This window comes from Pipistrellus kuhlii, unplaced genomic scaffold (genome assembly GCF_014108245.1).
Source record: "Pipistrellus kuhlii isolate mPipKuh1 unplaced genomic scaffold, mPipKuh1.p scaffold_m20_p_192, whole genome shotgun sequence".
Classification (NCBI taxonomy): domain Eukaryota; kingdom Metazoa; phylum Chordata; class Mammalia; order Chiroptera; family Vespertilionidae; genus Pipistrellus; species Pipistrellus kuhlii.
Genome location: NW_023425507.1, coordinates 1 through 54,271, shown reverse-complemented (window position 1 = coordinate 54,271; position 54,271 = coordinate 1). Strand labels below are relative to the sequence as shown.

The following is a 54,271-nucleotide window of genomic DNA, read 5'->3' as shown; positions in this document are numbered from 1 at the left end:
CGTCCCTGAGACAGAAGCTGTCCCGGCGGCTCCTGAGTCACCGCGGGCCGCGGGGCTGGCACCGTCCCGCCCGCCTGCACCGCTGGCAGGAAGCTGGTGCCTCTGCCCAGTGTCCCCAGTTCCTCTCGGGTGTGGCCGCGCCCCTGGGGCGGTGGGGGCGGGGCCTCTCTTCCCGCAGGTTCTGGAGCTGGGAGTGGGTGCCTGGAGGGCGGATCCCTTAAGGGGGTCACGCCTGCTCCAGGGTTTGTCTCCCCCAGCCCTGGGGTCTCGCAGACTGGGGTGCAGCGGGCAAGGGGCTCTGGGTCTCACTCCCCTCCCCCCGCGCCTGCCTGTCCTCTCTGGAGCCTCCGGCCGGGCCCCCTGCCCACGCCCTCTCTGCCCTCAGGAACCTCAGCTCGGCGGACGCCGGCCGGCAGACCATGCGCAACTACGGGGGGCTCATCGACGCCCTCATGGCCTACGTGCAGAACTGCGTGGCCGCCAGCCGCTGCGATGACAAGGTGAGGGCGTGGCCGGGGCGTGGTCGGAGGGCACAGCGGGGCTTCCGGACAGACCCTGTCCCGGCTGCTCAGCCTGTCCCAACGGGCATCCTGCTTTTTCATCTATCTATCACCTCCCTCCCTCCCTCCCTCCCTCCCTCCCTATCTTTCTACCTGCCTACTTATCTATCTACCTACCTACTACCTACCTACCTACCTATCTATATCTATATCTATATCTATATCTATATCTATATCTATATCTATATCTATATCATCTATACCTATATCTATATCTATATCTATACCTATACCTATACCTATATCTATAGCTATAACTATATCTATATCTATATCTATATCTATATCTATATCATCTATACCTATATCTATATCTATATCTATATCTATACCTATACCTATACCTATACCTATACCTATATCTATAGCTATAACTATATCTATATCTATATCTATATCTATATCTATATACTATTGATTCCAGAGAGGAAGGGAAAGGAAGAGAGGGAGAGGGAGAGGGAGGGAGAAAAACAGCAATGCTGAGAGAGCATCAGGGACCGGCTGCCTCCTGCACCCCCCACTGGGGATGGAGCCCACACCCCGGGCCTGTGCCCTGACCCGGAATCGAACCCTGACCTCCTGGTTCCTAGATCGGCACGTAGGCCAGAGCAGTAGACACACGCTTCTGTCTGCTGTCCTACTAGGCGCTGAGCCCCCTCCTAGGCACCTCCCCAGTAGCCCGGAGCAGGTGACTTCAGCCCATTTTACAGCCGGGGAGACTGAGGCTCCGAGGGGCAGAGCCAGTGGCTCAGCGCACACAGGCAGAGAATGAGGGCTCCGGGTTCAAGCCCAGGTTCCGGAAGGGCCCGGAGGGGTCTTGCCTATGTGTGTATGTGTGTGTGTGGGTGGGGGACGCCTGAGCAGCCAGAGGGGGAGACCGGCAGCGATCCCCTCCCTCCTCCCCCTGGCGGCCCCCACTCAGCTCAGGCCCACCCTCTCGCCCCCAGTCCGTGGAGAACTGCATGTGCGTCCTGCACAACCTCTCGTACCGCCTGGACGCCGAGGTGCCCACCCGCTACCGCCAGCTGGAGTACAACGCCCGCAACGCCTACACCGACAAGTCCTCCACTGGCTGCTTCAGCAACAAGAGCGACAAGATGATGGTGAGTGGCCGGGCCCCCCCGCATCCCCCCACCCCTCCCTGGATCGGCTGCCTCCGGCACGCCCCCACACGGGGAATCGAACCGGGACCTCCCGGCTCCTAGGTCGACGCCCGCTCAGCCCCGGAGCCACGCCGCCGGGCCCCCTCCCTCTTTCTCGTGGCCCCAGGGAGGGGAGGGGCCCCGGGGGCGCCCAGGTGGGAACGGGCCCTGGGGGGGGTGCGTGGAGAGGGGGGCAGCCTGCTGACCGCCCTCGGCCCCCAGAACAACAACTACGACTGCCCGCTCCCCGAGGAGGAGGCCAACCCCAGGGGCAGCAGCTGGCTGTACCACTCGGACGCCATCCGCACCTACTTGAGCCTCATGGGCAAGAGCAAGAAGGACGCCACCCTGGAGGCCTGCGCGGGGGCCCTGCAGAACCTGACGGCCAGCAAGGGGCTGGTGAGGACCCCCTGCCCCCCCCATCGCCCGTTCTCCCCTCCCCCCCTCCCTGCCCCCCACCCTCACCCTCCCCCTCCCCAACCCACGCCCCTCCCCAATCCCCATCTTCCCCCTCCCTCCCCCTCCCCCCCTCCCCCTCCCCATCTCCCCTCCCCCTGCCCCCCACCTCCCCTCCCCCTCCCCCACCCTCCCTCCCCCTCCCCCCATCTCCCCCTTCCCCCTCCCCCCTGCAGAACCTGATGGCCAGCAAGGGGCTGGTGAGGAGCCCCTCCCCCTCCTCCCTCCCCCACACACCCTTCCCCCTTCTCCCTCCATACCCCCTCCTCCCCTGGCAGGCTGCTCCCCGCTCCCCCCTGAGGCCCCTGCGGGGGGGGGGGGAGGCCCGGCCCTCTGTGGCCCCCGCCCCCCCCTCCGCCCCGCTAGAGCTCGGCCGGCCTCACGGCCCTCACGGGCCTCCGGTCTCTGAGCAGATGTCCAGCGGCATGAGCCAGCTCATCGGGCTCAAGGAGAAGGGGCTGCCGCACATCGCCCGCCTGCTGCAGTCCGGCAACTCGGACGTGGTGCGCTCCGGCGCCTCGCTGCTCAGCAACATGTCCCGCCACCCCGCACTGCACCGCGTGATGGGTGAGCCTGCCCCGCCCCTCCTGCCCTGCCCTACAGCCGGCACCACAGCCGGCCGCCCCCTCCCCACCCCACCCCCCAGCCCACAGCCGGCACCCCACACAGCCCGGCCGCCCCCTCCCCACCCCACCCCCCAGCCCACAGCCGGGCACCCCACACAGCCCCACAGCCCGGCCGCCCCCCTCCCCCAAACCCACCCCCAGCCCACAGCCCGGCACCCCACAACAGCCCCAACAGCCCGGCCAACCCCTCCCCACCACACCCCCCAGCCCACAGCCCGGCACCCCACACAGCCCCACAGCCCGGGCCGCCCCCCTCCCAACCCCACCCCACAGCCCACAGCCCGGCACCCACCAAGCCCGGCCCGCCCCCTCCCCAACCCACCCCCAGCCCCAGCCGGGCAACCCCACACAGCCCCAACAGCCCGGCCGCCCCCTCCCCACCCCACCCCCCAGCCAACAGCCGGGCACCCCCCACAGCCCCCAGCCCGGCCGCCCCATCCCCACACCACCCCCAGCCCACACAGCCGGGCACCCCACACAGCCCCACAGCCGCGCCCGCCCCCTCCCCCACCACACCCTCCAAGCCCACAGCCGGGCACCCACACCAGCCCACAGCCCGGCCGCCCCCTCCCCACCCCACCCCCCAGCCCACAGCCGGGCACCCACACAGCCCGCCGCCCCCATCCCAACCCCACCCCCCTGCCCACAGCCCGGCCACCCCCCCACGGCCTGGCACCCCCAGCAGCCAGGCCGCCCCCAGCCCCCTCTCCAGGGCCACTGGAGGTCACCTTCTGCCCGCCTCCCGGGGCCAGCCTTCAGGGGGACGCTGGGAGGTGGGAGGGGCCGGTCACCTGGGACGGACAGCAGGTGTGGGAGGTCCCACCAGGTCCCCAGCCCCCTTGGGAGCTGGACCAGACCACAAGCCCTGCTCTGCCTCGTCCCCTGACCCCAGGCCCTCGGCCCCTGACCCCCGCCCCCCTTCTCTCCAGGAAACCAAGTGTTCCCCGAGGTGACGCGGCTGCTGACCAGCCACACAGGCACCAGCAGCAACTCGGAGGACATCCTGGCCTCCGCCTGCTACACCGTGCGGAACCTGATGGCCTCCCAGCCCCACGTGGCCAAGCAGTTCTTCTCCAGCAGCATGACCAACAACCTGGTCAACCTGTGCCGAAGCAGGTGCGCAGGAGCCCGCCGTCCCCCTCCCAGCCCCCCCAGTCCCCGCCCCCTTTCCCGCTCCCCCCACCCACCTCCCGCCCCATTTCCAGCTCCCCCAGCCCCCTCCCCGCCCCCTTTCCCCCTCCCCCACCCCCCTCCCCCGCCCCCTTTCCCGCTCCCCCACCACCTCCACGCCCCACCACCCGTCCCCTGCTCCCCCCCTGCCAGCTCCCCGCCCCCTTTCCCACTCCCCCAGCCCCCTCCCCGCCCTTTCCTACCCACTACCCACCCCCTCCCACGCCCCCTTTTCCACTCCCCCACCCCACTCCCCCGCCCCCTTTCCGCTCCCCCCCAGCACCCTCCCCGCCCCTTTCCCCCACTCCCCCCCCACCTCCCGCCCCCCTTTCCCCACTCCCCCACCCACCTCCCCCACCCTTCACATTCCCCCCCATGCCTGCCCCCCCCACACTCCCGCCCCCCTTCCCCACTCACCCCACCCACCTCCCCGCCCCCTTTCCCGCTCCCCCACCCACTTCCCCGCCCCCTTTCCGCACTCCCCCCCCACCCACCCTCCCCGCCCCCTTTCCCACTACCCCCACCCACCCCCCCCCGCACCACCCTACCCCGCCCACTTCCCACCACCCTGCCACCCACCAACCCCAACACTACCCTCGCCCCCCCCTGGCCAGCTCCCCGCCCCCTTTCCCACTCCCCCACCCCCCTCCCCGCCCCCTTTCCCACTCCCCCACCCACCTCCCCGCCCCCTTTCCCACTCCCCCACCCCCCTCCCCGCCCCCCCTTCCCGCTCCCCCCCCCTGCCAGCTCCCCGTCCCCACTCTCCCCGCTCCCCGCCCCCTTTCCCACCCCCTCACCCCGCCCTCCGGAGGGTCCCCGGACCTCACACTGCCCCCCCCATGCGCAGCGTCTCCCCCAAGGCCGCCGAGGCCGCCCGGCTGCTGCTGACGGACATGTGGTCCAGCAAGGAGCTGCAGAGCGTCCTGCGGCAGGTGCGAGGGCAGGGCAGTGTCCGGGGTGAGACGGGGGGGGGGTCTCAGAGGCCCCAGAGCCTCTGGAGGGGCAGGGGAGGAGGCGGCCCAGGCCTGCAGGGGCGGACCCCGGACCCACACCCCTGCCCCTCCGCCTGTCCCCCCGCAGCAAGGCTTCGACCGGAACATGCTGGGCGCCTTAGGCGGCCCCAACAGCCTCCGGAACTTCACCTCCCGGTTCTGAGGGGGCGGCCGGAGCAGGCGCGGCTCGCAGGTGAGACTCGGCCCCGCCCCCGGGTCAGGGGGGCCGGGGGACCCGGCAGCTGGGCCAGTCTCAGGGCGAGCTCCCCGGGGGCCCAGAGCACCTCACGGGGCACCCCTGCCCTCACCAGGGTGCCCCTGCCCTCACCTGGGTGCCCCTGCCCTCACCTGGGTGCCCCAGCCCTCACCGGGGTGTCCTCACCGGGGTGCCCCTGCCCTCATGGGTGCCCCTGCCCTCACCAGCATGCCCCAGCCCTCACCGGGGTGCCCCTGCCCTCACCTGGGTGCCCCAGCCCTCATGGGGTGCCCTGCCCTCACCAGCATGCCCCAGCCCTCACCGGGGTGCCCCAGCCCTCATGGGGTGCCCCTGCCCTCACCAGCATTCCCCAGCCCTCACCGGGGTGCCCCAGCCCTCATGGGGTGCCCCTGCCCTCACCAGCATGCCCCAGCCCTCACTGGGGTGCCCCAGCCCTCATGGGGTGCCCCTGCCCTCACCAGCATGCCCCAGCCCTCACTGGGGTGCCCCAGCCCTCATGGGGTGCCCCTGCCCTCACCAGCATGCCCCTGCCCTCACCTGGGTGCCCCAGCCCTCATGGGGTGCCCCTGCCCTCACCAGCATGCCCCTGCCCTCACCAGGGTGCCCCAGCCCTCACCGGGGTGCCCCAGCCCTCATGGGGTGCCCCTGCCCTCACCAGCATGCCCCAGCCCTCAGCCCTCATGGGGTGCCCCTGCCCTCACCAGCATGCCCCTGCCCTCACCGGGGTGCCCCAGCCCTCATGGGGTGCCCCTGCCCTCACCAGCATGCCCCTGCCCTCACCGGGGTGCCCTCACCTGGGTGCCCCAGCCCTCATGGGGTGCCCCTCCTCACCTGCTGCCCCCCTCCCTCTGCAGAGATGACAGGACCCCGTGGGGAGGCCCGGCCGGCCGGGGGTCGGTCTGCCCACCTTGCAGTATTTGGACAAGGTCCAGCCGCGGAGCGCAAACCCGGGACCCGTGGCGGATGGAGATTCTTTTTCCCCTTGGGGGCGACGGGGGCTGGGGAGGGGGGGGCTTTCCTGAGATAAGTGAGCTTTTTCCGATGTCCATACTTCTTTTGCTGAGAAATGCTATATATATATATGTGTATAACGTGTGTGAGCATGCGTGTGCTTGTGTGTGTGTGCATGTGCGTGTGTGTCTGAGTGCCTGTGAGCTCGACCTTGAACCGCAGGCACCAGGCAGCTGTCTGGGGCGGCTCAGAGCCGGGGAGAAGGCTCTCCCGTTGCTTACCCTGTGCTTGTGGGCACTGCCCCTGGGGTCCCCCCGGGGTCCCCCCGGGGCCCTGCAGGGGGCCTCACCCCGGGGCAGCCCTCTCCGCTCTGGAGGCAGCTGGGCAGGCAGGAAGGGGCTGGGTGGTGAGGTCCACGGGTCTCCTGGGACAGGCTGGCTGCAGAGCCACGGGCGGGCGGGGCGGGGCGGGGGGGGGGCAAGGACAGCCGCCTGGTTTGCTAGGTGGGGTCTCTCCCAGGGGAGTGGGGCCCAGGGAGAGGGGGTTCCGAGTCCGTGGGCTCAGCCTGTGAGTGTCATTCTCGCCTCCGGGCGCCCCCTGCCGGAGAAAGACGGGAAGGGGGGCCTGGGCCAGGGGATGATGGGCTGTTTGCCCCTCAGCTGCCCTGTGGGGAGGGGCCAGCTGGGCCCAGACAGGGGCACTGAGAGACTCCCAGGAGGTTACGTCCCACCACACCGGGGTGCCTGGGAGACTTGAGTGAGGGAGGGTGTGGGGTTCGAGCCACACCCAGAGAAAGGGAGGAATAGACCAGCAAAGGGACTGACCCCTCAGGCCCCCACCGTCCCCTGGGCCCCAGCCGGACAGAGCGAGGCTGTCCGGGGCGCCTGCCCGCCCCCCCCCCCCCAGAGACCCCACTTCGCATGCATTTCAGCCGCACGGCCTCCTGGGAAGAGCTGGCTGCAAACCGGCCTTGGAGGTCTGTGGCCGGAGCCGACCACAGGGGCCCGGGAGGCCAGGGCCTGGGCAGGCAGCCACGGGGCCGTGTCCTCCTCTGCACCCTGACCCCGGAGCCTGGCGGAGGCGGGCGGCTGGGGTGGCGGGGGCCGGGCGGGGCGGGGGCAGGGGTGCTGGGAGCTGTCCGGCGCCCTCGTCCCCAGCTCCCTGTGGGTGTGAGAGCTCCTCCCACCTGGCCGGGCCCCGTTCGCCTGTGTGATACGCTATGTATTTGCTTTTTGGAAATCAATAAACTGCTGGCATGTCTGTGGGCTCTCCAAGCTGTGGATTATTTGGGGGTGCCTGGAGGAACCTTCCTGGCCATCACCCCCCCCCAAACTGACCCCCGAGCCAGGCAAGGTCCGAGCGTGACCCTGTATGGACAGGGAGGCCACCACACACACCCCTGTTCCGTGTCCGGGGTCCACGGGTCCCCCAGGAGGCTGGTGGCACCCCAACCTTCCAGACCAGGGAGCGGGGTGCAGGGGGGAAGCACTGTGCCCCACAGGGCACTGAGGGGAAAGGAGCTTCTGGGGCAGCAGGCACCCCAGTTCCTACATGAGGACACGGAGCCCCAGAGGCAGAGAGTGACCTGCCCAGTCCCGGCCGGTGTGGCTCCATGGATAGAGCGTGGGCCTGCGGACCCCAGGGTCCCAGGTTCGAATCCCGGCCACCCCGCCTGCCCAGGTGTCCCGGATGGATCCCCAGTAGGGGGCGTGCAGGAGGCCGCCGATCAGGGATTCTCTCTCACCACTGATGTTTCCATCTCTCTCTCCCTTCCTCTCTGACATCAATAAAAAAAATAATAATAAAAGGGAGAGATCAACCAAAGGACTTGTGTGCACACATACGAGCCTAACCAGTGGTCAAGGACAAGAGGGGGGTGGGAGATCGGAATGGGGGTTGAGGACAAATATGTGACACCTTCATCAATAAAGAAATTTTACAAAAAATAAAACTAAACACATAAACATTTCTAATATCTTAAAAACTACAATAAAGGAAGGCCCTGACTCGGCTGCAGTTAGAGAATGTGTAAGGGCCTCAGCACGGCCCCTGGCACACAGTAGGGCAAGCAGCGCGCACAGTAGGGCTAGCTGGCTGCAGACGTGGGGCCGGAGGGGGTCCCTGTGTCACGTTCGGGGGGGGGGGGGGGGGGACTCTTCTTGTCCTTTCACCCCCAGCAGCAACCGAGTGACCCCCTGCCTCGTGGGTCCCCGTGGCCATGGCCGTGGCCGGCTCCTCTGGGGAACTGGCAGGGGAGGGAGGGGAGGGTGGGGACAGGACAGGGGTGAGGCCGCTTAGACTCAGCAGGTCTCTCTGATCCCCGTCAGCCGTGCGGCGGCCGGCAGTGTCAGCACAATCTCAGCCCAGAGCCGCCCGGGACCGCACCCCCAACCCCATGCCCTCCACCCAGGTTCCTGGAAAGCAGCCCCAGCCCTCCTCTCCCCATCCCGCTCCCCCCACCCCAAAAACCTCCTTCAGCGGTGCCCTGCCCGGGCCTGACTCACGGGGAAGCTGCTTTGGGATTGGGGTGCGGGGAGGGTGCGGCTGGTGTGCCCGCCCCGAGTGGCTGGCAGTTTGCACCCCACAGCGGCTGGGCTGGGGGGGGGGGGCAGCCAGTGGGCGGGCGGGCGGGGCACCCAGACCTGGTTTCTGGAGGTGCTGCCTGTGGAACCCACGGACACTCAGGGGGTACCCCCCAACGATTTCTGGGGCGATCGGGGACGCGACGGGAGGGGTCGGATTCCAGGGAGGGCGGAGGGGCGTTCCGGGTTAGGGAACACGGGGCACGGCGCCCGGGCCCGCCCTGCCCTCCGGCCGGCCCCCACCCGGCCCGGGACCGGCCCGGGAGACGGGGACGCGCCCCACCCGCCCCAGAAACCGGCGTGGAGCCAGGGTGGGGCCGCCTGGGAGTGGGTGCTGCCTCCTCGGTGCCGCCCTGGCACGGACGGGGCAGCCGCGGGCGGGGACTGGGCTCGGGACCCCTTTTCCCCGCGGCCTGGTCTCCCCTAGGCGGGCCCTGGGCCCTGGGCCCTGGCCCGCTGAGGGAGGCTCTCCTGTCCCCGCCCCCTCCTCCAGGTGAGCCGGGGATGTGACGACGCCCCAGCCCCGCGGGGGGCAAACTGCAGCTGGAGAGCCCCCTGCGGCTCTCCGGCCCCCGGAGGGCGGCTCTTCCACAGACACCACGGCCCGGGCCCGTCTGTGTTGGAGAAGCGGCGTTGGAAGGAGTTTAAGTTTAAAAAACGTGGCTCTCCAGACACACGTCCATCGTGGTGCTGTTGGCATTTGGTTCTGTGGACGAATGAGTTTGCCGACCACGGCCCTAGCCAGCGTGGTTCAGTGGATAAAGCGTCCAATTCGACTCTGGTCAAGGGCTCATTCCTCAGTTGCAGGCTTGACCGACCCCTGGCCCTGGTCAGAGCACGTGATGGAGGCAACCAATCGGTGTGTCTTTCTCACATCAGTGTTTCTCTCTGTGTCTCTCCTCTCCCTCCCTCTCTCTCTAAAGAAACCGATGTGGCTCCATGGATAGAGCGTCGGCCTGTAGGCTGAAGGGTCCCGGGTTCGATTCCGGTCAAGGGCATGGACCTTGGTTGGGGGCACATCCCCAGTGGGGGACGTGCAGGAGGCGGCTGATCGGTGTTTCTCTCTCATCGATGTTTCTAACTGTCCCTCTCCCTTCCTCTCTGTGAAAAATCAATTTTACAAAAAGGTGTATCTGTGATAAGAAAGTTTTAGATTTTTTTTAAAAAATTTAAAAAATAAAATAAAAAATCAATGGGAAAATATCCTCTGGTGAGGGCGAACAAAAAACACATGAATAAAATAAAAAAATAAAATAAAACTAAATATAAAAATAAAGTAAATATAAAATAAGAACGGACGGCAGTGCCATTGGGTGCTCGTTGCCTTTATTCCGGCGTGGTGGTGTGGGCATGTGGGTGCAGCCGTGGCCAGTGGGCCCCCCTCCCCGTACCCAGCCAGGACCTGCTCCCGCCCCGCCCCCGTGCCAGGAGGGCCCGGGCGCTGGGGGCCTGCAGGCGGGCAGGACACGGCCGAGCAGGTCAGGCCTTCACTTCCAGCGTCCGGTGACCTTGGCCTTCCCTCGGGTCTTGGAGCTGAGGGAGAAGCAGGACCCATTGGAGGGGCCACGGGCAGGGCAGGAGGTCTCCCCGGGGTGGGTGCTGAGGGTGTGAGGGTGGGAGGGGCGGCCTGGGTGGGCAGCAGCCTGGGGCGAGGGGACAGGGAGGCCCTGGAGGCCAGAGATGGAGGCCCGGGCGCTGGGGGAGGCCCCGGCCGGAGACAGAGGCCGGAGGGAGGAGGCGGAGACAGACAGGCTGGAGGGAGGAGGCGGGGCCGGGAGACTCACACTTTCTGGTTGTCATTGATTCGGTTCCGGAGCACGTTGATCTGCAGGACACGGGGAGGGAGAGGGGAAAGACGGAGTCACCGGGGAGCCCCTGGGGCTCACGTCCCAGGTGGCTGGTGGGGAGGGGGGAGGGGGGTCCCAGCCCAGCAGCAGGTGGACCGGCTCCCACCAGGGGCCGCCGGCCGGGCTGGGGAGGGGCGCGGGGCGGGGGGCAGGCTCACCTCGTACTTCTGCTGCTTGAACTTCTCCTGCAGGTCGAACTTCTCAGCCTCCAGGTTGTAGATGCATTGCCACAGCTCCTTGGCCTTCTCCCTGCGGCGGGGGGTGGGGGGGGGGAGCCAGAGTGGAGGTTGTGGGGCTGAGGACACTACAGACGGGCCCCTCATCTGCCTTCACCCTCATCCTGACCCCGGGCCCCCCAGGGCCTCAGACTGCCTGCCCACCTGCCCACCTGCCCACCTGGCTCAGCCGGAGGCCCAGAAAGCAGGTACAGAGGACACGGGGGAGAAGGGGGAGCCCTCTGTCCTTGGGGAGCATCTGGCTCGGCCCCCTCCCCACCACCTGCGTGCAGAGGGCGAGGGGAGCCGGACAGCTGAGCTGCAGGAGCTGTTGCACCTGCGGGCGCCAGGCCCGGGGAGGATGCGCGGGGCGGCAGCGCCCCCTGGTGGCGACGGCGCGCCCAGCCTGCCCGGGCCGCACCTCAGCTGGTCCTCGTTCAGGTGGTCGATGGCCAGCACCTTCCTCCTCTCGGCCAGAATCTTCTTCTTCTTCTCCCGCTCCGTCTGCCTCTTCCCGCTCCGCTTCTCCGTCTGGAGGGGACGGGGCGCTCGCCAGAGGACATCCCTCCCCCTCGGTCCCCAGCCCCCTCATCCACCCACCAAAAATAAATAAAAACCCAGTGGGGACCCATTGCTCACCCCGCAGCACCCAGCCCAGCCCTGCCCGGATTCCCCCAGGAAACCGAGGCCCGGACGGAAAGGGTCATTGGGGCCCCCCCTCCAGGGAGCCCCCCAAAACAGAGAGGAGGATTCGTACCCACCTGCGCCTGCTAAACCAGGGAACCATGACAGACAGAGCCAGAGAGAGAGGCGGAGGAGGTGGGACAGAGACAGAGAAAGGGCAGGCAGGAGGCGGAGGGCGGAGGGCCGGGCGGAGAGAGAGGGGGACAAGGAGACGGTGACTCAGACGCCGGCCCTGGCCTGAGGGGACAGGGCAGCCAGAGCCAGAGTCTGGCCGTGTGGCCCTGCGGGGCAGAGCGGGGAGGCGGCCCGGGTCTGAGCTGGGGCCTGAGACAGTCCTGCTGGACAGTGCCCTCCTCCCATGGGGACGGGCGTGGGGCGTGGGGCGTGGGAGTCAGGGATGGGGCTGAGCTTCCAGGAAGAAGCCGCCTCCCCAGGGTGGGCCCCCTTGGCCGCAGACCATGTTAATCCCATTTTACAGATGAGGAGACTGAGGCCCCACACAGTGGTCTCCAACTAGAGTCTCCAGCCTGAGCTCTGAGCCTGGGCGCCGGGCTCTGCCCGCGGTGTGCAGCCTGCGTGGCCGGGGGGTGAGGGTGGGAGGAGGAGGGGAGCTCCTGGGGGTGGATGAAGGGGGCAGAGGGGAGGGGCCAAGCTCGCCCACAGCCCCGATCCCATAGGCCCCTCCAGGGAACCCCCCGCCTGCGGGGGCTGCAGGGCTGGGAGGAGGCTGCAGTGTCCCCCTCAGCAGCTGGCAAGTTCCCCCTGGACCCTGGTCTCCGGGGATCCCTCTGCCCCCAGGACTCCCGCTGCCCCACCAGCCTCGTGCTGCCCCGCCCACTTCCTGGGTGCCCGCCCACCTTCTGGCTGTGGCCCCGCCCCTCCTGGAGGCCCCGCCCCTCCCTGATGTGATGTCTACAGGAGGCCCCGCCCCTTTTAATGTGAAGTCCCGCCCCTCCCGGAGGCCCCGCCCACCTTCTGGATGTAGCCTCCGAAGTGCATCATATTGGACAGCGCCTTCTTCTTGCGGGCGTCGTCCTCCGCGCGCCGGCGGTTCTCCTCCTCCTCCCGCCGGGCCCGCTCCTCCTGCCGGCGGTGGGGGGCGGGGAGGCGGCAGTGAGGGTTGGGGGGCCCTGGACCCCGGTTCTGGGCTTTCTCCGTGGTGCTGGAGGGTCCCCGCCGGGGCCTGGCCCGCCCTCAGGTGGGTGGGTGGATGGGTGGGTGGATGGATGGATGGATGGTTGGATGGGTGGGTAGATGGATGGGTGGGTGGATGAGTGAATGGATGGGTGGATGGATGGATGGATGGATGGATGAATGAGTGAATGGATGAATGGGTGGGTGGATGGATGGATGGATGGATGGATGGATGGATGGATGGATGAGTGAATGGACGGATGGATGGATGGATGGATGGATGGATGGATGGATGAGTGGATGGATGGATGGATGGATGGATGAATGGATGAGTGGATGGATGGATGGATGGATGGATGGATGGATGGATGAGTGAATGGATGGGTGGGTGGATGGATGGATGGATGGATGGGTGGATGGATGGGTGAATGGATGGGTGGATGGATGGATGGATGGATGGATGGATGGGTGGATGGATGGGTGGATGGATGTATGGATGGATGGGTGAATGGATGGGTGGATGGATGGGTGGATGGATGGATGAGTGAATGGATGGATGGATGGATGGATGAGTGAATGAATCAATGAGTGAATGAGGCTGACTCTGAGCGGAGGCCCTCGCCCCGGGGCCAGGAGCTGGGGTCCCCGCTGGGGCCTCGGGGGAGGGGGGCCCGGGGCGGCGCTCACCGCCAGGCGGTTCTGCCGCTCCTTCTCCCGCTCGCTCCGGATGCGCTGCTGCTCCGCGCGCTCCGCCCTCCGCTTCTCCTGGGGGAGAGGAGGGGAGAGGAAGGGCGAGGCCGAGGAGAAGGGGGAGGGGGAGGAGGGGAAAGGGGGGACACAGGAACCCGCGGGGACCCCCCAAGCGGGGCCCTGGCTGCTCTCGGCTCCACCCCCCGGGCTGCTGGGGGAGACACGGAGCCCCGGGACGCCGGGGGGTGGGTCTCCTGATGAGGAGGGCCCCCCCCAGGACTGCCTGGAGGAGGCGGGGCCTGGCCGGAGGGGTGTGGATGGGGCGGGGCCTCCCGGAGGCCTGCCTGGAGGAGGCGGGGCTTGGCCGGAGGGGTGGGGCTGGGGAGGGGCCTGGCGGGAGGGGTGTGGATGGAGAGGGGCCTGGCCGGAGGGGTGGGGACGGGGAGGGGCCTCCTGGAGGCCTGCCTGGAGGAGGTGAGGCCTGGCCGGAGGGGTGGGGATGGGGAGGGGCCTGGCCGGAGGGGTGCAGACAGGGAGGGGCTGGGGGGGCACCTACGATCCTGTCCTTGAGCGAGATGAGCTCCTCCTCCTCCTTCTTCCGGTTCTCGAAGTGGGCCTCGATCAGCGTCTGCAGCTCGTTCAGGTCCTTCTCGATGCGCTTCCGGTGGATGTCCTGGGGGGGCAGGGCTGCAGGGAGGCCGGGCAGGCACCCGCCCCCGCCCGCCTGCACCCAGGACAGTGGCAGCCTGGCCCGGGCTGGACCCCCACCCCCACCCCGGTGCCGTCTTCCCGCAGCCCAGAGGGGAGGTCTCCCCCCCTCAGGGGGGCGCCGCCCACCACCCCGCCCAGGCCTGCCCTCCCCGCAGCCCCACTCACGTCAAAGTCCACCCTCTCTCCGTCGGGGATCTTGGGGGGCACCAGGTTGGGCATGAAGGGCCTGGGGCGAGGAGGAGGATGGAGCTGGGAATGGGGCAGGCCGCCCCCGCCCCCCGCAGAGCGTGGCCCCCTCTGGCCACTCACTCGGACCCGGAGCGCCCAGAGCCCTCACGGGTCATCTCTCTCCGTCCTCACTGCCCAGCGAACCCCAGGGGGAGCCCCCCAGGCGGAGCCCCGTGGCTCCCAGAAGCAGTGACCCGCTCAGAGCCGGGCCCCCGGGGAGTGGGGAAGGGGGGACCCTGTGGGGGCCCCACACACGTGTCCTCCTCACCTGGGCTTGGGCTTGGACTCCCCGACGGGGCCATCTGCAGAGACACACACAGCCGGGGGTCAGGGGCCCTGGACCTGGCCCAGCTCTGTCCCGCGGGGCTGGGGTCCGAGGGCCTCCGTCTCCTCCAGCCCGGGACTCCCAGGCCCAGGAGCGCCCCAGGGGCGTGGCTTCCCTCTCCAGGGGCGTGGCTTCCTCCTGTGGGCGTGGCCTCCCTCCCCGGGGGCGTGACCTCCCTCCTCGGGGGTGTGGCTGTCCCTCTGGGGGCGTGACTGTTTCTCCCTCGGGGGCGTGGCTTCCCTCCCCAGGGGCGTGGCTTTCTCCCATGGGCGTGGCCTCCTTCCTCGGGGTCGTGACTTCCCTCCCCATGGGCGTGGTTTCCCTCTCCTGGGGCGTGGCTTCCCTCCCCAGAGGCGTGGCTTTCTCCCATGGGCGTGGCCTCCTTCCTTGGGGGCGTGACTTCCCTCCCCATGGGCGTGGTTTCCCTCTCCTGGGGCGTGGCTTCCCTCCTGGGGGCGTGGCTGTTTCTCCCTCGGGGGCAGTGTCCCCGGATTGAGGGGCAGAGGCCTGGAGCCCAGCGCCCCAAACCCGCATGGTCACCACCTCTGTCCAGTCCCGTGAGCCCTCCCCCCTCCCCCGTCCCCGGGAGCCGCCCCCCTCAGGGCAGGGTCCCCGCCGCACCCCAGCCCTCCGTCCTCACCTTCAGCCTCCTTCACCTCCTCCTCTTGTCTGTCGTCTGGACAGAACGAGAAACGTTAACCACGTCCTGACCCTAAGCTCAGGGTCCCCCTTGCTTAACCCTCCCCCCACCCCGGGCCCCAGGGCCCCACCTTCCGCGCCGGTCTGGGCCTGCGCCTGGCCCTCGGCCTCGCCCTCGGCCTCCTCCCCCGCCGCGGCCTCCTCCGTGGCCTCCTCCGTGGCCTCCTCCTCGGCGGCCTCCTCCTGCTCTGAAGGACAGGCGGGCGGGGGCACAGTGGGTGCCGGGCCCGCCTGCGCCTGCAGCCCCGGGGCCAGGGGGGCGGGTGTGGGGGTCACAGACCCAGAGCCCCAAACCCGGACCCCTGTTCCCTTAAATAGCGCAGCCGCTCACTCAGGCCCCGTCCGGCTGCAGCCAGGGGGGTGGCCACAACCCACAATAGTCCCTCCCGCCGGGGCGCCTGGCAGGGGGCAGCCAAGGTCAGGCGGCCAAGGTCAGGGGGCCAAGGTCAGGTGGATCCTGTGCAGGAGCCAGGGCAGTGGGAAGGGCTTCGCTCTGCTGAGGGGGAGGAGACAGAGACAGGCAGAGCAGAGGAGGAGGAGACAGGGAAATCTCAGCTCCTGGAGTTCTTCCCCCCCCCCTGCGCCCCACTGCCCTGACCCCTCCCTCTGCCCAAGCCCCGTACCTCCCACAGCTTCTTCTGCTCGGACCAGGTCACGGCCAGGAGAAAGGAGACAAGAGGTGGGTCAGTTTCAAACCGGGTGGCCCTCCATCCGTCCATGGCAATGAGGGTACAAGCGTGCGCTTACCTTCCTGCTCCCTGCAGCGCGGAGGGGATGCGGTCAAAGATGTGCGTGTGCACACACACTCACACACACTCACACATACCCATCCACCTGCCCCCAGGGTGGCCCCAAAGACAGGTGGGAGGGGCAGGTGGAGGGGGGACAGGGCGAGGGGACAGGATACTGACACTCACCCCTCGTACTCCTCCACCTCTTCCGCGTCGGACATGGTCTCTCTCTTTCCCTCCCTCCAAAAAAAGAGAGATGTCAGTGTGGGCCCAGGGCACCCGCTTCCTGGGACCGGCAGGGGGAGGAAGACGGTGGCTGCAACAGTATCCAAATCCCAAGTGTGGCTTTGCAACATTGTTGCAGAAATATTGCCATTTCTGCAACAAAGTTGCGAAGCACACACCCTGGAGCAGCCTCGTTTCTGACAAATGCTTGTCCCTCAGGCGTCCCCAGGCCCCGACTCTGCCCGGGACCCCGGGGAGCAGCCGGACTGGTGGCTTCGAACTGGGGAGGCTGCTCCCCAAGCTGGTGGGTTTGTGTCCCCCTCCCAGCCTGAGACACAGGATCTCAGCATCCTCTCTCCTCTCCTGCCCCACCTCCCCCCTGCTCGGAGCCCCTTGCCTGGGGTGCAGAGGAAGAGGGAGCCCTCCCGGCTCCCCAGAGCCCTACAAGCTCCCCAAAACAGCACGCCAGCCCTCCCCTCCCCCCCGGAAGGTGGGGGAGGGCTCTCAGACCAGGATGCAGCCGGGCCCTTGGCCCCAAGGCCGGACTGAAGAGGAGGCTGGGGCAGGCTGAGCCGGGGCTCCAGCCTGGGGGGCAATCAGAACCCCACCCTGAGCAGGTGTGATAATGTTCCCCAAACCCCTTCTCTCCCTCCCCCTCCCGCCCCTCCTGCCCCACAGCCCAGAGCTCAGGGTCCGTGTCCTTGGATACAGAAGCCAGAAGAATACTGGCCGTGAGGCCCAAAGGTGGGTTTTGAAAACCCAGTTTTTGCTGTGTGACCTTAGCTCAGCCTCGGTCAGCCGATCTGTAAAACGGACGCGCCTCGAGGTCTAATCCTGCGGAACAGCTGAGCTTCTGAGGAATGCGGCCCTTGTCCCCGACAGACACAGCTGGGACAGCCCTCCCTGCAGCTGTCAGCCCCCTCCCCGCCCCAGGGGGCAGGGCATAGGCGGGGGCGGGGGGGCGGAGGCTGGGGCAACTTGATCCTCACAAATGCCCCCTCGGCCCCAGGCCCCAGAGGAAGCGTCAGGAATGCGGGTGAAATTCCTGACCTTCCGGGCAATCCCCTTCCCCCACCCCCCACCCCCGAATATTTTCTATATTTTCTCCTCGGGCGCAGGAGAAGCTTGAAAACGAAGGGGATCTTTCCCTGCGGGCGTGTTGGGAGTGGGGGGAGCGAGGGGAGCTGGACTCAGGGGGGGCCCTCTAGCCCACCAGCTGGCTCACACGCCATGACCTGCCCCCCTCCCCGCCCGGCTCCCTGGACCACCTCCCCCAGAGGCCTGGCCCCTGGTGGAGGGAACTCGGACCTCCGTGCACTCCCACGGACGAGGCAGAGCCGGACGGATGGCTGGACGGACGGACGGACGGAGGGGCCAGGACGCCAGCCCCTGCCCGGCCTGTGCCCTCCACGCTTCTCTGCCTCAATGTCCCCACCCCACCCCCACCCCCACCGTCTTACCTCCGCACAGGAGCTGCGGGCAGCGCCGGACGAGGTGCCTCCTCTGCCGGGCAGGGACTGGGCGAGGGCAGGGCGGGCAGGGCTATAAGCTGGGGGGAGGGGGCTGGGCCTCTGGAGCAGAGGAATGTGGGGGGCGGGGTGTGGGGGAGCAGAGGAATGTGTGGGGTGGGGCGGGGTGGGCGGGGGGCTTGGGGGCTCGGTCAGCAGGTGCCCGGATGGGCTGACGGCTGGTGCTCGGACCATATAAGCCCATGTGGAGGTCCCGCTGCGGCCGGTCTATTTAAAACCCGGCAGGTCTGCCGGCGACAGAAGCCAGCCGTCCCGCTGACAGGCTGATAGGGCCGGTGCCAGAGCCGGCCTGGGACGGGGGCTGGGACTGGGGGACAGGGTGGGGGGCCAGAGGCTGCCCCACAACACTCCCGAGGGCCACGCTCGTTCTCAAGGCCGCTCCCGGCTGCCCCTCCCAGCCCAGCGGCCTGCTCGGGACCCCGGGCTGCGGCCCGTGAGGGTGTTTATCTGTGACCCCAGGCCCCGCCCCGGTCCCCTGCCCCCTGGAAGGGCCCCACGGGAGGTCAGGCGGGGAGAGCAAACTGGCAGGCGTGAGTGATGGCCCCGGGGACAGGCGGCCGGGTGTGGGGACCGCTGCTCCCCTCTGGGGGTTAAAATACAGCTCCCCGGCCGGTGTCACTCAGGAGGTGTCAGGGTTCGAGTCCCGGTCAGGACACAGGCCTGGGGTGTGGGCTCCATTCCCGGGCTGGGGCACGCAGGAGGCAGCGGGTCTGTGGTGCTCTCTCGTCATGGATGTGTCTGTCTCTCTCCCTTTCCCGCCCTCCCAGGAATCAGTAAGCATCTGTTTGCAAATAATAACAATTAAATGAAGCTGTGATCTGCTGAGCCTGCTGGGCCCTGCTGAGACCCAGGGCCGGGCCGGGACTCCTGTCTGCTGGCCGCCGGTCAGGGGGGACGGGGCCCTGCCCCAGCCCTGGCCCCAGGGTCCCCTGTTGACTCCCGCTGTCTGCTGGCCGCTGGTCATGGGGGACGAGGCCCTACCCGCAGCCCTGGCCCCGCGGCCCCCAGCTGCTTTTTAATACATTTTTATTGAATGTCCAGGAGCTGGTTTGGCCCAGGACCTCCATGCGCCCAGGGGCCTCAGCGCTGGGGACGGAATGGGGAGAGTGTGTGTGAGGGGGGCTGGCAGGTCTGCCCCCAGAATCACGACGGAGGACGATAGGACAGAACCCACCTTCATGTGAGGAAGACGATGATGGGCCCCTCCCCCCCCAGGCAAAACAATCCAAACGCACCCCTCCCCCCATACCACACACACACACACACACACACAACCCCACACACATACACACACACACACACCACACACCACACACACATATGTGCACACCACACACACACACATCACACACACACAACCCCACACACACACACACACACCACACACCACACACACACACACACACCATAAACACACACCCCCCACACACACACACACACACACCCGTGCAGATGCCCCGTAGAAGGCGCCGGGCTGCGGCTCCCAGTCACAGACACCAGAGTGAGTTTATTGGTTGTTCCTGAGCTCAGAGGGGCAGAGGCGGGCGAGGCGGCGGGAGGGCAGGGACTGCACAGGGACCAGTGAGGGGCCCGGGGCGGGGAGGGCGGTGCTGGGGGGGACGGATTCGGGGGGACCTTGGGGGGCCTGGCCCCGTAGCAGCCGGAGCCCGAGGCTCCTCGGGGACAGGACCCACAGGCGGAGGGCGGCCGGCCCCGGCGCGGCTGTGCCCGCGGTGGGAGCCTGGCACCGCCCGGGGCTGCCTGAGAGAGAAGGAGCCGCCAGAACCCAGGCCCAGAGGCAGAAAGGGTGTGGACAGCGGGAGGCGAGGGCGCAGCTGTGGACAGACGGACGGACGCAGGCCTGGCGCGAGGGAGGCGGGACTTCAGCTGCCGCTCACATCACACCTGCGGGACAGACCTGTCAGCGAGGGAGGGTGCTGGGGGGAGGGGTGTGCACAGGAAGGCACACCCTCACCCTCACCCACACCCCCATACCCATACCTCAGGCCCCTCACCCACCCACACCTGCCCCCAGATCCCCACTCACATACCCACACCCCACATCAGCACCCTCACCCACACCCAGACAGGCCCAGCCCCTCGTCTGTGGGACTGGAGGGAGCAGAGCTCTCAGGGATAAGGGGGTGCAGCCAACTGGGCCTCTGCCGGGGCTTGTGGTTGGGGCACCCCAGCCTGACAGCAGGACCAAGGCATTCTGGGTACTCGGACTGGGCGACTGCAGGCCAGTTAGTGTGTGCGGGGCCGGGGCGGGCGAGGGGCGGGCGAGGGGCGGGCACAGGGCAGGCCAGGGGTGTGGGGCGCCCCCTCCGTCGCCCTCACCTCGGCATCCATGGTGGAGCCCCCTCTCTTCACCCACGAGGTCCGACTGGTGGCCGCCACCTCCTTCTTCGCCTCCTGCTTGGGGCATCGGCGAGGGGAGAGGGACTGAGGGCCTGCAGGGGGGCTCGGGGCCCCGCCCTTCCCCGTCCAGCGGCCCCTCTCTCTGCGTCCCCCCTCCCCACCCACAGGCCTCTGCCCAGCCCCAGCACCCACCCCTGGAACCCCCTTCACGCCTGGCCCCCGGCCCGCGGTCAGGGGCCGGGCTGGGCCGTACCGGGGGGTCCGGGTCCCCCGACTCCTGAGTCCGGCTGATCCACAGGTTGAGCCGAGAGGTCACCACCCCCGAGAGCTTCAGGTTGTCCTGAAAGAGGGGCTCCGTCGGGGGGGGCCAGGCCAGAGCCCCCCAAACCCCCAGCAGCACCCCATAGACCTGAGGGTCACTGACACCCCCCCTCTCCACCTCCCTCCCCCCGGGAGCTGCAGGCACCGGGCTCAGGCCCCAAACGGTGACTCAGGTCAACAGCAGCTTCGGCCAAACTGGACACACGCACCCGGCCGGTTGGCTCCGGGGTGGAGCGTCCACCTTTGAGCCAGGAGGTCAGGGTTCGATTCCCATCGGGGCCCAGGCCCGGGGGCGGCTTGGTCCCAGGGTGGGGGCGTGCGGGAGGCAGCGGTCCGCGATGCCCTCTCCTCCTGGATGTCTCTCCCTCTCCCTCCCCGAGACCCACAGGAACATCTCTGAGTGCGGCCCTCACCCTGCGGCTGGCGGGCTCTGCCCGGCCCGGCTCCCGGCCCCCCGGGGCCCCCGGCTCCTTCTCGAACAGGTGCCGCCGGCTGGCCACGCCCACGGGCGCCACGAAGACCTCCGTGCGGGCGGAGCCGGGGGCCTTGACGGACACGGAGCGCTGGGGAGAGAGAGAGCATGGCTGACCAGGCGGCGCCAGGGGGCCGGGCAGCCCACACCCTCCCCTCACCGTCCCCCTCACCGTCCCCCTCACCGTCCCCCTCACCGTCCCCCTCCTCCTCACTGTCCCCCTCCCCCTCACCGTCCCCCTCACCCTCATCGTCCCCCTCACGGTCCCCCTCTCCCTCACCATCCCCCTCACCGTCCCCCTCACCGTCCCCCTCCCCCTCCCCCTCCCCGTCCCCCTCACCGTCCCCCTCACCGTCCCCCTCATCGTCCCCCTCACCCTCACCGTCCCCCTCACCGTCCCCCTCACCGTCCCCCTCCCCCTCACCGTCCCCCTCCCCCTCACCGTCCCCCTCACCGTCCCCCTCACCGTCCCCCTCCCCCTCACCGTCCCCCTCACCGTCCCCCTCCCCCTCACCGTCCCCCTCCCCCTCACCGTCCCCCTCACCCTCACCGTCCCCCTCACCCTCATCGTCCCCCTCACCGTCCCCCTCACCGTCCCCCTCACCGTCCCCCTCACCGTCCCCCTCACCGTCCCCCTCCCCCTCACCGTCCCCCTCACCGTCTCCCTCACCCTCACCGTCCCCCTCACCATCCCCCTCCCCCTCACCATCCCCCTCACCGTCCCCCTCACCGTCCCCCTCTCCCTCACCGTCCCCCTCACCGTCCCCCTCACCCTCACCGTCCCCCTCACCGTCCCCCTCACCGTCCCCCTCCCCCTCACCGTCCCCCTCCCCCTCACCGTCCCCCTCACCGTCCCCCTCACGGTCCCCCTCCCCCTCACCGTCCCCCTCACCGTCCCCCTCCCCCTCACCGTCCCCCTCCCCCTCACCATCCCCCTCACCCTCACCGTCCCCCTCACCCTCATCGTCCCCCTCACCGTCCCCCTCACCGTCCCCCTCACCGTCCCCCTCACTGTCCCCCTCACCGTCTCCCTCACCCTCACCGTCCCCCTCACCATCCCCCTCACCCTCACCGTCCCCCTCACCATCCCCCTCCCCCTCACCATCCCCCTCACCGTCCCCCTCACCGTCCCCCTCTCCCTCACCGTCCCCCTCACCGTCCCCCTCACCCTCACCGTCCCCCTCACCGTTCCCCTCACCGTCCCCCTCACCGTCCCCCTCACCGTCCCCCTCACCCTCACCCTCCCCCTTTCCCTCAGGCCCCCCCAGCCCTGCCCGTCCTGCCCCGCCCCCCACCTGGATGGCCGTGTGGTATCGCTCCAGCTTCTCGCCTAACTTCACCGGGAGCCTCACGCTGGCACTGCCGGCAGAAGGACGGACGGGGTGAGCGACCAGGTGAGGCCCTGCCCCCTGCCCCCCGCAGACCGGGGGTGCACACCTCCCCTCCCCCGGCCCTCCCCACCCCCTGCCCCCCTCCTCCACTCCGGCCCAGTGACCCCCGAAACCCCCTTCGTCACATGCTCGTGTTCCCCGAGCTAGACGTGGCAGGCTCGTCACACTCAGCCTTCCGCGGGCCCCACCTCCCCCCACCCCCCAGGCAAGAGGCACCCCCACTTCCTGTCTGGAAATCTTGAGGTCCACTCGGAGTCGGCTGCTGCCCCAGACACAGCCCCCAGCCCCCGGGGCCGACGCCTCCCCCTTCCTGGGTATCCATCCAGCCTCCCGGCCACGCTGGGGTCCTGGGCGAGAGCGTGGCCCCCTGTGTGCCCCCCACCACGCGCCCTGTGGCTCGGCAAACAGGCTGACTGTGACCGTGACCCCAAGGAGAGCCAGGCCCTGACCTGCGGGTGAGGGTGGACTCCGCGTTGTTGATCCGGGGACTCATCTGGAAGGAGAGAGAGAGACACCGATGAGCGATGAGCGTGGGTGGCAGGGGGTGTCCCGGGAGGCCACAGCCCCCTCCAGGGCGGGGCCCCATCGCAGGCACCTCCTCCTCCCTCCTCCCACCTCCCACCTCCCACCCCCACGGCTCGGCTCTCCGCCAAGCCTCTGTGACGGTCCCCCCGTGTCCAGCAGACACCTGCCCCCGGCCGGCCAGCCTGGGGGAAGCCTCTCCTTGGGCCCCTGTAGGTGTTTGGGGGGTACCTGCCACCCCCTGCTGTCCTGTCTGCCTCCCCACCCCCACCCCCATTGCTCATGAGCCCCGGGGGGGCCTCCAGCTTTCTTCCTGCAGTTCCCAATTTCACCCCCAGGTGGGGCTGCTACTGTGTGTCCATACATATCCACCTTACAATGCCCCAACCCAGCGGTGGGCAAACTCATCCGTCCACAGAGCCAAACGCCAACAGCACAACGATGGACACGTCTCTGGAGAGCCACGTTTTTTAAACTTAAACTCCTTCTGATGCCACGTCTCCCACACAGACTCGCCCAGGCCCTGGTCTTTTGTGGAAGAGCCGCCCTCCAGGGGCCCGAGAGCCGCGGTTTGCCTGCCCTCCTGTAACTCCACCTCCTCTGCAGGGGCGGGGGGGGGGGCCCAGGGGAACCCCAGGCCCGCTCTGTCCTCCTGGTGTCGGACCCAGGACCTTGGCTGGTGACAGAGGCTGGTGCCCCGGCCGGGCCCACATGGATGGGCCAGCGGGTGCCGCCCGAGGCTCACCCGGAAGGAGATGGTCCGGGGGCTGGACCTGCGGAGGGAGCTGCTGTAGGTGGTCCCGGCGGGCGAGAAGGCGTCATCCTCCTCCTCCCCCTCCTCCTCCTTCTTGCTGGGAATCTTCACCTGGACGAGGGGGCTCGTCACACAGGCTGGTCACCCCCAGCTGCCCTCCCCTGCAGGCTGATCACCCCCAACTGCCCTCCCCCTTGCAGGCTGATCACCCCCAACTGCCCTCCCCTGCAGGCTGATCACCCCCAACTGCCCCCCCCCCTTGCAGGCTGATCACACCCAACTGCCCTCCCCTGCAGAGCTGATCACCCCCATTGCCCTGCCCTGCAGGCTGATCGCCCCCATTGCCCTCCCCTGCAGGCTGATCACCCCATTGCCCTCCCCTGCAGGCTGATCACCCCCAACTGCCCCCCCCTGCAGGCTGATCGCCCCCATTGCCCTCCCCTGCAGGCCCGTCACCTCCGGCTGCCCTCCCCTGCAGGGCTGATTGCCCCCATTGCCCTCCCCTGCAGACCTTATCGCCCCCAACTGCCCTCCCTGGCCACCACGGGCCCAAGCCCCGGCCGCCCCAACAGGGGGCAGCCCAGAGCCCAGCCCATCCAGGGAACTGCGGGAGGAAGGGGGGGGCCTCGGGGGAGGTCCTGGTCTGCCTCTGCTATGGGGATGGGAGACACGGCTCCCTGGAGCCCGGCCGCCAGGCACAGCTGCTGGGGGACTTCCGGGGGGGGGGAACCCCGAAATCCAGGGCCTGGGTGAGGGAGGATTCGCTCCCGTGACCCAGCGGATGCCCCTGCCCTGGGGTCCCCCTGTTCTGATGGTGACGGGGAGCAGGGAGAGAGAGAGAGGACACGGCCCCAGCCAGCCTGAAGCTGGGGGACGGGAGACGGCCAGGGGGCCACGGCACCGGGGTAGGACTGGGGTGGGGCTTCTGCCCACCTGGAGGGTGATGGGCGGGAGGCGGGAGGCCACGGTGCGAGGGGTGCACACCCCCGGCTCTGCGGAGGGCAGGCGGCCGAGGACCCTGGCTCTCTGGCTCTCCCCGGCCACCGGCTGCTTTTCCTGGGCCTTCTCCTTAGGCTGAGGCTGCTCCTCTGGCGGAGGCTCATCCCCAGGCTGAGGCTTCTCCTTGTGCCGAAGCCGATCCTCGGGCTGAGGCTTCTCCTCGGGCTTCAGCTCATCCTCCGGCTGAGGTTTCTCCTTGGGGCGAGGCCGATCCTGATGCTGAGGCTTCTCCTTGGGCTGCAGCTGCTCCTTGGGGTGAGGCTTCTCCTTGGGCCGAGGCTGCTCCCCAGGCTGAGGCTGCTCCTCCTTCTTCTTGGGCGGAGGCTTCTCCCGGGCCTGGGGCTGCTCCCCGGCCTGGGGCTGCTCCATGGTCCTCCTGGGGACCCTCGTTGTCTCGGAGACCCTCGCCCTCTCGAAGATCTGTGCTTTCTCCGACACCCGTCCCCTCTCCGCACCCGCCGCCTTGCCCGGGGGGGCCTGCTGCTTCTCGGGGGGCCCCCCGCTGGCCGGCCTCGGCCCTCTCTCCCAGGCGTCCGTCTTCGCCAGCACCAACCTCCGCTCGGGGACGGGGGTCTCCTCGGGGCCCGGCCTCAACTCCGGGGGCTTCTCCGGGCGGGGGGGCTGCTTCTCCGGGCTGGGGGGCTGCTTCTCTGCGGCCGGGGGCTTCTCCGGGCCGGGGGGCTGCTTCTCTGTGGCCGGGGGCTTCTCCGGGCCGGGGGGCTGCTTCTCTGCGGCCGGGGGCTTCTCCGGGACCCCCCTCCGCCTGGCCCCGGGCTCTCGGGGGGCCACGCCCTCCTCCGCCGGGGCCCGCGGTGCCTGCTGCTCCCGGCTCAGTCTGCGGGGCGCGGGGGTGAGGGACGGCCCCGGGCTGTCCCCTGCGCCCTCCTGGGCCTCCAGCCGCTCGCCGAGGGGGGCCTGGGCGGCCTCCGCCCCCTGCCGCCGCTGCCTCCGCTCTCGCCGCGTCCTGAGGATGGCCTGCACCTCCTCGGCCTCATCCTCGGGGGCCGCGGGCGGGGGTGCGGGCACCTCGGCCTCCTCCACGCTGGGCAGCCTGGGCCAGAAGATGGGGGGAGGGAGGGTCAGCGGGCGTGGACACCCCACACCCCACCGTCACTCAGATGAGGGTCACATCCGGGGCGTCCGACATGGCCTTCCTACAAGTCACCCCATCCGGCCAGCATGGCTCAGTGGTGAGCATCAGCCTTGGAACCAGGAGGTCAGGGTTCGGTTCCCAGTCAGGGAACAGGCCCGTGTTGGGGGCTCCATCCCCACTAGGGGGCGTGCAGGAGGCAGCCGATCCATGATTCTCTCTCATCCTGGATGTTTTTCTCTCTCTCTCCCTTCCTTCTCTGAAATCAATAAAAATTTTTAAAAAATAGGGGGACATTGGGGACACCCTGGGCCCCAGTCTTCCTGGCCCTCACACCCCAAAACTGGCTGGCCAGACCAGCCTCCCCTTAGAAGGGGATTGGAGCCAAGACAGGTGTGGCTCCGTGGATAGAGCATCGGCCTGCAGACTGAAAGGTCCCGGGTTCGATTCCGGTCAGGGGCATGGACCTTGGTTGCGGGCACATCCCCGGTGGGGGGCGTGCAGGAGGCAGCTGGTCGATGTTTCTCTCTCATCGACGTTTCTAGCCCTCTATCTCTCTCCCTTCCTCTCTGTAAAAAATCAATAAGATATATATATATTTTTTTTAAAAGAAGGGGATTGGAGAGCCCGAGGCTGGGGGCGCAGGCTGGGTCAGTGGGGGCCGCACAGGCACAGAGCCTGGCAGAGTGGACGGAAGCCCCCGCCCTGCCCCTCCGGGGGGTCGCCCTCCCGGTGGACGCTCTGCCGCCGTGTGTGTCCGTCCACCTGGGAATGGGTGCCGGTCTTGGGGGGGAATGTAGGACGGAGGGGGTCCTGTCCGGTGGGGACCGAGGGGGACCAGACCTGCCTCTTCGCGCCCCGAGCCGCCCCCTGAGACCTCTCCCGGCGGAGGAGGCGCCGCAGGGCCCGGCGCACCCGCCGCCTACGCACCCGCCGCCCACGCACCTGTCGGAGGCCGGCCGCCCGCCGTGGGGGGTGGGCGGGGCGGGCGGGGCGGACCGGGCCGCCTGCTCGTCCTCGGACGCGGAGCTGAAGTTCCGGTGGCGGCGCCGGCGCTCCCGCCGCTGCTCCTCCTCGTCCTCCAGGCTCCGCTGCTGGGCCAGGCTGCGGGCGGGGAGAGGGGGCGGTCAGCGAGGCCTCCCCGGGGCGCCCTCTACGGTGGCCACGGGCGCTGCGCCCACGTGCAGTCTGTGCAGATAACACACTGAGTGTGGGGAACGGCCAGTGTCGCTCAGTGGTGAGCGTCAGCCTATGACCCAGGAGGTCAGGGTTCGATTCCCGGTCAGGGGCACACGCCCGGGCTGTGGGCTCCATCCCCAGTGGGGGGGGGGGGGGGGGCGGGGAGGGCGTGGCAGGACGCAGCCGGTCCAGGATGCTCTCTCATCCTGGATGTTTCTCTCTCTCTCTCTCTCTCTTCCTCACGGAAATCAATTAAAATGCATTTTAAATGAAATTTACTATATAAAAAGAGCACAGCTGATCAAAAGGAACAGAAGCTCCGTCCCAGGACAGAATCTCCAAGCCAAACGCCAGGAAAGGGTGCTGGGCGGGCTGGCCCACCCCCAGAGGGGGGCGCCCCCTCCCCGGAGCCCACAGCGGCAGCCGGGGGGCACCCTGAGAGCCTGGGGCTCCCCGCCCAGGACAGGCGGGGCCGAGGGCGGGCAGCAGCCGGGAGAGCCGGTTTGGGGAAACCCAGTGGCCAGCCCACTGACCTCCGAGCTCCAGGCCCGGCCCAGGGAGGGGCCCGGGTTCCCAGCATCGGGGGCCCAGCCACGCTCACCGGCGCCGGCCACTCCTTCCCCTGACACCCCTTCCTCGCTCCCCCTTCATTCGGGGCCACGCACCCCGCTTGGCTGCCTTGTAGGGATGTGATCCCAGCTGCTCTGGGTAAAGGAGGGGCCGGTGTGGCTCAGGGGTTGAGCCTCGACCTATGACCCAGGAGGTTGGGGTTTGATTCCCGGTCGGGGCACAGGCCCGGGTTGCAGGCTCCATCCCCAGTGGGGGGCGTGCAGGAGGCAGCCGGTCCATGATCCTCTCTCACCATGGATGTTTCTATCTCCCGCTCCCTCTCCCTCTCAGAATGAATAAAAGCATGTTTTAAAGGAGGAACAGACAGCCGCTGGCTAAGTGACCTTGGGCCAGTCCTCAGCCCCTGAGGGTTGCACACCATAAGGGTCCCCCATGGGGGTCCCCAAGGCCCCTCCTGGCCGGGGGGCTCTGGGGACAGGTGTCGGGGAGCCCGGGGGCGGCCCCTGGGGGGGAGGGTGCAGGGGGGGAGACCTGAGGGGGGTGGGCAGGACAATGATTAACCAGGCACTGCTGGGCCGGAGTTCTCAGATCCACCTTCACCCCCCGCAGCCGGCCCGGCCCAGCCTCGCCCACGACGGGCGGCCAGGAGGAGAGGCCAAGGCTGCTGACCAGGCACCCCGCCCGCGGCTGGCCACGGCCCCCTCACCGGGCCGGAGTGTCCGAGTTCCACCCTGTGTGGGGAGCGGCAGGAGGGCCCCCCGCTCCCCGCTCCCCGCTCCCCGCTCCCCACAGGGGCCACACACCTCCCAGCCTCCTCCCGGCTCCTCCCAGTTCCCAGCTGAGTGCCTCAGGGCCCACTCCGCACCCCACCCCTGCCCCCCACCAGCTGCAGAGGCTTGTTCCCCAGCAGGATAGCAGCTGGGAGCCGTGGCAGCTGCCCCCGGTGGTGCTCCGAGGGCCGAGGCTGGCGGGGCTGGCAGGGGTGGGGGGCGGAGTGGGCCCTGAGTGGGGCTGGCAGGGGGCAGGGGGCAGGGGGCCCGTCCAGGATGCCTCCGCAGCCGCCCTGGGCCCCGTGGGGATGGGCCCGCCCCTGTGCCAGCCGGACGGCTCCCTCTGAGCGGGACAAGCTCAGCCGACCGACCGACCCCGTGCCCGGGGAGGGCGCAGCGCCCACCATGGACACACACACACACACACACACACCCCGGCAGGCGCCTGGGAGGCGGGTCTGGTTTGGCGTTCTAACTCGGCAAAGCACGGTCCACACGCAGACGGAAACGCCACGTCCCCGGCTCAGCACCCGCACAGACACCTGCTCCCTCCACAGGCTACAGACACGCTTGCACACACATGTGAGCACGTCTCTGCAGGCACAGATAGGCCTGCTCCACATGCCATAAGCATGTCTGCACTGTGTGAGAGCATGCACCTGGAAGCACAGACACACCCACTCCACGGGCCACAAACGCGCCTGCACACGTGTGTGAGCACCCAGGCAGAGGCACGAGTATCCCCACTCCACAGGCCAGACACGCCTGCACACGTGTGTGAGCACCCATGCAGAGGCACGAGTATCCCCACTCCACAGGCCAGACACGCCTGCACACGTGTGTGAGCACCCAGGCAGAGGCATGGAGATGCCCTCTTCACATGCCACAGACAGGCCTGCACACGTGTGTGGGCGCCCCTGCAGGGCACAGGTCTGCCCACGGGGAGGGCGGGACACACCCGCGCGCGGCCCAGGCAGGGTGACCCACAGGCAGAGTCCAAGGCCATGCGGCCGCCCCGCCCGCATACCTCCCCTGGGGTGTGGCCGCCTCTGACAGCCGGCGGCTCCCCCCAGCCGGCTCCTGCCTTCCCGGCCTCGCTGCCCACGGGCTGCCTGCGCAGGTGTGTCCCCCGGCTCCGCCCAGTGAGGGGCTGGGGGAGGCAGAGCCCGAGACCCCAGATCTCCGTAGCCCCGCCCCCAAGAGGAGGGGGAGGGGATGGGGAGCCGGGCGGCTCAATGGGAAAGGCCTGGGAGGCACACACAGCTGTTAGCACCCCGGCCCTCCGGCCGGTTAGAGCCCGGGTCGGGAGGAGGGGCCTGGGTCCGAGGCACTCTGCTGGGGGGAAGGAGGGGTAGGGGCACCGGCGCACTGGTGGGTGGGGTGGGGGGCCGACGGTGGGCAGGGCAGCTCCGAGAGGGGTCCCCCCAGCAGGGGTGCTGCCTCAGGAGCCAGCCCCACTTCTCTGCGCCTCTGAGGGCTCCCCTCCCAAAGGAAGCTGAGAACAGAGAGGGACTGAGTCTGCCCGGAGGCGGCCCAGCCCCGAAGCTCCCAGAATGCCGTGCTCAGACCGGGAACTCCTCAGCCCTGGGGATGGCTCCCATGTCCCTCTCCCTCCCGCCCCCTCCCCCTGCCCGGGACAGTCCACCATCCGCCCAACCCCAGCGGTGAGGGTGAGGCGGACTGCGCTCCGGGCCCCAGGCTGAGCCACTCCAGGCCCCCAGAGCTGGGAGGTGCGGTGGAGGGGGGTCCCCAGGCCAGGGACCAGCCCCGCCAAACCCCCAGTGTGGCCTCAGCCCCCAAGGGGAGCACAGGAGGCCGAGGGAGAGCGGAACCCCACCCTGTCCCGAGGGTTCCCCAGCAGTGTGGCCCCAGTTCTGCTCCCGGAGGAGCCTTGGGGGGCCAGGCCGACCTTGGGGGGCCCCGCGCCCGCACCCCGCACCCCGCGCCCCGCGCCCCCCTTTCCGGCCCCGCGCCCCCCGCCCCGCGCCTCCCTTTCCGGCCCCGGCCCCGCGCCCCCCCGCCCCGCGCCCTCCTTTCCAGCCCCGCGCCCCGGCCCCGGCCCCGCGCCCCGCGCCCCCGCCCGCTACCCCAGCCCAGCCCCGCGCCCCGCGCCCGGCCCCGGCCCCGGCCGCTCACCTGGACAGCGCCGACCAGTCCTTCCTGCCCGACATCCCGCCGCTGCCGCCGGCTCCCGGCCGCTCACCTGCGCGCTCCCCGGCCGGTCCGGTCGCCGGTCCCCGGTCCCTGATTCGCCGCCGGGAGCGCCCCGGGGGGTGGCTCCCCGCAGGTCCCGCCCGGTCCCGCCCCGGCTCCGCTGGACCCGCCGCCGGAGGAGGAGGCGGCGCGGGGCCAGTGCGGGCGGCGGGGGCCGCTTCCTGCCCGGAACCAGTCGGACCAGCTCGGGGCGGGGCGCTCCGCGCAGGTGCCGGGGCGGCCGGGGCGCCGGGCGGGGCGGGCCCGCGGGGCCGGGTCAGACTCCGCCGAGGGGACCCCTGGGCGGGACCGGGGGGTTGGGGGAACCCCCGGGGTCTCCAGGGTCTGGGGGGAACCCCGGGGTCTGCGGGGCTGGGGGGTGGAACCCCCAGGGTCGCGGGGGGCGGGGAGGAACCCCGGGGTCTGGGGGGTGGGGGTGGAACCCCCAGGGTCGCGGGGGGCGGGGAGGAACCCCGGGGTCTGGGGGGTGGGGGGGAACCCCCCGGGGTCTGGGGGGAACACCCCTGGTCTTGGGGGGCCGGGAGGAACCCCCGGGGTCTCTGGGGGTTGGGGGGCCTGGGGGGAACCCCCGGGGGCGGGGGGGGGGGCTGGGGTGCCCAGGGCACAGACCCGAGGTGGGGGCTCTGTCCCGGCGCCGGCGCCGGGGCTGGACTTTGGCGGAGGCGCGGGTGTGGGAGGCCCGGCTTCCCCCCCCCGGAGGGAGCGCACCCGGGAGCTGGGCCTAGATCTGGGGCCACCTGAGGCCACTCACACCCGGCTCCACCCGGCCCCCCGCCTGCCCGCTGGGCCCGGGTGCGGCTGCTCCTGCCCGCACCGGCCTCTCAGGGGGAACAGCGTCCTCCCTGGGACCAGGGCTGCGAGGCCGGTCACCTGGCCAGCGAGGAGCCAGGCACAGCCCCGGGGTCCCCCCCCTGAGAGGCCCCCCATGAGCAGGGGCCAGGAGAGGCCTGAGCATCTGCTGCCTCCAGGGGAGGAGAGGAAGGAGAGGGAAGAGGACCCGCCCGGGGCCCCTCCGTGAGGCCCGGGGACAGGCCGTACCCAGCAGGCGGTTAGGGCCGTGGTGGGCAAGCTCCTGAGTCAGCAGAGCCCGATACCAGCAGCACAGCGGCTGGCATTTCTTCGGAGAGCCAGTGTTTAAACGTAAACTCCTTCTCACGCCAGGGGTTGAGCATCGACCTCTGAACCAGGAGGTCGAGGTGGGATTGGAGGTCAGGGCCATGGTGGGGAGAGGCCTCCGAACGGGGACATTCCCGGTGACGTGCTCCCCGTGTTAACCAGACCACGCTCACTTCCTGGGGGAGCCCGCGGAGACTCCGGTCACAGGAAGTCCCTGGACTTCCCAGCCCGCAGCCCCAAGGGGTCACTCCCTGCCCCCAGGACGGACCACAGGCTCTGGAACTCCCGGCTGCTCCTTCCCCGAGGCGGCCGCTGGGGGTGCGGGGATCCCCGGCCCCAACCAGCTGGGGTGGGAGTCACATGGGACAGCCAGGAGCCCTCCCCCCACACACAGACAGACCCATGCACACACACACACACATTCACACAGATACACACACTCACACACACACACAGAGGCACACACCCACACACACTCACACACACACACACACACACTCACACACACACTCACACACACACACTCACACACACACACCACACACTCACACACACACACACACACACACACACACACTCACACACACACTCACACACACACACACACACACACACTCACACCTCCCGGGGCTCCCAGCTGGGAACACCTGCCCTGGCCCCCAGGTGAGGCCCAACTTCTCCCCGGAACCCGGAGCACAGAGCCGGGGGGGAGTGGAGGGGGGAGTGTCAGGGCTGGGCCAGGACCTGCCCCAGCCCCGGCCCCGGCCCCGGCCCCGGGCCTCGGCCTCTGGCTGGGACCGAGCTCCGCCCACACCCAGTGCCTCCGGGGCCTGCATCTTTGTCCCGGTTTGGGTCTGGGACCTTGTCTTTTGGTTTTTGTTGTTGTTGTTTTTTTTTTCTTAAATATATTTTATTGATGTTTTACAGAGAGGGAGGGAGAGGGAGAGAGCGAGAAACATCGATGAGAGAGAAACACCCATCAGCTGCCTCCTGCACGCCTCCACCTGGGGATGTGCCTGCAATCAAGGTCCAGGCCCTTGACCAGAACCGAACCCGGGACCCTTCAGTCCGCAGGCCGGCGCTCTATCCACTGAGCCACACCGGTTTTGGCTGCGATTGTGTTGGGGTATATATATATATATACATATATTACTGACATCAGAGAGGAAGGGGGAGGGAGAGTGAGAGGAACATCCGTGATGAGAGAGCATCATGGACCGGCTGCCTCCTGCACACCCCCTATGGGGGATGGAGCCCGCACCCCGGGCGTGTGCCCTGACGGGGAATCGAACCCTGACCTCCTGGCTCCTTGGTCGGCGCTCCGCCCCGGAGCTGCAGCAGCCGGGCCGGGCTGGGTCTGTGACCTCCAGGAGCCGCTGTCCCTCTGGACCAGCCGGCCTTGCCTGCAGCGCTGGACCCGCCGCTCGGCCCAGGCCCAGGGGACCCCAGGCCGGCTCAGGAGGGCGGTGTGGGAGCCAGGGCCTGGCCCTCACATCCGTCAGCCGGCTGCGGGGCCGGGGCCGGCGGGAGAGCCCGGCTGGGCCTGGAGAGGCTGCCGTCCGTCTGTCCACCCGGGTCCCGGCCGCCCGGCTGGGCTCGGCAGCTGCTCACCCACCCGGAGCGAAGCTGCCCCGCCCCCCGCTGTCCAGCCGGAGTCTGCGGGGAGTCCGACAGGCTGCGCGGGGGGCCACTGGGGCTAATGTTTAACCGGCTCCCTCCCCGTCCGGCACTTTAGCCCCGGCCGCCCTGGGCGGGGGGCAGGAGGGGGGCGGACACTGGGAGACGGGGCCAGACGGACGGTGCTCACACCTGGCTCCCCCGGCTGAGGATGGGGCAGTGTGAGGGGGGCTGCCGCTTGCAGGCAGGGCCGTGGCGGGGGCACCAGGCCCGGCGCCGGCTGCTCCCGGCCGCTCTGTGCCTGGCTTTGCCGTGGACGCCCCGTGGTCCACGCAGGGGCCACGGGAGCCGGCTGGGCTGGCCCCGCGGGGAAGCAGGAGGCACGGTGGCATTCCCGAAACGGCCCGGGCCCTGGGCGTGGGCCGCCAGCCACACCCCCTGCGCCCACGGGCTCTGCACCGGGTGTTTGTTTTGAGTCAGGCCGGGCGGTCTCCCATTTTGTAGGGCAGGGCGGGCGCCCCAATCCGTGGCGGGGGCCCCCATCCCCGGGTGACGGGGCGAGGGGGGCAGCGCTGAGATTTGGCTCTGGGACTTGGTGCCCAGAAAGCAGGAGGCGGGGCTGGGGACCCCGGCCGGCGGGGAGAGCCGGGGGGCAGGGGAGAGGGCTGCCTGGGCCCGGGGCCCCGCCCGGCTCCTCCGTGGCTCGGAGGGAACGCCCAGGGGTGCGTGGGTGGGTGGGCGGGTGGCACGGGGCAGGCGGGACAGGTAAGGTAGGAATTGCGCCTGCATTGGTGCCCGCTGAGTGTTTGTGTGTCTGGCGTGTCCTCATGGGGGTAGTTTTCCACTGGCGTTTAGAGAGAGAGCAGAGAGGGCAGGGGAGACACGAGAGAGGGAAACCTCGATGGGAGAGAAACTGGGGAGGTTGCCTCCCCTGCGTCCCCCGACGGGGGCTGGGGGGGGTCAAGCCTGCAACCAAGGTGCGTGCTCTTGACTGGAATCGAACCCGGGACCCTTCTGTCCCCAGGCCCGCCACACTCCACCCACTGAGCCACACGGGCCAGGGCCCACTGAGCTGTGGTAGCAGGAACCGGGGGACGCCACGCCCCTTCTGCCCCCATCTCCCCCCCACACATCCGGGCGCCAGACCCTGCCCTGGGAAGAGCTGGCGCTGCCCTTTGCCCTGGCTGCTGGCGTTTATGGCAGACAATTCGCCGGGGCAGGGGGCAGGGGGCAGAGGGCAGGACGGGGACGGGCGGGCGGGGGGGTCGAAGGGGGGCCCTCCTCTGCTGGGTCAGAAAGCCAGCCCCCCACACCCCCGTAATGGGGACCAGACACCTCCTTGTGGCTCCCCTCAGCCGGCCGAGCGCAGGTGCTGAGAGCCGGGGCGGGGGACGCTGCCCAGGCCCCCATCCAGCCCTGCGGGCTGGCATCCTCACGGGGCTTTGGGTCCAGATGGGGGGGGGGGGTCCTGACCCGGAGGACAGGCCCTAACCCGGAGGGGTTTGGGGGTAACGGGGAGAAGGTGGATGCCCATGGAGCCGGCCCCGTGGGAGAAGTGAGGGAGCCCAGGAGGGAGGTGTGGATGCGCCACCTGGTGGCCAGGTGCGGAACTGCCACCCCCAACGCCCCCCAAGCCCAGAACAGGGGGAACCCCCGCTGCACGGGGAGGGGGGGGGGTACAGGGGTGCAGAGGAAGGGGCTGCGGGCCAGGCCGAGGGGTCCGGAAGGCAGAGGCGCCTCTGGTGGCTGGAGTCCGGGGGCCGGGGGGACTGTGGTTGGGAGATGTGGGGGTGCTGTGTGAGGCCACTGGGCCTGGGCAGAGGGGCCCCGGGGGAGGGGGAGTGGATCTCAGCTTCCTTCGCCCTCGTCCTGATGGAGCTGAAGACAGGAGCCCCCCAGCCCCCCGTTCACAGAGCCCCCCAGATGCTGGCGACACTGATTTTAATGGGGGGAGGGGGGCCACGGCAGGTCAGAGCAGCCGAGAGGGAGTGGTGGGGGGCGAGGGGAGGGTCCCCCAGGCTGAGGGGGGGTCTTCAGACTGGCGTTCTCCTCTGTGTCTGCTGATCCCAGTTCCGTGGACGGCACTCTGGTGGAGAGGGAGGGGGCAGAGGGGTGGGTGGTGCAGGGACAGGCAGGGGGTGTGCAGGGACAGGCAGGGGGGTGCAGGGACAGGCAGGGGGGTGCAGGGACAGGCAGGGGGGGGGTGCAGGCGTCCGGAGCCAGCGCAGCGAGTAGCCTGTGGGGACAGAGGCGGCGGCCGTCCATCCAGTGGCCTCTGTGCGGGTCACCCCGACTCCTGGGATGGGACCTCTCCCCCCAGCGCCCCCTGGGCCACATCATTGCCCCCAGGGGCTGGAAGGGGCCCCCGGGGGAGGGCAGGAGGGGGAGGGAAGGGGGGGAGGGAAGGGCCCCGGGGGAGGGCAGGAGGAGGAGGGAAGGGGCCCGGGGGATGGAAGGGGGAGGCGGGAGGGAAGGGGCTCGGCACCTCTACTGGGAGGTCGGCGACTTGGCCGCGTCGAACATCTTCTTCCGGCCCTCCATCCCCGACATGGCCTCCACATTCTTCCGCCAGTCGCCCACCTCCACCGGCCGCTCCTGCGGGGGACCCCCCCATCAGCCTCGCCCGCCACGCACGCTACTCCAAGCTGCCTCCACTGGGGACTGGGGTGTCACGGGCCCAGAGCCGCCCTCCCATCCCGCTCAGCACCCAGAGGCCACCTCCACCAAGAAGCCTTCCGCCTGCTCCACCTGGCTCCCCGTGAACCTCGGGGGCCACGGGCCATGGGGGCCACAACCACGGGCCACGGCCACGGGCCACGGCCACGGGCCACGGGCCACGGGGGCCACGGCCACGGGGGCCACGGCCACGGCCACGGGCCAGGCTCTCCTCCACGTTTCTTACCGACCCGCTCAGCTCTGGCCACGGGCGGACGCCGTGACCTCGGGCGCCAGCGGAGGGAGAGGCCTGACCCACCCGGAACCCTGTGCTCTGTGGCCGGCCGTCTCTGCCTCCGAGACAGAGGGCAGCGGCCCCTGTCACCTGACCTCCGCGCCCTCTGCTGTTTCATTCCTTTTTTATTTTTTTTTTTTAATGTTTTTGATGATTTTGTAAAGAGAGAGGGAGGGAGAGAGAGAAACGTCGACGAGAGAGAAACGTCATCGATCTGCGGCCTCCTGCACGCCCCGCCCTGGGGCTAGGGACCACATCTCCTCTCTCCCGAAACCTTCTAAGACCTTCTCCCTGGCCTCCCAGGACTGCGGTCGGCAAACCGCGGCTCTCGAGCCACAGGCGGCTCTCAGGCCCCTGGAGGGCGGCTCTTCCGCAAAACACCAGGTCCCGGGCGCGTCTGTGTGGAAGACGTGGCGTCAGAAGACGTTTGTGTTTAAAAATTGAGCTCCCCAGCTGAAACCGGTGCGGCTCAGTGGATAGAGCGTCGGCCTGCGGACGGAAGGGTCCCGGGTTCTATTCCTGTCCAGGGCATGTGCCTTGGTTGTGGGCACATCCCCAGTGGGGGGTGTGCAAGAGGCAGCTGATGGATGTTTCTCTCTCGTTGATGTTTCTAACTCTCTATCCCTCTCCCTTCCTCTCTGTAAAAAAAAAAAAAAATCAATAAAATAGATTTAAAAAATAATAATAATAATAATAATAATAATTGAGCTCCCCAGCTGAAACCAGTTTGGCTCAGTGGATAGAGCGTCAGCCTGAGGACTGAAGGGTCCCGGGTTCGATGCCTGGTCAAGGGCATGCGCCTTGGTTGCGGGCACATCCCCAGTGGGGAGCGTGCAGGAGGCAGCTGGTTGATGTTTCTCTCTCATCGATGTTTCTAGCTCTCTATCCCTCTCCCTTCCTCTCTGTGAAAAATCAATAAAATATATATATATCATATAATATACAGACTATATATAATATAATATATATAATATATAATATATATATAAAATAAATAAAAATAAAAGCGTGGCTCTCCAGAGACACGTCCGTGGCTGTGCTGCTGGTGTCCAGCCGTGTGGACGGGTGAGTCTGCCGGCCGCTGTCCGGGGCGGCTCTGGAGCGCCCCCCGGAGCGCGGGGCCGGCCGGGGCGGGCTCACCTTCTCCGTGTCCTCCTTCTTCACGGACTTGAGGTTGGCGCGCAGGTCCATGGACACCTTGTGCTTGGAGCCCAGCAGGGCCCGCAGCATGGCGTCGGCCGAGACCCGCACGCGTCTGAGCGGCGGCCGCTTGAACTTGCCGCGCAGGTCCAGCACCTTCAGCCTCAGGTCCTTGATCTGCGGGGGGCGGGGGGGGGGTCTCACTGGGCGGGCGGGGGGCCCGGGGTCCCCACGGCCCCTTCCCGGGGTCCCAGCCGGAGCCGCTGCCCCCCAGCCTCTCCGGAGCCGGCAGGACACGCAGCCCACCCCGCTCTCTTCAGAGCCTCCCGCAGGCCAAAGCCGGTGCGGCTCAGTGGGCAGAGCGTCGGCCTGCGGACGGAAGGGTCCCGGGTTCGATTCCGGTCAAGGGCATGCACCTTGGTGGCGGGCACATCCCCGGTGGGGGGCGTGCAGGAGGCGGCTGATGGATGATTCTCTCTCATCGATGTTTCTAGCTCTCTCTCCCTCTCTCTTCCTCCTCTCTGTAAAAAAATCAATAAAGAATATATTTAAAAACATTTTTTTTAATAAAAGAGCCTCGTGCGTTTGTCCATCGACGAACGGACGGGTCAGGGAGGGACAGAGCCCCGGTCTCCTGCCTCGATGGCCCGGGATGGCACCTAACTGTCCCTCCCCACCGAGCCCCAGCCGCACGCACTCCCAGCGGAGGCATCAGCCCCAGGTCCTGACCCTGAGGACAGTGCTTGGTGCCATCTCTGGGGGCCCCCGCCCCGGCCCCTCCTCCACTTTTTTTTTTTTTAATATTTTATTGATTTTTTATAAAGAGGAAGGCAGAGGGATAGTTAGAAACATCGATGAGAGAGAACCATGGACCAGCTGCCTCCTGCTCACCCCCCACCGGGGATGTGCCTGCAACCAAGGTCCATGCCCTTGACCGGAATCGAACCCGGGACCCTCCAGTCCGCAGGCCGACGCGCTATCCGCTGAGCCGCACTGGTTTCGGCCGAACCAGTTGAACCAGCACCAGAGCCGGCCCTTCCCTGCCCCGAGCAGATGCTGTCCGGCCGGCCGGTCGAGGGAGCCCTGAGGCCCGGAGGGTGTGACGGGGGCCACTCTGAACCGCAGAGTCTTCCTCTGTGCGGCGCAGGCAGCAGCCCTGACTTCACCCCCGGATGGGGAAGGGCTGGGAGGGGGGCTGGGGGAGGATCGCAGGCCCCTGGAAGCCGCTCTCAAAGGCAGGGAGTCTGTGTGCAGTCAGAGGGCGGCCCCGGGTGCCCTCTATGTCTGTGGTGTCCGCCCTCGCCAGCCTGCGGGGCCAGAGCGGGGAGGGGGCCCCAGAGGGCCCCCCGGAGCGGCCGCCTCCAGCCCCTGCCCAGCGGCGCCCCTGCCCCCCCAGACCTGCGCCCGGCCCTCCCTCCGCTCACCTCCCTGGTGTTGTGGAGGCATTTGGCCTCGATGTCGTATCTCTCCTCGTCCACCACCTCCACCTTGGCCTGCAGGTCCCGGCACAGGTCCTGGGGGGCGGGGGAGGGAGCGGGTGGGAGGGGGCTCCCCCCGCTGCCCCCCAGCCCCGGGCCCCCCCCGCCCCCTCGCTGTGCCCTGGGCCTCACCCAGCACCCCCCGGGCTCTGACGATGGATGAGGGGCGAGCCGTTCCCCGTCACAGAGCGGGGGGGCCCTGTCAGGCCGGCCCCGGGCCCCCCGTTCGTGGCGTCCCCCCCTGTCCCCCTCCCGGGGTCCCCCCCGTCCCCCTCCCCGGGGTCCCCCCGTCCCCCTCCCCGGGGTCCCCCCGTCCCCCTCCCCGGGGTCCCCCCCGCCCCCCCCGTCCCCCTCCCCGGGGTCCCCCCTCCCGTCCCCCCCGGGTCCCCCCGTCCCCCTCCCCGGGGTCCCCCCGTCCCCCTCCCCGGGTCCCCCCGTCCCCCTCCTCGGGGTCCCCCCGTCCCCCCCGGGTCCCCCCGTCCCCCTCCCCGGGGTCCCCCCGTCCCCCTCCCCGGGGTCCCCCCGTCCCCCTCCCCGGGTCCCCCCGTCCCCCTCCTCGGGGTCCCCCCGTCCCCCCCGGGTCCCCCCGTCCCCGGGCTCACCTGCAGGGCGCTGAGGGACAGGCCGCGCGTCTGCAGCGTGGGGATGCGCTCGGCCAGGTAGCGTGACTTCTCGGCCTCCCGCTCCTCCAGCTCCTGGTCCCAGCACTCCTTGGCCTTGGCCAGCATCAGGCTCTGGCGGGACAGCCCGGTGAGCAGGGGGACACGGGGAGACACGGGGGACACGGGGAGACACGGAGGGACACGGGGGGACACGGGGGACACGGGGGACACGGGGAGACACGGAGGGACACGGGGGGACACGGGGGGACACGGGGGGACACGGGGGGACACGGGGAGACACGGGGGGACACGGGGAGACACGGGGGGACACGGGGGACACGGGGGGACACGGGGAGACACGGGGGGACACGGGGAGACACGGGGAGACACGGGGAGACACGGGGGGACACGGGGAGACACGGGGGGACACGGAGGACACGGGGAGACACGGGGAGACACAGGGGCCGGGCCCTCCAGCTCCTGGTCCCAGCCCTCCTTGGCCTTGGCCAGCATCAGGCTCTGGCGGGACAGCCCGGTGAGCGGGGGGACACGGGGGACACGGGGGGACACGGGGAGACACGGAGGGACACGGGGGGACACGGGGGACACGGGGAGACACGGGGGGACACGGGGGGACACGGGGGGACACGGGGGGACACGGGGGGACACGGAGGACACGGGGAGACACGGGGAGACACGGGGAGACACGGGGGGACACGGGGAGACACGGGGGGACACGGGGAGACACGGGGAGACACGGGGGGACACGGGGAGACACGGGGGGACACGGGGGGACACGGGGGGACACAGGGGCCGGGCCCTCCAGCTCCTGGTCCCAGCACTCCTTGGCCTTGGCCAGCATCAGGCTCTGGCGGGACAGCCCGGTGAGCGGGGGACACGGGGGACACGGGGGGACACGGGAGACACGGAGGGACACGGGGGGACACGGGGGACACGGGGAGACACGGGGGGACACGGGGGGACACGGGGAGACATGGGGAGACATGGGGAGACCGGGCCCTCCAGCTCCTGGTCCCAGCACTCCTTGGCCTTGGCCAGCATCAGGCTCTGGCGGGACAGCCCGGTGAGCAGGGGGACACGGGGGAGACACGGGGAGACACGGGGAGACACGGGGGGACATGGGGGACACGGGTGGGCCGGGCCCTCCAGCTCCCACCAGCGTCGGGCCTGAGGGAGGGATACCGCAGGTCGGCCGGCTCTGGCCTCCGAGGGCCCTGGGGGCTCTGTGTCCTCACGCCCTGGACAGCGTGAGCGGACGTGTGGGCGGGCGTGTGGGAGGCATGTGGGAGGCGTGTGGGAGGCGTGTGGGAGGTGTGTGGGCGGACGTGTGGGCGGGCATGGGGGGGTGTGTGGGAGGCATGTGGGAGGTGTGTGGGAGGCGTGTGGGGGGCGTGTGGGGGCATGTGGGAGGCGTGTGGGGGCGTGTGGCGGGCGTGTGGCGGGCGTGTGGGAGGCGTGTGGGGGCGTGTGGGAGGCGTGTGGGAGGCATGTGGCGGGCGGGCGCTGGCCGTCCCTCTGCGGGAGGGTGACCCCGCACCCAGGCCCCTCCACTTCCTCCCTGTTCGCCCGAAGCTCCAGAGAGAGGGAGGCTTGTGTCAGAACGAGCCCCGCCCGCCCACCGCCTGGCTCCGGGGCTGAGCGCGACCTAGGAGCCAGGAGGTCAGGCCCCCCCCCCCCGGCTCACCTTCAGCATGAGCTTGCGGGAGGCGGTGATCTTGGATTTCCTCTGGGGGTGAGGAGGGGAGGGACAGGGGAGGAGGGGAGAGACAGGGGAGGAGGGGAGGGACGGGGGGGAGGAGGGGAGGGATGGGGGGAGGAGGGGAGAGACAGGGGAGGAGGGGAGGGACGGGGGGAGGAGGGGAGGGACAGGGGAGGAGGGGAGGGACGGGGGAGGAGGGGAGGGACGGGGGAGGAGGGGAGGGACAGGGGAGGAGGGGAGGGACGGGGGGAGGAGGGGAGGGACGGGGGGAGGTAGGACGGGGGAGGAGGGGAGGGACGGGGGGAGGGGGGGAGGACGGGGGGGAGGAGGGGAGGGAACGGGGGGAGGAGGGGAGGGACGGGGGAGGAGGGGAGGGACAGGGGGAGGAGGGGAGGGACGGGGTGAGGAGGGGAGAGATGAGTGAGGCGGAGTTGCAGAGTCGAAGATCGAGGATCGAGGCCCGGCCGGGGGGGGGGGGGGGGCGGCCAGGGTCACGGTCGCTCGGGCCCCTCCTGAGCTCCCCGAGGGGGTTTGCCAGAATCCTCAGATCCAGGGAGGGCGGCAGGGAGCCCTCACTTCCTGGAGGCCCTGGGGGCCCGCCCCCTCCCCTGCAGGTGGGGGGTGCTGAGGACCCCCCCCCCCAGTCCAGGGTGATTACAGACAAATCAGGATGGTGGCCCGGCCTGCCTGGCTCAGTGTTTGAGCGTCGACCTGTGAGCCAGGAGGTCAGGGTTCGAGTCCCGCTCAGTGCACAGGCCCGGGGTGTGGGCTCCATCCCCAGTGGGGGGCGTGCGGGAGGCAGCCGGTCCGTGGTTCTCTCTCATCAGGGATGTTTCTTTCTCTCTCCTTCTCCCTTCCTCTCTGACATCAATAAAAATCTTTAAAAAAAAACTCACTCACCTCACTGCGGGCATCCGGACGGTGAGGACGAGGAGAAGGCGGAGGACGGAGGAGGCAGAGGACGGAGGAGGAGGAGGAGGAGGAGGAGGAGGAGAAGGAGGAGGAGGAGGAGGAGGGAGGAGGAGGAGGAGGAGAAGGAGGAGGAGGAGGAGGGGAGGGGGAGGAGGGGGAGGAGGGGGAGGGAGGGGGGAGGAGGGAGGGGGAGGAGGAGGAGGGGGAAAGAGGAGGGAGGAGGAGGAGGAGGAGGAAAGAGGAGGGAGGAGGAGGAGGTGGAGGAGGAGGAGGAGGAGGGAGGAGGCGGAGGAGGAGGATGAGGAGGAGGAGAGGAGGAGGAGGAGGAGGAGGAGGAGGAGGAGGAGGAGGAGGAGGAGGAGGAGGAGGAGGAGGAGGAGGAAGGAGGAGGAGAGGAGGAGGAGGAGGAGGGAGGAGGAGGAGGAGGAGGGAGAACGGGACAAGAGGTTATTCTCGAGGCCACAGCACCGGGGGGGGGGGCAGGGTGTGGGCGGGGAGGGGTGGTGACCCGGGGCCGGTGGAGGGTCCCAGCAGGACAGACCAGGATCCCGCGGCCTCTGGGATCCGGGAGGCGCTGGGGGGTCCCCGGTTGTGGGGGCGAAGGGGGGAGTCAGGGACGCGGGACGTGGGGTCCTGCCCTGAGAGGCATTGAGTCAGGGCCTGGCGGACGCCCCGACTCCAGAACGGGCCACCCGGGCTGTGGGCTCCGCTCAGACCCAGGAGGTCTGGGGCCACCGGGACCCGACACTCAGGGCCGCTCCTGTTTGAGGACCAGCCTCCGAGGAGCTGCTGGGGGCGGGGGACTGGTGGAACCCCACTCCAGGGCTGGTTTTGCCCCAGAGGGACCTGCCCCCCACACCCCTCCCTGCACACACACACACACACGCATACACACACGTGCACACACATATACACGTACTCACATACACACGCATACATGCATGCATGCACACATGCATGCACACACGCATACGCACGTGCGCGCGCACACACGTGCTCACGTACACGCGTATGCACGCACATACATACACAATACACACATACACATGCGTACTCACATACACACATGTACACACATACATGCACACATGCACATGCGTACTCACATACACACATGTGCATGCACACATACATACACACACGCACACACGTGCTCACGTACACACGCATACACGCACATACATACACACATGCACACATACACACGCGTGCTCACATGTACACACATACACACATACATGCGTACTCACATACACACATGTGCATACACACATGCATACACACGCGCGCACACACGCACATGCACACGGGGGGTACTCACACTTCCGGCATGGCTGCGGGCGGAGGTGGCGGGCAGCACCTGGGGGCAGAGAGCCTGGGTGAGGGCGGGCACAGCTCCGTCCCCAGCCCCGGGGGCGCGGGGGGCGGGGCAGACAGCGGGAAGGAGAGACCGGGCAGCGTGGGTCCCGCTGGGTCCAGGTGGGACGGCTCGGCTCAGAGGCTGAGCATCGACCGCCCTGCGAGCCACGAGGGCCCCGTGGGTCCCATCAGGGGGCGTGCCGGGGGGGGGTCTGCTCGAACCCTGCACCCTGCCCGGGGCGGGGCCACCTCCCCCGAGTCTCCCATGGGACCCCTCTGGCCCCAGCCCTGCCTCTGCTCTGCGGGGGGATGGGGTGCAGCCTGGGGGATCGGAGGGGGGGGGTGACCCCGAGTCACAGCTGTCACCCTGGCCTGCGTTCCCGGGATGCTTGGCTGGCACCGGATGCTGCCGCCAGCTGCCTGCTTTCCGGGTTCCCTCTGCCCTGCCTGCCCGCCTCCCCCGTGTCCCCCCAGAGACTGAGAGTCCAGGAGGAAACACCAGCCGGGGCAGGCACACCCGTCCCTGGGCCCAGCATACCCCCCTCCCCCCAGTGCCCAGGCCCAGGCCCCCCGCCCGGCCCAGCATACCCCCTCCCCCCCAACGCCCAGGCCCAGGCCCCGGCCCAGCCCAGCATACCCCCCTCCCCCCAGTGCCCAGGCCCAGGCCCCGGCCCAGCCCAGCCTCCTCCTCCGTCTCCCCCACCCCAGGTGGGCGTGTGGCTGCGCTCGGCCGGCCCCCGGAGCCCCTGTCAGCGCCGAGGGGCCGCGCCCGCTGACGGAGGCCAGGCCTGGGCTGCCGTTCCCAGCAGACGGGACCCCTGACAGGCGGGCGATAAGGAGGCCGGAGGCAGATAGCGGAGGATGGGAAGGGGCGGGCGCATTCCTGTGTCCCCCTCCCGGCCCCTCCCACCCGCCAGCGACCCGCAGGGAGCGGGAGGGAGGAGAATGTCGGACTGAGAGTGTTGAGTCGTGAGTCGTGACGTGTGATGGTGTTTATGTGTGTGCAGTGTTGTGTGTTGAGTGTGTGTGAGTGGATGTTGGTGTTGAGTGTGTGTGTGAGTGGGTTTGAGTGGTGTGGAGTGTGAGTGGAGTGTGTGTGAGTGGTGTGGTTGTGATGTGGAGTGTGAGTGTTGAGTGGGTGTGAGTGTGAGTGTGGTGTGAGTGGGTGTGAGGGTGTGAGTGGGTGTGAGTGTGAGTGTGAGTGGGTGTGTGGTGTGAGTGAGTGTGAGTGTGTGTGAGTGTGAGTGGGTGTGAGTGGGTGTGAGTGTGAGTGTGAGTGGGTGTGAGTGTGAGTGGGTGTGGGTGTGAGTGGGTGTGAGTGGGTGTGAGTGGGTGTGAGTGTGAGTGTGAGTGGGTGTGAGTGTGTGAGTGTGTGAGTGTGAGTGGGTGTGTGTGTGAGTGTGAGTGTGTGTGAGTGTGTGAGTGTGAGTGGGTGTGAGTGTGAGTGTGAGTGGGTGTGAGTGTGAGTGTGAGTGGGTGTGAGTGTGAGTGGGTGTGAGTGTGCGTGTGTGAGTGTGTGAGTGGGTGTGCAGGGCGAGGACCAGGAACACACATCTCTCGTCAGGTCCCTGATCTTTCTCCCGTTCCCACCCCTGTCCTTGGCGCCGGTTCAAGGGCGTCAGGTCCTCCCTCCCTGCAGGGCCCTGAGCTGGCACTGCACCCCGTGGCCGAGGGGCCAGCCCCCAACTCTGCACGAGGAGCCCCACCTCAGAACGTGCCCGGCCGCGTGGCTCAGTGGTGAGCGTCCCCCTGGGAGCCAGGAGGCCAGGGTTCGATGCCCGGTCAGGGCACAGGCCCGGGCTGCGGGCTCCATCCCCAGGGTGGGGCGGGCGGGAGGCGGCCGCTCCCTGGTTCTCTCTCCTCAGGGATGTTTCTATCTCTCCCTCCCCCTCTGGGACCGATAAAAAAATTTTTTTTTTTAAAACTGTCTCCAAACCCTGGCGGGAGGTGCTGCCTGGAGCCCCCGAGGCAGACAGAGCCGCCCCCCCCCAACGGGGACCCAGAGACGGAGCCCGAGCACAGGCTCCAGCTTCAGCCCTCAGTGCGGGCGCCGCCTCCCCCTCCTCAGCGGTGCCCAGGCCTGGCACTCCGCCCTCGCCCGCTCTGCTCCTGCCTCCTCGGGCACGGGGGCGAAGCCTGTCCCCCGAGACAGACAAGGAGGCCGGGGGCTCGGGGTCCAGTCTCCCAGGCTCCCCGAGTCCCGCTCAGCCCCCCTCCTTCTCCGTCCACTGCCCACCCAGCTCCCCCCAGCTCCCCCCGCAGCCCAGCCCCCTCCTGCCCCTGATCCCCAGTGCCCCCTCCCCACGGTGCCCCGCCCTCCGGGCACTGCTGGGGGCCCCTGAGCAGGCAGAGCACGGCTGCGCCCTGGGTTCGGGGGTTCGCCTTGTAGAAAGCCTCCATGGGCGAGGGGGGATGTGGGGGGACCCCGGCGGCTCCCCAACAGCTGCCCCATCGAGGAACCCCTTCTTCCCTCTCCCAGCCTCTGTCCCCCGGCCGCCCCGCCCTCCCCCTCAGCCCGGGTTCTGGGTCTGGGCTTGGCCTGGATCTGGCCAGAACCGGCCGGACGCTCACCTGGGTCAGCGTCCGTCAGTCTGTCTGTCCCGGAGTCGGAGGCAGACTGAGGGGGCGGCACGGAGGGAGGCTATGAAGTGGCCGGCCCTCAGCAACTGGCCGGTAAAAATAGACCAGGCCCGGCCCCTCCCCCTCTCGCCGCCCCCTCCCCCCAACACCTCCCGGGGGAGACACACACACACACACATGCACGCTGCACACAGCAGGCCCTGGGCTTGCAGCTGTGTGTGTGTGTATGTGGGGGGGTTGGGGGTTCAGAGGGCACTCACACTCTGTGCACACAGAGGTCCCCCCCACCCAGGAACCCCAGAACCACCCAGGGAGCCGGAGTCAGAGGGGAGAGAATGGACAGGCCGCGGAGGGGGGAGCAGGGATGGGACCCCGTGGGGCACAGGGCTGGAGCCGGGACTCTCTTTCCTTTTCTTAAAAATATATTTCACTGATTTTTCACAGGAGGAAGGAAGAGGGAGAGAGCGTTAGAAACACCGGTGAGAGAGAAACATCCAGCAGCTGCCTCCTGCACGCCCCCCACTGGGGACGTGCCCGCCACCGAGGCGCATGCCCCCGACCACAATCGAACCCGGGATCCCCAGTCCGTAAGCCCACGCTCTGTCCACCGAGCCACACCGGTTTCAGCATGTTTTTTCTTTTCGTGGATGCCAGAGAGGAAGGGAGAGGGGGAGAGAGCGAAGCATCCGCGATGAGAGCGAACCGGGGACCGGCCGCCTCCTGCACACCCTCCCTCCCCTGAACCCCGGGTCCGGGGGCCCACGCTGAACCCCTGGGCCACCGTGGCCGGTCGGGCGCCCCTCCATCTCTCACAGGGAACAGGAAACGTGGGCGTCAGGCCCCGAGCCCACGTCTTTTGGGGGCCCCGGCGGCGCAGGAGGCGTGCAGGCCGACCAGGCCAGTGTCTGGGCGGAGCGGGCGTGGCCGGGGGAGCCTGAGGGTCTGCAGCCCCCGGCGCCCCCTCCAGGGGGGCCTCCGGGAATGGAGGCTCCCCCGGGGCCTGGACCCCCTCAGGGAGCCGGTCTCCCCCGCCCCCTCCCGCGCCCCTGTGTCCCCGGCCTGCGCCCACAGGTCTGCACCTGTCCGGGGGTATTTTTAGGGTGGCCGGTCCCCAGCCCACGGTCAGAGAAAGACAATGCCCGCTATGTTAATCCCAGGCTATTATTGTCGGCCGGGCCGGGCGGGGCCGGGCAGCGGGCGCTGGCCCCTCGGAGGTGGGGAGAGGCCTGGCAGGCAGCAGGAGGAGGGGGCGCTCCCTGTTGGGGGGCGGGGAGAGCCCAGGACAGGTGTCCTAAGAAGGGGCACCCCTCTCGCCCCCCTGGGGGTGACGTCCCGCCCGCTCTCTGGGCCGTCCCCCTGGGGCCAGCGAGTGACCTTGTGGTTCTGGGAGGCAGCCGGGGCGAGGACAGGGGCCAGACGTCACGGGGGCAGAGCGGGGGCCACTGGGCACAGGGATGGAACACGAAGGCACAGCCAGGGAGCAGCTGGGGTCAGAGAAGGGATGGGGGGCGGGGGCACGTCCCACCCCGGGGATCGAGCCTGCAGCCCGGGCCTGTGCCCCGACCGGGAATCGAACCCTGAACCTCCTGGTTCACAAGTTGATGCTGAACCACTGAGCCACGCCCACCGGGCTCTTTGAGAAGGAACGATGGAGCCGAAGCCGGTGTGGCTCAGTGGATAGAGCGTCGGCCTGCAGACGGAAGGGTCCCGGGTTCGATTCCGGTCAAGGGCTTGGACCTTGGTTGCGGACGCATCCCCAGTAGGGGGCGTGCAGGAGGCGGCTGATGGGTGTTTCTCTCTCTTCGACGTTTCTAGCTCTCTATCCTTCTCCCTTCCTCTCTGTAAAATAGGGGTGTCGAACTCAATCAGAGAAGGGGCCAAAATCTAAAATCCAGCCTAAATCACGGGCCAAATGGTTTACTGAACAGTCATAAACTGTCATTGTGATGGAAACGCAGCGGAGTGCAGTGATGGACAGCACGGTGCGGGCCACATGGCAAGGCCTGGCGGGACGGATTTGGCCCGCGGGCCTTGTGTTTGACACATGTGCTGTAAAAAATCAATAAAATATTTTTTTAAGAAAAGGGAGGATGGAGAGAGCAGGCTGACTGATACAGGACAATAGGGAGGGGGTCAAAGCCCCCAAACCACGGGGTGCATGTGTGCGCCCAGCAGGCCGTCTGCTCGGGGAGTCTCGGGGAGTCCCAGCCTCTGAGGGTCTCGGGGTGATCGCCCCCTGGGCCTCTGCAGGGGCTGTGTGGGGCTGGAGTCCCTCCCGGACGTGGGGAGCCATGGGGCAGGTAGGGAGTGTCTGGCCGGGGGAGCTAGGCCCCATGAGGCCGTGGGTGTGGACAGAGGCCCTCGTCCCCCCCTCCCCCCCTCCCCGCACCTGTCCGCCCAGCTGCCAGGCATAGTCTGGGGAGCCAGGAGCCCGAATTAGCCAGTGACCAGGCCTTCTGGGGCCTCTCCCACCACCCGCCCGCCCCCCGCTGCCCGGCCCAGCCTCCGTGACAGCCAGCCACAGCCCCCACCTGCTCCGTCACCCCCACTGCAGCCCCACCCTCTCCGGGGCCAGGATTCCTGGGCTGATTGCTGAGCCCGGCCAGGCAGAGCAGAGGGAACGCAGACCCCAAACGCCTGTGGCACAGAGACACTGGGGTCCCCACCCACCAGGAGCCCCGGATCCGAGATCTTCCCCAGCCTGTTTCCATTTCCCCCCGGGAACCCAGGTGCAGGTCCGGGCTGAGCAGCTGCTGTGAGCTCAGCTGAGCTGAGACCCGGCCGGCGTGGCTCAGTGGTTGAGCCTCAACCTAGGAACCAGGAGGTCAGGGTTCGATCCCGGGTCAGGGCACAGGTCCGGGTTGCGGGCTCCGTCCCGGTGTGGGGCCTGCAGGAGGCAGCCGGTCCGTGATTCTCTCTCATCATGGATTTCTCCCTCTCTCTCCCCCTCTCCCTTCCTCTCTGAAATCAATAAAATATACATATATATATTTTTAAACAGTAAGCCATGCTCTGCATTGCTGACTCTCTGTACAGCTTAGTTTTAAGTGGTTTGGCTTCATAAACAGGCGGTACCAGGTGTGCCGGTGAATACTGCAGATTTTTTTTTCCTCTCAATCAACGGAGTCACATGTATGTTGATAGATATGTGATTTGATGTGTATGCTGTTTTGTTGTATTGACAACAAGCTTCAAAACGTAAAATTTGCTAGAGGGGGTTAACATCATAGATATTTTTACACTTAAAATAAATGTCGAATTTCGTGCCAAAAAAAAAAGAGCATTTTCAGGAAGTTTTAGTTCATTACTTTATTTTGGAGAAAAAGTTATACTTCGGGAAGCTTATAGTAAACACGCTCCTTCTCAAGATACGTGCGAGCGCTGGTCTAAATGCTTTAAAAGGGATGTTTCGATGCAAAGAGCACCCAGGTCCACCACAAAGGTTTGAAGACCAACCGTGACCAGCATTACTGGATGAAGATGCGTGTCAAACTCAAAAACAACTTGCAGAGAGATTCAACGTTGCTCAGCAAACAATTCCTGATCGTCTACAAGCAACGGGAAGGATTTTAAAGGAAGGAAAATGGGTGCCACATCCACTGAAGGAAGGACAAATGGAAAACCAAAAAGTCATCAGTAAAATGGTGCTTCAACGGCACCAAGGAAAGTCTTTTTGGCACCGAATTGTGCCTGGCGATGAAAGTGGATTTATTCTGAGAATCCCAAACGCACAGAATCACGGGTTGATCCAGGTCAACCATCAACATGGACTGCCAGGCCCAATCGCTTGGGAAAGAAGACAGTGCTCTGCGTCAGGCGGGATCGGGAAGGTGTGGCGCATTATGAGCTTCTCAGACCAGGTGAAACCATTAATACTGATTGCTACCAACAAATAATCCATTTGAACCACGTTTTGATCGTGAAATCACCAGAATGGCCAGCAGACACAGCAAAGTAATCTTGCTTCATGATGACGCACCATCACACACTTCCAAACCAGCCAAAGACGCGGGAAAAGACCTTGCCTGGAAGTGTGAACCCACCCGCCCTGTGCACCAGCCCTCGCCCCTTCAGGCGGCCCCTTGTCCGGTCGACGGCGCACGCACTGTCTGAGCAGCCCCTCAACACGTACGAAGGAGTGGGAAATGGGGTCTCAGATTGGTCTGTCTCAAAACAAGAAAAGTTCTATTGGGACGGTACCCGCAAATTCCCTGAAAGATGGGGGAAATGCGTAGCTAGCGATGGACGTTGCTTTGAGCAAAGCATGCTTGATGTTTCTCTTGAATTTGTCGTGTTTTCTTTGATGGCAAAATTCCCATTATTAACCGGTAAATGGTCAATCCGAATTACTAACCGGTATCCGCATTTTTAGCTGGTACACCTGGCGCTAGCACCTGAAGGAGGGGGCCTGGGCGGGGCCAGAAGGAGCCTGGGCGGGGTCTGGGGAGGCCTGGGCGGGGCCAGGAGGGGGTCTGGGCGGGGCCAGGAGGGGCCTGGGCGGGGCCATAAGGAGCCTGGGCAGGGTCTGGGGAGGCCTGGGCGGGGCCAGGAGGGGTCTGGGCGGGGCCATGAGGCGTGGGCGTGGCCATGGAGGGGTGGGCGGGGCCAGGGCGGGTGAGTGGCAGCTCGCAGGGCCAGGGGAGGGCAGGCAGGCTCAGGGCTGGGGCGGCCTGGCCTTCAGCTGGTGCGTTTCTCACACCCCCGCCTTCAGAGCCACCCCACCCCACCCCACCGCACCCTCTGCCTTCCTCCCACACCCTCTGCGCTGCCCAAACCTGTTGCCTCCCGGAGCCTGAAGCTACGGGCCCTCACCCCACCCGCCCATGGGAGCCCTTCCCCCCAATCCGGGCTGGGGGGGGCGGGGGGCGGCCCCCTGGCTCCCAGGTCCCCTGGCTGCACACTGAGCCCTCCGCACTCCCAAGGGCCTGGGGCCGGGTCTCCGCAGGTCCCTGCAGCCCAGGCTGCCTGTCCACAAACCCATAACCAGCAGGCGGGGTTTGGGGCTGGACCCGGGCGGGCAGGGCTGAGGGTGAGAGTGAGCCAGCACCCGGGTGGACCCCACCCTAGGAGCACAGCACGTGACCCGCCAGCGAGGCTGGGAACCCGGCTGGTTCTCTCCCCATCCCGCCTCCCCGGGCCCTCCCGGGCCCCACCCAGGTCTCCCCTGCCGGCTCCCAGCTTGGCCAAGCCTCCACCCGGCACCCACCCGCCTGGCTGCCCTCTCCCAGCCCACCCCGGGCTCCGCGTCTGCACCCTGGACCCTGCAGGTCTCCACAGAGAGAAGGTGCCTCCCCCTCCATCCCACCCATTGCCCCGGGCACTGCTGGGAGCCACCTCCTCCAGGGAGGCCTCCAGACACCGCCTTTGTGTCTCTCCGGCCCCAGGGCGTCCTGTCTGTGCCAGCCCCTGGTTCTGGGCCTCTGGGCCCCTCCCCTCAGGGGGAAGCCGGTCTGGGGGAAGGCGATGCCCCCCCCCCCTTCGGGCTGAGGCCCCGTGGATGCGCCAGAACCCCTTCGGGGCTCGGAAGACATTCACTGGGGGGGAGGGAGGCAGAAAAATGTGCATTTCTAACAAATTTCCCACCACTTAGGCCTGTGCCCTGACCAGGAATCAAACCCGGAACTTTTCCGGTGCATCGGGATGAACCATCCGACAGGTTTTACATTTTAATTTACTCTCTCATGCAGTCACTATTTTAAATATATATATATATATATATAGTATTGATCCTTTTACAGAGAGGAAGGGAGAGGGATGGAGAGTCAGAAACATGGATGAGAGAGAAACATCCATCAGCTGCCTCCTGCACACTCCCCACTGGGGATGTGCCCGCAACCAAAGTCCATGCCCTTGACCGGAATCGAACCCGGGGACCCCTTAGTCTACAGGCCGACGCTCTGTCTGTCCACTGAGCCACACCGGTCGGGGCTCCTATGGTCACTGCTGCTGGCTGTGGCCAGCCATCCAAGGTCTGTTCCGTGTGTTCAGTGGGCTATTATTGTTACCCTCCTGATTCCCTTATTTTATCTATAAAATAAAGGGAAGAAAAACCAAAAAAAACAAAAACGATCAAGAAAAAAAAATTTGGCTTTTCATTCTGCCCACGAGGGCCCGTCGCAGGCCCGGAGCGCGGGACTGGCCGCTGCAGCGAGCTCTGGGGGTGGCGGCCTCCGGGCTGAAGAAAGGCCCCTCAGACAGGACAAGTGAGGGAAACAATCCGTAAGGAACAGCCGGAAACGCTTGTCACCTGCAGTCCTGCCCCGCCCCCGGCCCAGGAGCTGGAGTGCAGTTCTGCCCCTCGCCGCCAGAGGGAGCACGTGAGGCGCGCACTAACGGGGGGCGCTTTGATGGATGGATTTGCCCAAAAGGGACCCCCAACGGGCTTCACCCCTGAGCCAGGTGTTCTGGTTTTGCTTTGTTTTTTATTTATTTTATTTTTTTAAGGAAGGACAGGCCTTCCCCAGGCAGCCAAGGAGGAAAGACACCAGAACCCCGATGGACAGGCGGACAGGGAGGAGCGTGGATTTGGGGGGGGGGGTGTTAGGGGGGTAAAGAGGGGCCCTGGGGGCATTTTTCTCTCACTAGGGGGTGAAGGGCTACCCTGGGGACAAGCCAGAGGCGGGCGCGGCCTGGTGACGCCCGGGGCTCCCAGCTCTGTTGCAGCCCAGATGTGAGGGCGGCGCAGGCCGGCCACCAGGGGGCGCTCGCAGCGCGGGGGGAACAATGGGGTGATTGATGCAGACACACCATGAAAGACAGATTGTTCCCAGGAAGCCCGGGCTCCTGCCAAGCGCCCGGGGTGCGTGGAATTTCAAGGAGAAGCTGAGGAGAGCCGGGCTGTGGGCCGGGGCCCCACACCCCCTCCCTGGAGCCCAGGGATTGGGGGCCGGGGGTGGGGGTAGGAAAAGCCGATGGCCCAGGTGGGTGAGGGGGCCCCGTGACTCCCACTCCTCAGATGGCCTCCCGGATCCCCCAGTCCACTCAGCCCCACCTGCTACCCTACTGCTCGAGCTGCTGGGAACCCCGGCTCCCCCCTCCTCCTCCTCCTTCTCTTCCTCCTCCTCCTCCTTCCTGGGTGGCCCAGGTGAGGCCAGAGCTGCTTTGAACCTCGGTTTTCCCATCTATAAAATGGGAGCACCGCCCCCTCTGTGTCTGCCTCCCAGGGCTGGTGAGGATCAAAGGAGAGAGATCACTCAGCATCCTGGCTCCCTCTGCTCCCAGGAGACCCCGCTGAGCAGGCCCTCCCCTCCCTGCCCCCCCAGCCTCCTCCAGGCCCCAGCCCCCCCCCCACCCTGCTCCCCAGCCCCCTCCCCCCATGACCCCCAGGCTCCCCGAGACCTCCCCGCTCCCCAGCCTCCGCCCACCCCAGCATCTGAACTTCCCACACACCCCCCCCCCAAGGCTGGCCATCCCCGGGCCTGAGGGCGGGGCAGGATCTGAGGCCCAGGCACAAGGGCTGCTTGTCCTGCGGGGCAGCCTGGCACCGCCCGTCCTGTGCCAGGAGGCGGCTCCGGGCGCCATTGTCATTCAGTGTGGTGATGGGGGGGCCGTCGGGGTCCATCTGGACCAGGCAGGGGCCGGGCTCAGGGCCTGGACCGGCTCCCTCCTGCCCCCCACAGACCGGACATCTTCCAGCTTGTGAGCTGCCCCCGTCCCTGTCCCCCCAAAAACCCCCGTTCCCACCCTCCGCCTCCATCCTCCCCTCGGTCCCTCGCGGTCCATGCAGTGCCCATCGGCGTGCCCGCCCGCCCGCCCGCCCGGGGGTCAGCCACATCCACCATCGCCCGGCGGCCAGCGCTGGTCACCGAGACAGGACCTAACCGCCGCCACGGCCTGCCTGTCCCCGGCGCCCGGCCGGCCACAGGCCTAGTTCTCACACCATCGCTGTGTGACCCTGAGCCGACGGCTAACTGTCTCTGGGTTAGCAATGTGTTTTTTATTTTTAATATATCTTATTGATTTTTTTTTTTTTTTTTTTACAAAGAGGAAGGGAGAGAGGGAGAGAGCTAGAAACGTCGATGAGAGAGAAACATCGACCAGCTGCCTCCTGCACGCCCCCCACCTGGGGATGTGCCGGCAACCAAGGCACACGCCCTGGACCGGAATCGAACCCGGGACCCTTCCGTCCGCAGGCCGACGCTCTATCCACTGAGCCACACCGGTTTCGGCAACAATGTCTTTATTTTTTTAAAAAAAGATATTTTGTTATTGATGTCAGAGAGGCAGGGAGAGGGGGGGGGGAGAGAGAGAAACATCCAGGGAGATGGGGGGAGAGAGAGAAACATCCGTGATGAGAGAGGATCCTGGATCGGCTGTGAAAGATGGAACAGAGAGGGCCGGGGACTGGGAGGCCAGGACACAGGCTTTATTGGAGAGAAGAGAACCCCTGCCGGCTGCTCCGAGAGAGAGAGAGAGAGAGAGAGAGAGAGAGAGAGAGAGA

At 67.8% G+C, this 54,271-nt stretch overlaps 4 protein-coding genes across 10 annotated transcripts; 1 reads left to right on the top strand and 3 right to left on the bottom strand.

The window, feature by feature from the left end:
* The first annotated feature begins 278 nt into the window (after nt 1-278).
* On the top strand, nt 279-5,139 carry PKP1 (plakophilin 1). The gene is made up of 8 exons (XM_036443613.2): nt 279-332; nt 384-500; nt 1,508-1,663; nt 1,925-2,101; nt 2,572-2,725; nt 3,714-3,900; nt 4,802-4,886; nt 5,035-5,139. Exons 2-8 carry the CDS (start codon nt 420-422, stop codon nt 5,107-5,109), a joined length of 915 nt encoding a protein of 304 aa, XP_036299506.2. The 5' UTR covers nt 279-332; nt 384-419; the 3' UTR covers nt 5,110-5,139.
* A 4,861-nt stretch (nt 5,140-10,000) lies between these two features.
* On the bottom strand, nt 10,001-17,729 carry TNNT2 (troponin T2, cardiac type). 7 transcript variants are annotated; one of them, XM_045583579.1, is made up of 17 exons: nt 17,646-17,655; nt 16,558-16,564; nt 16,147-16,190; nt 15,977-15,987; nt 15,853-15,867; nt 15,301-15,417; nt 15,171-15,206; nt 14,474-14,507; nt 14,143-14,203; nt 13,823-13,939; nt 13,264-13,341; nt 12,415-12,525; nt 11,520-11,528; nt 11,180-11,289; nt 10,702-10,792; nt 10,481-10,521; nt 10,001-10,229 (listed from the first exon to the last, which is right to left on the bottom strand). In XM_045583579.1, exons 3-17 carry the CDS (start codon nt 16,179-16,181, stop codon nt 10,184-10,186), a joined length of 912 nt encoding a protein of 303 aa, XP_045439535.1. In that variant the 5' UTR covers nt 16,182-16,190; nt 16,558-16,564; nt 17,646-17,655; the 3' UTR covers nt 10,001-10,183. The 7 variants fall into 7 exon arrangements, with proteins under 7 accessions (XP_045439535.1, XP_045439534.1, XP_045439536.1 ...); XM_045583578.1 differs by lacking the exon at nt 16,558-16,564 and having other exon boundaries at nt 16,147-16,196; nt 17,646-17,729; XM_045583580.1 differs by lacking the exon at nt 16,558-16,564 and having other exon boundaries at nt 11,520-11,525; nt 16,147-16,196; nt 17,646-17,729.
* Nucleotides 17,730-19,833: 2,104 nt separating this feature from the next.
* LAD1 (ladinin 1) lies at nt 19,834-30,371 on the bottom strand. The gene is made up of 10 exons (XM_036443610.2): nt 30,280-30,371; nt 26,570-26,728; nt 25,238-25,585; nt 24,469-25,126; nt 23,527-23,646; nt 22,709-22,752; nt 22,164-22,227; nt 20,810-20,959; nt 20,329-20,415; nt 19,834-20,129 (listed from the first exon to the last, which is right to left on the bottom strand). The coding sequence occupies exons 1-10, from the start codon at nt 30,312-30,314 to the stop codon at nt 19,962-19,964; spliced, it is 1,833 nt and encodes a 610-aa protein (XP_036299503.1). The 5' UTR covers nt 30,315-30,371; the 3' UTR covers nt 19,834-19,961.
* A 4,645-nt stretch (nt 30,372-35,016) lies between these two features.
* TNNI1 (troponin I1, slow skeletal type) lies at nt 35,017-45,857 on the bottom strand. Its single transcript, XM_036443612.2, has 8 exons — nt 45,823-45,857; nt 43,214-43,252; nt 40,966-41,011; nt 39,261-39,392; nt 38,605-38,694; nt 37,181-37,357; nt 35,576-35,685; nt 35,017-35,326 (listed from the first exon to the last, which is right to left on the bottom strand). The coding sequence occupies exons 2-7, from the start codon at nt 43,222-43,224 to the stop codon at nt 35,578-35,580; spliced, it is 564 nt and encodes a 187-aa protein (XP_036299505.1). The 5' UTR covers nt 43,225-43,252; nt 45,823-45,857; the 3' UTR covers nt 35,017-35,326; nt 35,576-35,577.
* Nucleotides 45,858-54,271: the final 8,414 nt, after the last annotated feature.

Bases quoted from the DNA above. Each gene is read 5' to 3' on its own strand.
- PKP1 (XM_036443613.2), top strand. From the start codon at position 420: ATGCGCAACTACGGGGGGCTCATCGACGCCCTCATGGCCTACGTGCAG. The intron at 1,664-1,924 runs GTGAGTGGCCGG...CTCGGCCCCCAG, and splicing joins ACAAGAGCGACAAGATGATG to AACAACAACTACGACTGCCC. The intron at 4,887-5,034 runs GTGCGAGGGCAG...GTCCCCCCGCAG, and splicing joins TGCAGAGCGTCCTGCGGCAG to CAAGGCTTCGACCGGAACAT.
- TNNT2 (XM_045583578.1), bottom strand. From the start codon at position 16,181: ATGTCCGACGCGGAAGAGGTGGAGGAGTACGAGGG. The intron at 10,522-10,701 runs GTGAGCCTGCCC...CGTGTCCTGCAG, and splicing joins TCAAGCAGCAGAAGTACGAG to ATCAACGTGCTCCGGAACCG. The intron at 10,230-10,480 runs GTGAGTCTCCCG...CTTCTCCCTCAG, and splicing joins ATCAATGACAACCAGAAAGT to CTCCAAGACCCGAGGGAAGG.
- LAD1 (XM_036443610.2), bottom strand. From the start codon at position 30,314: ATGTCGGGCAGGAAGGACTGGTCGGCGCTGTCCAG. The intron at 22,228-22,708 runs GTCAGGGCCTGG...TTCTGCCGGCAG, and splicing joins GAGTCCACCCTCACCCGCAG to TGCCAGCGTGAGGCTCCCGG. The intron at 20,960-22,163 runs GTGGGGGGCGGG...CTCTCTCCCCAG, and splicing joins GATACCACACGGCCATCCAG to CGCTCCGTGTCCGTCAAGGC.
- TNNI1 (XM_036443612.2), bottom strand. The intron at 38,695-39,260 runs GTGAGCCCGGGG...CCCGCCCCCCAG, and splicing joins TGTCCCTCAGCGCCCTGCAG to GACCTGTGCCGGGACCTGCA. The intron at 35,686-37,180 runs GTGAGCCCGCCC...GGTCCCCCGCAG, and splicing joins AGAAGGAGGACACGGAGAAG to GAGCGGCCGGTGGAGGTGGG.